The sequence below is a fragment of the Peromyscus leucopus genome, chromosome 3 (genome assembly GCF_004664715.2).
Source record: "Peromyscus leucopus breed LL Stock chromosome 3, UCI_PerLeu_2.1, whole genome shotgun sequence".
NCBI classification, from domain to species: domain Eukaryota; kingdom Metazoa; phylum Chordata; class Mammalia; order Rodentia; family Cricetidae; genus Peromyscus; species Peromyscus leucopus.
In genome coordinates, this window is record NC_051065.1 from 142,197,787 (window position 1) to 142,269,875 (window position 72,089).

Here is a 72,089-nt window from a genome sequence, read left to right on the forward strand (position 1 = left end):
CTGTAACTCTAATTCCAGGGAATCTGATGGCCTCCTCTGAACTCTGGGAGCTCCGGCATGCACATGGTACACATATGTACACTTAACCACACACACATAAAACAAATAAATAGTTTAAATAGAAATTATATGTAAGTATATGTGTGTGTGTGTGTGTGTGTGAAAAAAGAAAGAGAAAAAGACCTATGTATTCCAGACTGACATTGAAAAATATTTTATCTCTAAACCTAAGAGGTTAATCTATTTCTTATACTTTAAAATTCAGTTGTAAGTACACACACACACATTATTACATTATTATAAAGGGTTGATGTCTACTTGTACATGAAGTTTCAACCAATTTTGGAATTGTCTTTTCAGCCTACTCTGATCCTTTCAAGAATTTATAAACTAAATTAAAATTACAAAATTTAATTTTCAGCAAAATGAATGTGAATTGACTATTCAAATTAGGTCATTTAAAACTTACAGATCAGAAGCCGGGCGGTGGTGGTGCATGCCTTTAAAATCCCAGCACTCGGGAGGCAGAGGCTAGCGGATCTCTGTGAGTTCGAGGCCAACCTGGTCTCCAAAGCGAGTTCCAGGAAAAGCGCAAAGCTACACAGAGAAACCCTGTCTCGAAAAACCAAAACCAAAAACAAACAAACAAACAAAAAACCCAAAAAACAAAACAAAACAACAACAACAAAAAACTTACAGATCAGGATTTAAAATAGAGCCATTTATGCACTTCCAGATCTTCTCCGCTGATACATGATTTAGTCCAATAGAAATAGAATCCGATAGAAAATAACTGTTGTTTCCTTTAAGCAGTTCTGCATGTGTAACATGAATTGTTAGAAGGTCTTGTTAATAAAAACAAACCCAGGGCCTGTTATTGGGGTGAATGCTGGAAGATCAGAGAAGCAGAACAAGCCACAGCTACCTCACCTTGCCAATTCCTCAGCTGGTCCTATTTCCTCAGATTGGATGCCTCTCAGCTGAACTGTGCTGCTCAAAAGCCTAAAAGCTTAACCATCTTAACTCCTGGTTTTCACGTCGTATATACCTTTCTATTTGTTCCATTACTTCCTGGGATTAAAAGCTCTTGTTACCACACCTGGCTTTTTCCAGTGTGGCCTTGAACTCATGGAGATCCAGGCAGATCTCTGCCTCTGTAATGCTAGGATTAAAAGTGTATGTGCCACTATTTTCTGGCCTCTATATCTAGTGGCTGTTCTGTTCTCTGACCCCAGATAAGTTTATTAGGGTGCACAATATTTTGGGGAGCACAATACCGCCACATGCATGAATCTCCAATCAAAGATTAGATCGAGAGATGTAAACTACAATATGTTTGTTTATGACATATTTTCTTCTACTAAACTTCTAAAACACTGTTACTCCTATTTGAAGTCCTTCCTAGCTCTCTACCAGCATAATTTTCTCTGCTTCATGAAATTACTTTCTATATATTCATACTTTTAATTGATTCATCTCACTATGTTCAGTTATTAATTCATTATTTCTATTAGTCTCTCTAATTATGAGCTGCCTAAAATCCAAGCCTCTACTGGCTCAATTGATTAAAGTCCAGAGATGTCGACATAGCTTCAAGAAAGTGTTATGTTCTAAATGAGCAATTTTATTTAACAATTTACCAATTCTTCTTCATATTCAATGAGCAGCAAAGTGACATCTTTCACAGAGCTGTCAGCAAGACCTTCAGCCCAAGGTCTGGGAATTTGAGAAATAAATAAGCATTTATCCCGATATGGATGCCAATCTCTCAGGCATGTTAGAGTAAAAAGAAGACACGTTCTATGTCTGCCTCGTTCCTGCTGCACCAAAATCAACTCCACACAGTAGTTGCTTCATTAGCACATGCTGGGACAAGGTTACTGCTATCCTTTGTCAAGGAATCATAATTAATGACAAAGGATTCATATTATGTTTTGTCTATATTAATTAACTTTAGACAAAGTAACTGAAGATAAAATATTAGCAAACTGGATTAAGGGACAAGTGTGGAGATATAGGAACAAGAAACGCATGGATTCAAACAGCTCTGAGGTTGCATGTCTTCCGATTGACAAGTCAGTCTGTGGGTGTTGCTGAAACCCTCAGCCACTCCTAGTCTCACCTTCGTCTTCAATCACCCACTCCAAGGGAAGGTTTAGCAGGCATGCAATAAGCTAAATATGGCGCCTTTTAGTTTTCTTTGTGGTCATATTTCTGTCACAATTGTGACTTTTATTTTCTACAATTCTAGATGCACATATGTTATACCCAGAATGGTTCTCAGAAAAATTAAGAGCATGGAAGAATTGTGAAGTTTCCACAGAGGACACAGGATATTGTCCTGTAACATTCAATGTCACTGACCTCCCCGTAGGCTCAAGGTGGCCAGGTGCAGTGAAGAGGACTAATGTTTATGTGGAAATCATGAAGCTAAAGCTCTTCCCTCACTTACCTGAGACACTGAGCCCAGTCAGGCTCAAGACAAGAAGGGTCAGCCCAGCAGAGCCGAGTTTCAGAGCCACCCAGTGCCAGCGTGGACACTGACAGGCATCTGGGAAGTGCAAAGAATCCACTTGTTAAATTCACTTCGAGTGCATCTGGGATAAAAGCCAGAGGTGATTTTGTTACTATAAAAGATCTCCTTTAACTGCAAGGACTCTTTCCAGCACTCTTAGTGGAGTGACTGAGACTGGAGATAGTGCTACACTCTGTGTGCACTGTTTTACACGCACACACACACATACACATGCACACACACATACACATGCACACACACACATACACATGCACACACACACACACACACACACACAAACACACACACAAACACAATCACAGACACACACACACACAAATTTTCCATCTTAACAAAGCCCAAACTACATCTGGTGGCTCTAACTTTCACAGTTTGATATATGACAGTAAGAACAATTTTTTTTCAATTAAGTGGAGTACTTTGTGCTATTACCTTTCATTTAAAGGAAGGCATTATGGCTTCTCTTTAGAATACCGGGCTGTTGGTCTCACCACTTTTTCAATTTGGGGCCAGCACTGAGTGAGTGAGGGTTACTAGGACACAAGCACTGGTGACTAGTGAGTCACTTCTTGACCTAGATGCTGTGAGATCTCATCATTGCTGCTCAGGGCAGTGTCCAACTTAAAACACTGAGTTACTTATTCCTAGAATTTCATAGTTAGTGGTTTAAGACTACTCCTGAAGCAAGTAACCAAAACGACAGACACTGAAGGGGCAAATAAGGAGGTTCTGCACTATAACACGCCATACACTATGTCTATAACAGAGAAGGGGTGCTGTGATATAACACTGTGTGGTACCAGAATTCCGTTTGCCCATTTCTACTATTTCTACTTACTTCCTTTCTTTTTTTCTTTTTTCTTTTCTTTCTTTCTTTTTTCTTTCTTTTTTTTGCATTATCTTTGGTAGCTGCATCATATGATTCAGATTTCAGACAAACACTAGTGGTCTCAGGACTGTAGACTAGTTTTTGGATGCTGACAATCATTAAGTAAGTCAGCTCATTTTAAAATGTTCTTGAGGAAAAACTAAAAGAGAAAGGAAGTAAGCAGAAAGAGTAGAAATGTTCCTAGGACATAAGAGACAGCTCCTCTTAGCCTTAAAGTCCATCCAAATCTGAAGACACTTTTCACTGCTGAGTAAAACTTTACATATGTATTAAAAAAAGGCTGCATCTATTAAATATAAACAATATTCCCCATCATTATTTAGACAAATACTTTTAACAGCTATTTGTATGGCATTGAGATCATCTTAGATGCTGTAGGTAATCTGGCGATTATCTAAAGCACACAGGGATATGCACATATGTCCTGTGCAAATACCATATTTTATAGAAGAGACTTGAGCTTATATGCAGAGGTTCTGTAAGCAATCTTCTGTTGACAGTGAGCAATGATGAGTTGATACAAGACTGTCATGGAAGGAAACACCCAGTGCATTGGACTTGTGGAATGGGACCAAGGATCATCAATTCCTGCTGTGGGGGACATGCTGCTTGCTGAAAAAGGAGACAGGAGCAGACATCAGAGAAGACCCCAAGTTCGCAGGGATACTCCAAATATGAGGAGACTGGTATTTATAACAGCCTAGAATTTCTCCTGAACACTAGTGTTGACAGAGAGTGACAAAGTCCGGTAAATTATCCTAACATGTCATGTTTCATGTTCTATATGTGTGTGCCATTTCATATTTCTCTTTTATCAATCTCTCCACCTTTGAAAAATCCATTGTTTTTCATAAAATAGAGAAAGCATCATACAGTCACCATTTTGATAGTTTTTACTAAAGCCTAGGAATAAGAACACTCACACTTCAAATTATTGTAATATAATACAGTCCACTATAATATTAGGGCAATCTGTTTAACCTATATAAACCATAAATGTCCCCATCTGTGAAATGTCTGGGCAATATATATTTCACAACCTTTTAGAATTTACGAAAAAATTCTTGTAATTCCAAAGCCAAGTGTCTGGTATAGGGCACTATTTAATAAACGGTAGTTTTGTTTCCTCTTTTTCTTTCTTTCTTTCTTTCTTTCTTTCTTTCTTTCTTTCTTTCTTTCTTTCTTTCTTTCTTTCTTTCTTCCTTTCTTCCTTCCTTCCTTCCTTCCTTCCCTCCTTTCTTTCTTTCCTTCCTTTTTCCCTGAAAGTGTTTTTTGTTTGCTTTGTTTTGTTTTTGTTTATTTTTAACTAAGAGTAAAAGTTATTTGTATGACTTTAGAAATCTCTATTTCTTACCCCTAAGATATAAGAAACTGCATAGATATTCTGTCCTAAAAGATGGGCTATGTGTCCTGTTGGGATTCTTCTGTATGAAATTAGATTGAATGCAACAGACATTAATCACTGAAGAGGCCACATGAACACTGGTTATGTGGAAGTACCTGCTTTGGTATCCTCAGAATGCTAAGTCATCGCCACTGTTCTAAGCATTTCAATGGCTCCCCTGAACATAGGCGCCTATGGAATGTCTTGCAAACCCCTTTCTATCTGTCACCATTTCTGCTAAATTGATCTCCACACCACACCAGGCACGCATGTTCCCCTACAGCACCACAGGCATGCTCTCCTTTTGCATTTGCAGGTCCAGCTGCCTAGAGGACTCATCTCTCTGATATTCATCCTTAGTCCTAGCGACTTCTAGTTCTTGACTCCAGCATCATCTCTCAGAAAGGCCTGCCATGATTACTCTGCTTGCTTGATGTGATTCCATCTCTAATGGCAAAAATCTTAATTTCCATTTAAATGTTTTTCTTACTGGCGTTCAAAATCACACTGTCTTTGAGGCAGGTGTTCATTGATCACTGACTGCATACCTACAGTCGTATAAACTCTTAAAGGAAAAGGATAGTCCTTTTTATTTACAGCTGCATCCTCATCGTCTAGAGCAATGCTTGACACATAGTAGGTGCTTATTTCTGAGTGAATGAATGAGCTCTGTACACATTTTATCCCTTCTACTCTCAAAGCAAAACTTTGGTCCTTTAGCTACAAAGCAGGTCACTATTCACATCCCTCTTTCTGTGTTTGTTTGTTTGTTTGTCTGTCTAATCACTATGCTGTAGCTAATGGGTCAAAGTGGTTTCATTTCTTTCACTACTGGGTCAGTGTTTTATCTTCACTGGTTTTGCTCTGGCTTTATTCTACTGCTTTTGTCCTTCAGGTTTCCATTCAAGCTGATGGCTTGTAGGATAATAATCACAATGAGCATAGGTGAATTTTCAAGTCTCTTGATTTGGGATCATAGATAGTGGCATTGAGGAAAGTCTCATTGTCTTTCTCAACCTTCATTTTCTTATATCCATTTCAATAAGCCCTTTCCCATCCTTTTGCTAGACAAGAACACAAGAAAAGAGATGCATGCTTCTTCCTATCATGTGGCTCACTGGAATCCTAGCAGTGCCAAAGCCTCACTTTTCCCTGACCCTGATGTGAAGATGATACTGAAGCTGATTTGATGATGCTAAATGGCAGTGTTGGCCATATGATTCTGGCTTTAGAGTCACGGAGAACACAGAACTAAAGGATTTGTGAATTCTTCCTTCATGGGTATAGAGAGCCACTGAGGCCAATCGTGTGGCAGGGGAGGCCCAGAGGCACCATTCTATGAAATGTGAAAATGAAGCTTGGATTTCATTGGAAACTCCAAGATATTGGAGATGCCAGAGTTATGGAATAGTTACCAAGGAGAGCTCTAGATAGGGAATGGAATCAGCCCAAGATGAAGAAGTATGTTTCAATGAGCAAAACTGGAAGGGTGGAGCCACTGGGATTTGACATCCAATGTAGAGCTACAGGATTTGGAGTTTGCTTTGCTGGGTTACAATTTTGCTTTGATCTATTATTTCCGAACTGTGCCCCTTTGCTCCCTTTTGGAAAGGTAATGTGTATTTGTGCCATTGAATCTTGAAAGTATGTAATTTGGTTTTTTATTTTACAGAGGATTACTATTAAGAGATTGCCCTGTGTCTCAGAAGAGATTTTGGACTTTGAACTTTTAAACAGTCTTGAGACTGAAAGATTATGGAGACTTCTGAAGTTTAATTAAATGCATTGTGTTTTATGGTATAGCCAGAAACCTATGGGGGCTATGGAGTAGAATGTGGTGGTTTGAATGAGAATGGCCCACATAGGCTCATATGTTTAAATGCTTGGTCCCCAGAGACTTGTTTGGGAATGAGTAAAAGTTGAGATCTTGATGGAGGAAGTGTGATGGAGGAACTTACAGATTTCAAGAGCCCACTCCATTCCTAATTACTTCTGTTTTTGCCTCCTTGTGGATCAGGATGTAAGCTCTTAACTACCTATCCAGATCATGCCCACCTGCCAGCTGCCTTGTTCCCCATGATGATCATGGACTTTAATAATCTGGAACTGTGAGTCCCAATAAATATTTTCTTTTCTAAGTGACAAGATATCAGTAATGATCATGAGGATTAAAATAAAACCACATCCAGAAAAGACTCCTGGTTTCTAGTTCTGCATGAAGGAGCTCGGACGTTTCCAGTTCATCCTCACACAAACACCAACATGAACCAGCTGGAAACAAAACAGCTCTTCTAGGCTGTGCAAGAGATGTGAGGACATAAGACAAAGACATACTCCGCTCAACACTGAAGAGACAGAGGAAGCAGCAGAGGAAGGTGTTAGGATCCAGCCCTCACTCCTACACATGTGCAGCTTGGGGTCTTGTGTCTTGCATCTTACATCATCAGTGGGAGCAGGAGACCATGTACCCGCCTTAAAAAGCTGGACACAGACCCCCCCCCCTCTCTGCTCTCTGCTCTGCTCCTGCCATCTTTCTTTCTCTCCAGGCCTGGCTCTCCTCCCTCCTATCCCCTCCTTTGTAGCATGAATCTTAAAATGTCTTATTAATAAAAACAAACCCAAAGCCAGGTATTGGGGTGAATGCTGGAAGATCAGAGAAGCAGAACAAGCCACAGCTACTTCATCTCACCAATTCCTCAGTTGATTCTGTTTCCTCAGACTGGAAGCCTCTGAGTCCTCATCCAAATGGATCTCAGCTGAACTGCACTGCTCAAAGCCTAAAAGCTTAACCAGCCAAAAGCTTCTACTTTCTGGTCTTCATGCCTTATATACCTTTCTGCTTTCTGCCATCACTCCCTGGGATTAAAGGTGTGAGTCACCATGCTTGGCTGTATCCTTGAACACACAGAGATCCAGGTAGATCTCTGCCTCTGGAATGTTAGGATTAAAGGCGTGTGCTACCACTGCCTATCCTCTATGTTTAATATTGTGGCTCTTCTATTCTCTGACCCCAGATAAGTTTATTAGCGTGCACAATATTTCAGGAAACACAATACCACTACACTCCTTCTTTCTAATAAAGCTCTTTGTAACTCTGGTAGTCGTGGCCATGGCTTGTGACTTTTCCAGCAGGAACCAATGCCACCACCAGTGCCATTTATCATAACCATTAGAGGGAGGGCAGGAAGCCATGTTTCATGGGAGCCCAGTTCAGCACTGCACTCCCATCATGGTGCTACAACATATTTGATGACACTGTGAACTCTGAGATTGCATTAATTAAATAAAATCAACCTTGGGTCAAAAGGCAGAGTTAGCAACTAGTTGACAGTAAGTAACCATAGAAAGTTAGAGGGAGTCAGAAAAACCAGCAGAGAAATGCACAAGACATACTGAAGAGGGGCTTTGAGTCTGGCAGCCTTTTTGGTTTGGGATGGTGGGAGGGAAGGTCTCTTGCTGAGATGCTGGCTAAGGAGGAAGGTCAGCTGGTGGCTCATCAGCCTCTCTGAGCTAGCAAATTTTCACCCCAGCATCTAACTCCCAAGTCTTTATTGGTAAAATCACAGGCTTCAGATTTAGTTTAAAATAACACCATGGGAGCTGAGACAGAACCAAATCTGTAATTAACAAAGTACTGAGGACTCAGTATGGTTAACTTGATAGTTATAAACACCAGCAAGAGCCACTCAGAAGGCATCCACCTCTGTGAGATAGGCCTCCAGAAACTTGAACAGGTCCTCACAGTAAATATTATAAAACAAGCCCTTTAATATCATAGTAGGGGCAATTTAAGAAACAATTTTTAAATACATGGCTGATCTCTCAGCTTTTAACAGAATTTTTCTCTAAAACAACAACAATAAAACCCTAGGAACACAGAATCTAAGAACAGGAGATTTATTACAGCCCACCTGACCAGGTGACAGAAGATACACACTCTAGTCAGCTCACCTTTCCTCACAGAGAAGGAATAGTCAACTTGAGTCCATTCTAGCCTCCTGTGTGGAAGGGAAATGCCCAACTTCAGCTGCTCTATCTAGCCATACCCTCCCACATAAAATGTGAGGGAATAACTGAAGAAACACTGGGGAATTTATGGTCAGAGCACAAGACCACCAACACCCTGAAACCTTATTACTCACCAGCATGCTAAAGGTCTAATTTTGCATTTTCTTTACGGGGAGCATTGTGTCTTTTTTATAGGAAAAAAAAATCACAAGGGACTGCACCATGCTAAACATATGACTGGAAGATCAAGAACAACCTTCAGAACAAGACATGCCAGGGGTTGGGGCATTAAAACCAATGAGACATCACCTCCTACCCATTGGATGACTACCCTAAGAAAGCAGTTTCCCCACTAAGTAATGAAGGAATGTTAAGTGTGGGTGACAATGTGGGGAAATTGAAGCCATTATTCATTGCAGGGGAGAAAAGCAAGAAAGTGCCACTGCCGTGGCAACTGTGGTAAGCACTCAAAAAAGAAAGGAAGGAAGGAGGAAGGAAGGAAGGAAGGAAGGAAGGAAGGAAGGAAGGAAGGAAGGAAGGAAGGAAGGAAGGAGGAAGGAAGGAAGGAAGGAAGGAAGGAAGGAAGGAAGGAAGAAAGAAAGGAAGGAAGGAAGGAGGAAGAAAGGAAGGAAGGAAGGAAGGAAGGAAGGAAGGAAGGAAGGAAGGAAGGAAATAGTTTAAAATGGTACCTACCTACCGCCAGGCAATGGTGATACACTCCTTTAATTCCAGAACTCATGAGGCAAAGGCAGGCAGATCTCTGTGAATTTGAGGCCAGCCTGGTCTACAGAGCTAGTTCTAGACCAGACAAGGATACACAAAGATAAATTCTTCTCAAAACTAAACAACAAAAACAAAAAAAAAAACTAACCAACCAAACAAAATAGTACCTACAACTTGATTTCTGGATATATGAATACAAATATTGAAAGTGGGGTCTCTGTTATATCCACACCAGAATTAATCTTGAAATTGGATCCCATGAAATAGTAATAAGAGCTGAAATGGCCTTTATGAAGGAATCCACTACAGACGTTTTGCCAAATATACATAAAGATACATAAAATGCTTTCAAAATATTTATTTTAATCTTTGTAGAAGAGTCACCTGTCAACCTTGGTCAGACAAGTCTCTTTCAGAAACAGATGTTGGGACTCACAGATGGTCAAATACTGAGAATAAGTAACTACTCAGCCTCAAAAAAGACGTCTATGTCACCTGCTCAACACGCAGAGAATGGTGTGAAATGGGGATAGAGGGACAGACTGTAGGAGTGGAAGGGTAGGAAGGAGTGAAGTAGGATGCTGTCTTCTGGACATATCATGGCCATTGTGAACACACAAGCTTGCAAGGAAACCTGGGGGCAGGGGAGGAAGGACGGAAAGAAAAGAAGAAAGGAGGTGAGGGAGGAAATAAGGGAGGAAGAGAAGGAGAGAGGGAAATAAAGGTAGATAGAGGACAGACTGAGAAGAACAAGGGGTCAGTGGGAGTAGAAAGGGATGTGAAAAGAGAGTAGAAGGTGAATGTGACCACAACACCTTTTATGCAAGCATACAGATATTTATGTTGGATAGTTTTATGTCAACTTGACACACAAGCTAAAGTCATCTGAGAGGAGGGAACCTCAATTAAGAAAATGAATCTATAAGATCAGCTGTAGGGAATTTTCTTAATTAGTGATTGGTGGGGGAGGGCAGAGGCCATTGTGGATGGTCCCATGCCTGGGCTGGTGGTCCTGGGCTCTGCAAGAGACCAGGCTAAGCAAACCATGAACAACAAGTGAATAACCAGCACCCTTCCATGGCTTCTGCAACAGCTTCTGCCTCCAGGTTCCTGTCCTGTTTGAGTTCCTATCCTGACTTCCTTTGATGATGAATAGTGATATGGAAGTGTAAGCGAAATAAACCCTTTCCTCCCTAAGTTGCTTCGGCCATGGTGTTTCATTACAGTGATAGTAACCCTAAATTTAAGAAGAAATGAGGCCTTTGGGGAAGTGATTCAGTCATGACTCACAAATGGATCAGCACTTTTTATAAGGGTTAAAACAACTTCAGGATTTTTTGTGTGTGTGTCATTTTACTGAGTCCTGCTGAGTGGGAACAGAGCATTCATCCCTCTGCCTTTACATCCCCTTCTACCATGTAAAGTGGCAGCAAGAAAGTCCTCACTAGACACCAGAGGCCAGGAAGGTAATGTCTGCTTTTATACTGTAGTCCCACACCACTGTCCAAGGTAGAATGCTCACAAAGCCAAAATATGGAAGGAGCCCAAGTGTTCAACAGGAGATGGTTGGATAAATTTCATACATAGGAACTGGAGAGATGGCTCAGTGATTCAGAGCGCAAGCTATTCTTCCAAAGAACCTAGATTGGATTCCCAGCACACACATAGTACCCCACAACCATCTGTAACCATAGTTCCAGGGGGTCTGATGCCCTCTTCTGGCCTCCATGGGCACCAGACACCCAAGTGATGCATGGACACACATGCAGACAAAATTGTCATTAAAAAAAAAATGTTTGATTTATGTGTGTGGATTTCTTTCCAGTCCCCCTCCACCTCCATGTCTCTCCCTTCCAGCCCCTCCCTCTCCTTCCCTTCTTTCCTGTTTCCTTCCCTCTTTCCTTCTGCCTGTCATATGAGAACCCTAACCACTTTTATGTTTTCCTATCTTTATATCCTTTTCTTTAATGTGATAATAATTTCAGTTGTGTTTTGTCTTTATTGGTCGTATGCTAAAATTTCACTATCAAGAACCATCTGTAGCCCTGGTGGAAAACTTATAGTTTCTGTCATTGTATAGAATGCCGTGCCCTCTCCTGAGATAGTTTTAACTATACATTTGTTAGAATGAAAAACATAGGTCTCCCCTAAAAGGGGTGAGAGATAGTTTATTCTGGAGCCAAACATGAATGTCCATGGCCCAGCAGCACATTCAAGTTACCCAAACTCCATGATCTGAAGTTTTTATACTGACAGAACAAAGAATGCCACAAATCAAGATACATTTCAAATATGGTGGAAACTTCAGATGGGCAGGTTACAGCAATATGGGGAAACCTCTGCTATTGGTCTCACATGCTACCTGGTGACATTCTTCAGGTTTTGGTCAGTGGAAGCTAGGAGTCTAACACTTTCCAAACATGCTTCACCTGTCAGCTACAAGTAAGACAAGTCAGACACAGAGACAGGCAGTGAGTGGATATCACTTTAAAGATAAATTGTAATGGGGCTCTGGACCTGCAATATCCCTGCTCTCCACTATCACTGAAGTTCTAATCAGACAGTCAGGGTTTGTAGGAGGTTTGTAGGAGGTTTAATTGCACAGTAGTTAGTAAGTTCTTTACAGGAAGTGATGACTTCATTAATACATGAGTCTGAGACCTGGACAGGATAAGAACATGGCTTTCTCACTGACTCCCCAGAGAGGAAACACATGAGACTTTTATTTCTAGCCATTGGCGTGACTGTGATTAAGTCTGAATCATGTCTGATGTTTCCACTGGTCTCAACTCACTTGTTCCTTATACAGAAAATAAAGAACTTCATTGAGCTGTGGGGGTGCCATGGATTGCTCAGACTTGCTTGTCATTTCCAGAAAGTTTGCTATATTTAAGTTCAGCTTCTTTTCCTGCTCTTCCTGTTCTTCAGGAATATCAACTTTACACTCCCAAGACCTCTTAATTCTTTCAACAATTACCCTTCTCACTGCTTTAACTTGGCTGCCATGATCAGCTTCGTATTCACCATTTCTAATGGAGTCCTCCTTTCTTTAGTCTTTATTGTCTTTCATGTCTCTGCTAACCACTGAAGGCTCATTTATTCCTCCACCATTGTGCTTTATTATCTTATTTTGAGCTGCTATGGGTGTGCTTTTATTGAAGCTGTCTCTAAGTTATTGGAGTGTGAAGAACTTTCCATATGAGTATATTTTATTTACCCTAAAATGTTTATTCTAATGTAAATTCTTAATCAACTTTCAGATTCCTTTTCCCCACATTCTGATGCCATTTGTGGTAAAGGAACATCAGAACCAAGTCTATGCAAAGTCCCCAAAGAAGTTATTTTTGCAATTACACGTTGTGCAGATTGTGTGCAGAAATATCAGTGATCAGCTGCCTGAGGGGTCCTTCCTCTGCCTGTGTAGGCAAGGAGTTCTTCCATTTCTGTTTGCAGAAGTGAGTCACAGCAGCTGTCTGGGACTCAGCAGCAGCTGGCGCCCTCAAGTGTTCAGTCCTTGTGCAGACTTCAATGATCATAACCCTTAGCCCTCAAGTGTTCAGACCCCAGGACTTTGTACCCTTAGTCCTTATCAGAAGCTTGTGTTACAGCTCTCAGCCCCAGGTCTGAGACCCTTGTCCTGAAGACTTGGTAGCTCTCTGAAACTATTTCAGCAACAAGGACCTGCTGTTTCTCTTCATTTGCTCCTTACAGCCCTTTATCCCTTTTCAGCCTCAGCTCCGCCCCCTTTGTCTTCTTTCTCCTTCCTCCACCTGCCCTGACAGCTAGAAAACTGACCAACTGCTTCTTCTTCAGTTGTCAAGCAGCAGCTGCCTTGCCCTGTCCACAGTGTGGCCTGACTACACTCAGCTTCCCTGCCTCTTGCATGTTTTGTGGCCTCAGCCCTCACCTCTGCTCTCTGCTGTCCCTGGTGCTGCTTCCCCGGTGTTACCAGCTCAGTCTGAACTGCTTAGAGAAAGCAAGAAAAGGCCACTCCAGGGAAGCTTTTCTGAGGACTGATGTTGCAACACGAGGGGAAGCAGCACAGGAAGGCATCCAGCAGACTTGCTGGGGCAAAGCAACCTCCTGAGTAGCTTGAGAAAAGCCCTTTGGACCAGTCATGGGTTTCTAACCAGTCCCAGTACTTTGTGTAGATCAATCACAGCCTTGACTTTTGCACCAAGCACAGCCTTTGACACTTATGCTTTGGAATAACAGGCTGGATTTTTAGCACCAGTGTGTTTTCTAGAGTTTCACACGAGGGAGGTACTTCTCTGCCCTGGGTAAAAATGATTTCAGGGTCATCTTTAGCTCCATGAACCTTCTGATAGCAAATAGCCTGGTTTAAACCAATCTTACTGGTTTAATACAACAAATGCAGTGTGTGTGTGTGTGTGTGTGTGTGTGTGTGTGTGTGTGTGTGATATGAGTGGATGTGGGCACACATATGGTAGAGTATGCACATGGAGGTCAGAGGACTACTGGCTTGAACATGTCTTTTTGATACTCCATTAGCCAGACCAACTGGCCCAGGACATTCTGAGGATTGTCCTGCCTCTGACTCCCTTCCCCCAACAGGGCCACACTGGGATTACAGATGTTCACTTGCTATCATTACCTGAGCATCCCCCACAAAACTGAGGTGCCAGTGGATCAGTAAAGGCCTGGAGATGAACTCCTCTGGAGACAATTTCAGGGAACAGCCTCTGCTTCTTTGTACCTGAACAACTACTTACAGAATGGAAACCTATGAACTGTGATTGGTGAACACATTATCTTGGACTGGACAGTGAGTGCTCACACCACGAGGGTCTTTGTATGGGAGAAGCACATAAAGGAGACCTGAGGGTGCAGACTCTTGAGCAGGACAGTTACAGGCCACTAGTGGTCCGACTCCTGGGAACACTCAGGAGCATGCTTGCCATGTGTACCATGCTTCTTATTTAGAAGTTTATGAAAACAAAGACGGTATCTGGGCTTGGGAATGATGTCATTTCAATTTTTCGAATCTTCTCTTCTAGGACCTACATCAAGAAATAGGTTAGAGCCATTAGCAAACAGCTGAGGACAAGGTCCTCTGATCTTCACCCCAGATGTTAGGTACCAATGCCCACCAAATTCAGCATTGGCATTATCTGGACTTAGTGCAGTAAGCCAACACTTGAACAGGATAGGTGCTTGCTGCCTTCTCTGGCAGCTGCTCAGCTTCATCTGCTTCGTTCCTCCTTTCAGCCGTCCAGGGTCTGGTGAGCTGGGCAGGGATTAGATGTGATTGACTCACCTCTGCCATTGGGAAGCTGAAGAATGCATCTTTCAGGTCTAAGTTAGTGTACATCTGTTTCTGTGCAGAAATTGTTCTCATGAGAATCAGAGGTCCCAGGTTCCTTTACAGTCAGGAGAGGTGTGTTCCAGTGTGACTGGCAGGGCACCAGGATGCCTGTCTCTCTAAGCCAGGCAATACAGACTGCAATTTCTCTTTTTGTTTCCAGGGTCATTGGGTATTGTTTAATCTGACTGAGGGTAGCTGGACAGGTTACTTGAACAATTAATTATAGGAAGTTGGTGTTGTGTCAGTCCTAGAGGTTGGTTCCTGCCCATACTCCTGGGAATCTTTATTGTATAGTCCATTGTATGTTTTGATTGGGGGTGAACTTTCAGCCAGGAGATATTCTTCTGAGAGAGGGCAAGACACCAAAATTTTGCTGAGTATCTAAGTTCTTGTTTCATCTTCAGAGAGGGTGATGGTAGCTTCCACTTTATGCAAAAGGGCTCATGCCAATCAGTTCTCTGTTGTTAAACACCTTTTTATCTACCTCCAGCAATTGAGACTTATTTATACCTTTCATTATTTTTAACTGTTGCCACATAAAAAAAAAAATACTGTGTGGCAATGGATCCCCTAGAATTGTAGTTTTGAATGGTCGTGAGCAACCTTGTGGTCACTGGGATTGAACCCAGGACATAACTGCTGAGCCATTCTCCAGGCACATGACCCTATTTCTTTGCCCTGGTGAGGACTTCTGGTGAGAAGTCATCTTGGAGAAACTCCTGCTCCTGATTGCTGGGAAAACATTCATAACGGCACCCTTGGGAATGAAGCAGACTGCAGTTGGATTCGTTGTTTTGTTTTTAATGGATAACTTTAGTAGAGTTGAGAAAATCTCTTTAATTCCTGATTTTCACATAATTGTGTTTATTAAGATATTTTGATTTTGCTTTTTTCTTATTCTGTTAATATGTCTAATTACTCTAGTATGCTAGTATGGTTTTTAATGTTTGCCGCAGTCTCTTTTTCTAGACCAGTTTTTATGAAGCCAAATCAGGCTGACTGTTGTTGCTGCTTCTCACTGTGCTCCTTGCTCCTTTTGTTTCTTGCTTTTTTCACGATTTACCCTTAATTCAGGTACTGGAAGACTCCCTGATCAAAGTTCTGTTTCCATCCTCTCTAGTCCTCTTTCTCTTGTGAACATCTTTTATGGACCATGGCCTTCTTTTAAAGGGGTTTTCAGTACAAGGCAAATGTAGAGTAGGGTTTTGTAAGAAATTTATTTATTTTCCTTTAGAGATTATTGAGATTAACATTCTTATATTAATGTTTTATAGCTAAAAAGCTCCAAGGACAATGTCTGAGAATCGTCTCCCGTGTGACTCCTGTTAAGCTTCACTGCTGTTATGTAGTGATCATCATCCTCACTGTGGCTGTAATTGCACTTTCTGTTGCTTTGTCTGGTGAGTGACTTATTCTCCAGATTCTTTAGAATTCTGTCCACATCCACGTTGTCAGTAGATATTTATTGAGTCACTTGGAAAGAGGGAACTCGGGGTATGAAACCTTCTCTGCTCTCTTGAGGTCAGGTAGCTAGAAGACAATGGTGAAGTTGAAGAGAAATTTAGGAAATCTTACAAGTCAACACAGTAAATTATGATCATGGCTTAGGACTGATAGCAGCAGTGGAGGTAAGGGCAGGGTGGTTACATTCTTGATAGTGTGAAAATGAAGCTGGATGGAGTCTTGGAAAGAGCAAAGTCGATATCAGATCTGAGGACCTCCTCATGACTGACATTGCCACACCCTGACACCAGCAAGATATTGAGTGCAAGAATTCCATTAATGAAGTTATTTCCTGACTCATCTAGATCAAAATAGCCATTTCATTAAAAAAAAAAAAACACAATATAAACTCTATTTGAAATATCATTTTCAAGCTGAGGGTTTATCCTCTGGGTTTAAGAGTTGTTATTTTATACCTAAAAAGATTATAAACTGTATGCATAGTATGCATATTTAAACAAAGTCTCACTATATAGACTAGGATGATCTTGAACTCTAGAGATCTGCCTGCTTATGTCTCCTCAGTGCTGAGATTAGAGTACACCACCATGCCCAGCCTGTACACCTATTAAAAGTCCGTATCTTGTGTCTGTAGAGAGAAGTACATCCTAGGAAAAAAATGACTTAACTCAGAAAATGGGTCTATTTCTAGCCTTTCCTTTCACTTGTTTGCTGTTCCTTACACTTTCAGAGCATTCCCTGAAACCCTTCAGAATACCAAGTATCCACTGTTGTTGTTTCATGTTATGTAACATTTGAATATATATTCATCATGTACCTAAGGGAGACATAGAAGAATGTCACTCAGTGAAGGTGAGATTAAGAGTCTTTTTTAGCTGGAGGTGGAGAGCCAACTCAGGCCAGAATGCACCCTCTCCTAGGAAGTAAGTCAGGGTAAGGTTAATAAAGGTCAAACCACAATAATATCATTTAGGTGTCAGGGCAGAAACAGAAGTTTCAGACATTTCAGCTAATGGAAACAATTTCTCTATACTATGAAACCGGCTACCTTCCTGTGGCCACAGGTTTGTAACCACATTGTGAGTGAATGTGGTTAGCTGACTTGGGGAGCAGTTGGGTGAAGCACCAATAGAATTTGCTAAAACTAGGATCAAAGGGAGTTGCTTTGCAGTTCAACAAGTCATATAATTTTCAGGACACTGTGAATGCTACCATATTAAATCCATCCATTAGACACTGTTCTTACATATATGTATATACATATATCTTGTCACACACGTGTGAATAATAATCTTGAACTTTGATACTCATTAGTTTACATATGTTTTTTTTAAAAAAATATGATTTAAATTTCCCTAATCTTTGAAAAATCCTATTTGAGTCTCAGTTTTGGTTTTGTTTGATTTAATTAATTATTTTTTGAGATAGGGTGTCATCATGTAATTCTGGCTGCCTGGGACTTGCACTGTAGACCATCCTGGCCTGAGTTCATAGAGATCTACTTGCTTCTGCCTTCCCATGTGCCACCATGCAATGCTTTCTCTTCTGGTGTTTGTTTACACTGTTTTTTTAACTCTACGATTTTTATCACAAGGTACCATAGAATTTCTTTATGTCTATTAAAAGTTATTTATCTTGTCCTTTGGAAAGTTTACCATATTTTTATTCCACTTAGTATGCAGATTTATATTGAAATTTTATTTTTAAAAATTCATATATTAACAAGCCATTCAGTGTTTTCAGTGCAAGTGGTGGAACTGATGGAAAACTTGGCTGGTGTGTATAAGGCCCTGGGTCCAATAGTCAGCCTGAGAGAAATAAAAGCTGAGAGAAATAAAAGCAAAAGCAAACTGTTTGAAAAATTAATCTAGAATTATAATTTAGAGTAACATTTATATTTTGAGTTATTTAATGTACTTCAAATTTTGATAACTATGAAAAGAAAAGAACATTTATGTGTTATTAAGTGGTAGAAATAAAATTGAATGGCTATATTGGACTCAATTATTTACCACAATGCAATGTGATATATGGTGAAAATTATGAGCTATTAGCTGTGGAATAGGACAGATGGCTTGTTGAAATTCTCAGTTAAAGCCTGCACATGGTGCATTTAATACTGTTATTACCTTTACACAATAATTAAGTGAGAATTGCATTTTGCCAGACTTGGTGGTGTATGCCTGTAATCTTAGCACTAGGGAGGCAGAGGCATGTGGATTTCTGTGAGTTTAAGGCCAGCCTAGTCTATACAGCACAGCACAGCCAGGGCTACATAGAGAGACGCTGTCTCAATCAATTGATAATAAAATAATGATTCATTATTTGTAGTATATCAATAAATATTGCACATACACCTGAAAAATTCTATTACATTGCTTTTATACTGTAGGTGACCATTGCCTGTCTGGGTATTTCCCTCACAGGGCCCAATTTCTGCATGTCAAAGCAATATAAATAAACTTCCCTATTTGGAAAAAATATATATCAGGCAAAATTTTGCCAAGTCTTATTTATGTTACCTTAAGTATTCAGTACTAAGTAAAGATGATGAGTCAAGAAAAGATATGACATAGAAATTCTACTTTATTATATTTGATTGTACCATCTACACTTCAGTGGAAAAGAAAGGACTTATCTGTGAGATCTGCCCAAGAAACTGGATTTTATTTGGAAAGAAATATTATTATTTTTCTGAAAACATAAGAAACTGGACATGCAGCCAGATCTCCCACGTGGAATTAAAGGCCAAACTCACTCAACATGAAGCCCAGAGGGAATGGTAGGAACTGTCTCGGGACTGGTTTTGACTGTTGGTTTTGTTGTTGAATATATTCATTGTCCTGAGTTGGGGAGTTTAAAGTTGATGCATGAAGAAGTGAGAATTGCATTTTGTCAGGGTTGGTGGTGCAGGATTCCAGACAGGTGGCACATTCCAGGCAGCATGGGGGACAAAAGGTACATGAATGCCATTTGTTAGTATTTCTCCTGTGACTGGAGCCCTAAGGAATTCCACTAACATTCTTTCATGTAATAATCATAGTCAGCCTGAAATGTGAGGCATAGTGTTTCCATTTTACTAAGGCGTATGACTATAGTTTGACAGACTTTTCCTGGGAAGATGCAACACACACACACACACACACACACACACACACACACACACACACACACACACTTCTATTCACCCAAGAAAGGGAGCCCTTATCAGACCAAATAACTATTGTACCAATGTTCAATTTGGTGATGCAATGTGTTTGTCGTTGGGGTTACTAACAGTGTTAAGGGGACTGACCCTTCCTTAAGTTAAATATCAATTAAATATTTCACACCTGATATATTGTTAGACATTGTAATACTCTTGTTTATGTGACCTTCTGTGGTGGTTTGAATGAGAAAGGCTGCATAGGCTCGTATATTTGAAAGCTTGGCTGCCAGTTAGTGGAACTATTTGGGAAGATTTAGGACATGTGGACTTGCTGGAGTAGGTATGTGTAGCTGAAGTTTTCTCCAGTCCTGCCTGGCCCACTGTCAGGAAAAAGCTCTCTCACCTGCCAGTCCTGAAGCCGCTCAGACCCAGCCGCTCAGACCCAACCAAGTAAACACACAGAGACTTATACTGCTTACAAACTGTATGGCCGTGGCAGGCTTCTTGTTATCTAGTTCTTCTATCTTAAATTAACCCATTTCTATAAATCTATACCTTGCCACATGGCTCGTGGCTTACCAGTATCGTACATGTTGTTACTCATGGCAGTGGCTGGCAGCATCTCCTGACTCAGCCTTCCTGTTCCCAGAATTTTCTTCTCTGCTTGTCCTGCCTATACTTCCTATCTGGCTACTGGCCAATCAGCATTTTATTTATACAGAGGGATATCCACAGCAGGTATGGCCTGGTTGGAAGAGGTGTCACTAAGGATGGACTTTGAGGTTTCAAAAGCCCACACTTGGCCCTGTCTCTCGATCCCCCCACTCCACCCCACCCCTGCCTGCTGCATGCAGGTCAAAATTAAAAGTCACAGATACTACTCTTCCTGCCACGATGCCTATTTGTTCTTCCTACATGATGAACATGGACAAACCTGAAACTGCAAACAAGCCCCTAATTAATGTTTCCTTTTTAAGAACTTCCTTTGTCATGGTATCTCTAAACAGCAATAGAACAGTAGCTAAGATACCATCCTAGGGAGGTCTTTTCTTGTCACCTCAAAAGAGACTTTCTCAGAGCTAAGCAAGTTTTACAGAAGTTGTGATTTACAGGTTTCTGGTTAGAACAGTTTTATCTTAAGCAAACAGAACTTGCAGTCAAAGTGGACAAAGGTGGTGGTCGCTTCTTAAGGGAGAAGAACAGATGTATTCCTTGTTCACCAAAAAGGAGGGGATCGGTGGATTACATAAGCAGAAGCCAGCAGTGTGATGTCAACTCTGTTTTCCATGATCAAAGGCATAATCTGCTATTCTGCTTGCTTATTTTTATGTAACTTAGTGTTTCCCAAGTAACTTTATCAATCATAATTAATGTTAAAGTTTGTTGTTTTCCTTTGCCCTTTAAAAGGAGTATGGTTGAGGGGTTACTCCCAAGGAGCAGGGATGACTTGAAAGCAGCTGCATCTCCAAAAAGTTCACCCAAACCCGCGTGCCAGCTCCCCAAAACATGCAGCTCCCGGGGCTCTCTATGTCTCTTGCAGACAGTTTAACCATCTGTCTTAGTTAGGATTTTTGTTGCTGTGAAAAGACACCATGACCACCGCAACTCTTACAAAGAAAAACATTTAATTGAAGAGGCTTGCTTACAGTTTCAGAGATTCAGTCCATTATCATCATGGCAGGAGCATGGTGGCGTGAAGGTAGACATGGTGCTGGAGCTGAGAGTCCTACATCTTGACTAGAAGTCAACTGAGTGAAGCCTGAGAAAAAGACCTCAACACCCACCCCCACAGTTGACAAACTTCCTCCAACAAGGCCACCACACCTACTCCAACAAGATGTGTGTCATCCAGCCTCATGATCTGGATCAAGGGCCTGTTGTCTTCCTGCCTCAAGATCCAGATCACAGGTGTGCCACTCCCTTTGAAGGCCATTTTCTTTCAAACCCCAATATCTCTCTCTGCAGTTTGGCTGATCAGATTCTCCACCTTCAGTACCTGTTCACTCCTTTTTTATACTGTTGGGGAGGGGCCCTGGAGAATCTTCAAAGTTTTTGTTCTCTCAGGCATGTGACTCTTTGTCCTCCTGAGGCTGTGGAGCCTCCCTTCCCTCCTGGAGGGAATGTTAATGTTTCAATTTGGAGAGGAAGCTTCAATTCAGGGGATAATTCCATGGGACAGTTGTGGTCCATAGTTGACACATTACATACAGGTAAGCACCACTGTCTCTTTCCATCTTAGGGAGACAGGCATAAACTAGGACTTGCCCAGCCACAGAGGGATGTGTCATTCAAATTAGGTACTGTAGGATTATAGACATCAAAGACTCCACTGACAACTGAAGGCTAGTCTGGCACCAGAGCCGATGCTCTTCAGTTAAATGCTGCTGCTGTTAAGGGTCTGGTGTCCCTCAGAGATGCACCATGACCATAGATAAATTTAATTGCAAGAGGGTTTCGGTTTTTTGGTTGTTGTTTGTTTGTTGGTTTGTTTGTTTGTTTGTTTTTTCCAATACAGGGTTTCTCTGTGTAGTTTTGGTGCTTGTCCTGCATCTCTCTCTCACAGAGATTCACCTGGCTCTGCCTCCCAAGTACTGGGATTAAAGATGTGCAGGTTTCATTTAGATACTGGCATCAGGCCCCTGGCACCAGAACTATACCTGAAAGTACTCCTAAGATGCCTCAACTTACCACATCAGCCCAGGTCTTATAAAAGCAAAAATCACAGAATTATAATTTTGGCATTGGTTAGCTCATATCCTGTCTTTTTATAAGTGTTGTGCCCAGATCGTGACCCCCAGAGAGACCACCAAAGACGAGCATGCTGGAATGCAAAAGCAAGGTTTCATTCTGGATATCCAAAAGCAATACAAGCCTAGGCAGGGACTTTGTCCAATACATCCAATGCAGTGGAGGCTGGAGGAAGTGCCCACCTATCTGCAAGCTCAGCTTTTAAAGGGAAAAATCACAAGGTTACATCATTTAGGGGTGCTAGTACGGGTACAATTCTGATTGGCTCTCTTCTAGGGACTTATAGAAATTACTTCTAAGGGAGTGGTTGCCCGCCACCATTTCTCATTGGCTGCCCTCAGGTAGGGGCATTTCTGTGGTCAGTTACCCTGGGAACCAGGGAGAGGACATTCCATAGTCCGGCAGGCATTACCTCGTGACTACCTTGTGACTCTGTACGTTTACACTTCCTGATTTCTGGAATCTGAACTGACTGGTTTCAGTAACTAATGGCCTATTTCCAAAAGGAGAAATCTTAGGCCTTAATTTTAGGGTGAAAGCATTTTGGTCTTATTTCTAAGATGGCTCATTTTGGTCTCACAGTAGTACAAAATAATTTGTAGTTGTAGTTCCAGGTGGGAGGAATCACTCTAGTCTGACTTTGTTATAAGATGGTTTCCAAGCCCAAGATAGAGGCAGGATGGTTTATCAAAGCCAGCTCCAAATGGATTCCTCTCTTCCAATAAAAAGTACCAGTGAGGTCACAGCTTTATCAATCTTCCAGCTTACTCAATATGACAAACCAAAAACCTGCACCAATTTCAGCTCCTCTGGCTCTCAGCTGACTTCAAAATCACTAATTTTTCAACTCACACAGCCTCAGCTCTTACTCATTTCTGTACATAGACACTCTCATCATTTATATAAGGTTTTGTCTAGGACTGTGACCCATCCACAATGGGCCTGGTCAGTAATGCTGTAAGGCCCAAAATACCAGATCATAAAGGTAAAGGCAGACAAGACCCCTGACAGGAAGCAGAGAGGAAAGAGACCATAGATTAAAGAGCAAGATGACAAACGTCTGGAGTCAGATGTTCTTGCACCTGATGACACTAATATTTAAAATATCTTTGCAAGAAAAGTAATAAAGACTGACCTTCCCAAAGTTAGGTAAAAACTTCACCAGGTTCATGTGACATTTTCTGCCCAGGCTTTAGCCAACTGTGATGATGTGGTGTCTTGCTTCACTTCTTCCTCTACAGGGCCTGCTGTTCTGGAATTGTAGCAGCAACCAATGATAGTGTGGGCTGCAAAGCAAGTCTGAATACTGGAGTTAGGAATCAGACACCAGGAATAATGTCTCCATTTATCTGTGTACAAACATCTTCAAATGTGCAGTCAACCATAAAACACAAACTATTTAGAGAGAAGAACCAAGACTTATATCTCTTCCTCTCCCACTATATAAATATGGCTTGCCCTGGGGATCCTGACTATGCAAATCCTGAACAAAATTGACCAGCAACTGTATCACACTGGATTGGAAACATTAATGTACCTACCTACCCCTCATCTAGGAACTTGTTAACATGCAGATCTGTATTGACTGGGTTTGATAATACTCTGAGGGGACAACTACATTGCTAGGGGAGCTTTCTATAGGAAACCTTTCTGGAAAATTCCTTCCTGAGGAAACAGACAGAGCTATTCACATCCACAGTATAAGGGTCAATTCCTAGGGTTCTTATGTTAGGTAGCTGGTTAGAAATGTGCATACTCAGACGTCATATAGGATAGCCACCTGCCTCAATAACCTGGAGACCCCACCTCTGTGTCCTTGCTAACGATCTCATTTTGAAGAAGGAGGAAGTTCCACCATTTCCACCCCTGAGAATTTGAACTGTCCTGGTCAGCAGTTGAAGATAGGCTTTGATTAAAACAGCAGAAGTCTGAGGCTAGATTGGGATAAAGAGTAAGATTGCTGTCAGAAAACCACAATAGAAGCCATAACAAACCATAACCAAAGCCCTGAGTACTCCTTCCCTTCATGAGCTTATGAAGAATTCATATATGAAACACTTCCTTGAGACACTAGGGACTCACTGAAAGGCTCTTGCTTCTCTGCAGAATGACTGTGAAACCGGGTCAGTTACTTATCTCCACTCTGTTCCCACATGCAGAGCTCCATCTTGGGGTAAAGCTCCTCTCCCTGTCAACACCACTGGTGGGTTTGTTGTACCCAAAGTCTGGTGTTTCCAAAGACCACCAAGAGACTGATCCAAATGTAAAAGCAAAGAGTCTTTAATTCATGAGTTTAAACCTGGCCCCCTCGTCCATACATTGCAGCGGTGGAGTGGGAGAGACCCCAAGCAGCAACAGGACAGGATTTTTACAGTGGTTAGGGTCAGAGGTCTGGGGGAATTCCAGCTCTATATAGTTACAGGCTCAGGATTGGTGCTTACTTCAGGCTGGAGACTCTTGGTTTGAACTGATTGGAGAGTTGCAGCTGCAAGGAAACTGCCTTATCCTCTAGCAGTTTATGTCATCGCATCTATATCACCAGGAGACCCATTTCCTGTGATAGTTAGACATCCCATTTGTTATGCGCAGGGAACTTGCTCCACTGACAGCTATGGTATATAATCTATCATATCCTTTAGGTTATGGCAAGAAATGTCTAGCTTTTTATGCGGCTCTTTATTGTCTGCGTCTAGGGGCAGCATATCCTCCGATGAGTTTCCCAGGCCCAAGGGCAGAGGGGCAGCGCACCCTCTGGTGGGCTTCCCAGGGCCTGCTGCCCCCAGTTGACACTTCTCTAAGATGGCTGCAATCCTGTCATCCTCTCAGGCTGAGGAGTCAAGGGGTCATTGCATCTTATTCTCCTTGGGGGTTTACCACTGATGGCTGCATTGTACTTGCTTTGAAATGTGTGAAGAGCATTTTTTTCATTGTTGTTATTTGTTTGTTTTTTGAAACACGGTTTCTCTGTGTAGCCCTGGCTGTCCTGGAATTTACTCTCTAGACCAGATTGGCCTTAAACTCATTGATCCACCTAAGGTTTGTGCCACCACATCCAGTTTTAGACCATTTTTAACTTCACTTGGTCTGATATATGCAAAGGTGGTCAGAGGGATTGACATGATGGAATGGGGAGAAGTGAGAGATGTTTGCCATGCCTGTTGTGGCCAAGCTATTGTAGAAGACAGTAGAGCCTATTACTAAAGGTGCAAAGAAGCAAATGGATTATTGGATATTCAATCAGTCAATGACTGACTCAATGAGTGAGTCAATGATAAAGAGCACCGAATGATCCAGCAGTCTGGCACTGGGTACACATCTGAAGCAGGAAAATGCAGGATCCATGGTCATTGCAACAGGATTCACAGCAGTCTAAAGGCAGCAGCAGCAAGCTTGCTTCCCCCAGGAACACAGTGAATGTTGTGTGCATAGATCACATTCTTCAGCATTAAGAAAGAATGACCAGTTAGGTTTCATTGCCCACATGCTGTCCATGCTGAGGAAGACTTGAAACTCCAGAGCTACCTGAACCACTGCCATGCCCATCCCCTCCCCCAGGAGCAGAAGAACAGAGATGCTGGGGTCCTTCTAGTGGCATGCATCACCTCAGCATCACCTTTGGCTTTAGCAAAGTAGGCAGGAGACCATACCCCTCTGAGACAAATCAGAGTTTCTACCCCAAACTGCTGTGGATATCGCTCTGTATAAACAAAACACTGATTGGCCAGTAGCCAGGCAGGAAGTATAGGTGGGACTAGCAGAGAGGAGAGAGGACAAGGAGAGGAAGACAGAGGAAGGAGACACCAGCTGCCCTTCAGGGAACATCATGTAGCGGTAACAGGTAAAGCCATGGAATATGTGGCAACATATAGATTAACAGAAATGGACTGAGTATAAGAGTAAGAGCTAGACAATGGTAGGCCTGAGCTAATGGTCTAGCAGTTTAAGTAACATAAGCGTCTGAGTGATTATTTTATGCGTGGGTTGTGGGACTGCGGGGGCTTGGTGGGACCTGGAGAAAAGCTCTCCAGCAACACCAAACTCAGCCCTGACAGATGAGAACTGGGCCAGTGAGCAGAGAAGCGTAATGAGAGGATGGCTTCCCACCCCACTCTCTCTCACACACACACACCCTGCATGTGGACTCTGGGTGTGCTACAGGAATCTGGAGGAACAAGAGATCCATAAGGGCCTGTGGGGACTTCTCAGCATAAGGGTCATAGAAAAGACGAGAGGTGTTGGGAGTGCCTGTGTCCTGGTGTCTTGAAAAGGGCTCATGAGAGGGAGGAGAAGAGGGAGGGGGAAGGAGGAGGGGATGAACCAGGTACAATAATAGTGAAACCAGGTCATTATGCTAAGTGAAGCAAGAGAGGATAAATTTATGGACCCTATTCAGGATGTGGGGTAGGTGAGAAGTGTCCTATGTAGGAGGTGGAGCAGGTGGTGTGGGCCCTTTGTGGGATGTGGGGCAGTCAGTGGGTGGTAAGCAAGCTTCCCTTCAGCTGGACCTTTCCTGTAGCCCCACAGTGCTCTGAAACCTGAAGCTGATGCAAAGAGCATCAAGGACCTGTACCCCACAGGACAAGGATGGTGCAGACAAGACAGGGAAGTAGATCAGTATGTGTTTGTCAAATTATATGACCCCTAGGAATGTTCTTAGTTTCAATCTGAACTCAAAGTTAGTTAATTGAAAAGAATTTAATTTTCTTTATTTTTCTTGTTTACATTTTTGTTTTTACATCCCAACCAAAGTGTCCTATCCCCCCCACCTCTTCCCAACTCCTCCCTCACTTCCCCTGTACACCTCCATCCACTCTTCCTCCACTGATTCTCTTCAGATATAGGAAGGCCTCTCAAGGAGGTCAACCAGCCAAGGTATATTAGTTGCAGCGAGACTAGGTACCTCATCTTCTATTGAGGCTGGATGAGGCAATCCAGTAGGAGGAATGGGTCCTAGAAGCATGTAATCGAATAAGAGACAGCCCCTGCTCTCACTGTGAGGTGTCTCACATGAAGACTATGTTAAACAAATGCAGCATCTATGCAGAGGGCCTGGGTCAGTCCCATGCAGGCTCCCTGGTTGTCGGGTCAGTCTCTGAGCTCCTGTGAGCCCAGGTTAGTTGGGTTTTCTTGTGGTATCTTTGACCCCACTGGCTCATGCAACCATTCCACCCACCTCTTCCTAGGATTCTCTGTGCTCCACCTAAGGTTTGCCTGTGGGTCTCTGCATCTGTTTCTATCAGTTGCAAGGTGAAGTCTCACTGAGGACAGTTGAGGTAGGCATCGGTCTATGAGTTTAGCAGATTACCATTAGGAATCATTTCACTGGCTTTTGTTGCCAGCCATTTTTGGTGTTTGGTTCTATTCTAGGCCTCTGGGGTATCCTGCCTCTGGGTCTTGGTCCTCAAGGGTAAGCTCCCTCTCAAGGTATGGGTCTCCATCTGGGCCAGTCATTATTTGGTCACTCCTACAATTTATGTGCCATCTTTACTCCAGCACATCTTGTAGGCAAGACAAACTGTAGGGTGAAGGGTTTGTGGCTGAGTTGGTGTGATAATCCCTCACTGGAAGTCTTGCATGGTCAGTTAAATCCCCCATTGCTAGGAGTCTTAGTTAGGGTCACCCTTACAAATCCCTAGAAGTTTTCATTGCTGTACGTTTCTAGCTCATCCCAGAGATGCCCCAAGATTACTGTTCTCTCCCAGTATTCTCTCACTCCATCCCCTGTGGGGCCTTTACCCACCAACCCCACAGCTTCCCAGAGTTTTCTTGAGTGTGAGCAGCAGGAAATATTAATAGAAGGATTTATTGCAGAGAATCTTGTGGAGATAAACAGATAAAAAATAAAGGATAGCCTCGAGAGGGCCTGGAACCTTTTCTAATGGGCCCCGACTGTCTCTGCCCCAGAGTTTTTATAGAGACGCCAAGGGGTGGAGCAAAAGACCTCCTCCCCCAGCACAGCCAAGTGCAGACCATCTCAGACACCTGCACTCAGGCCCGTGGTCCTAATCATCCCTATTCGGACCTGCTGGGTAAAGCCATGAGGAACCCGAGAAGGGGCTCCCTCCACCCCCCAACCTGATCCCTCCTATTCCCATCTCCATTCCCATTTCCAGGCCCCTCTGCCCATCCAGTGACAATGTCCATTCTATTTTCCTTTCACAGTGTGATTCTTGCCTCTGCCCCCCACCCCTTGAGTACTCCTTGTTATTTAGATTCTCTGGGTCTGTGGGTTGTTATTGAGAGCTGCTGATAGCGAAAGGCCATGGGAGTATACTGCAGGTGACAATTAGTGCTCAGAGGGCCAACTTATCAGATGTAGAAGAGTCACCTCTCAGCCTTAGGGGATGGGTGTTGGTCAAAGTAGTGACTCATATGGTCCAAGTACTGAGAATAACTGCTGAGTTCTCATCCTCAAAGCCAACATCAATGTCACCAACACCCTGAGACCTCATTACACTTCTCTGTCTCTGCTGGTGTTATAGCTCTCAGCCCCAGGCCTGAGATCCTTGTCCATGAAGACTGCATAGCTCATCACTCTTCCCAGGATGACCTGCATTTCTGTACACAGACATGTTCATGCATATGCAGGCAAAATACCCACACATATAAAATAAAATAGAATAATCGTTTTTAATTGTCCTCTGTAAAGGTACAATTATGAGGCTACCGCAGTTGATTTCAGAATGGAACTGTTAGAAACTAAATGAGAGCAAAAGGGAGGTTTTAATTAGAGATGTAAGAGCCAGCTAATGTTTCTCCATATTATTTCTATAAGCAAAATTCTCAGTTTTCCAAAGGAAATCCACACTTTTTTAAATTGTCTTGGAGAAATAATTTGACAGCGCCATGTTTCTTGATCACATTTTAAAAATTAACACATTTCACTATCTAATAAACATAAGACATTCATTATGTAGTAGTTGATACGGTTAGCAAGGAAAGAAAAGATTTCATTCATGGTGTTTAGACAGCATAGTATGGTTGACACAGTGTATGTCATGTAATGTAGGGAGCATGGAGGTCCTTGTGCTCAGGGATAAGCACTACAGGAACCAGGGATGTTAAACACACAGGGTTATTGCTTCAAAAGGAAGGGATGCATAACCTGTTATCCATCCAGAAGGCTGGGAGTGGACATGGTTAATAGCCTGGTGACCTTTGCATCATCTGCGTGGCCAAGACAACACTACATTCTCTCCCAGACCCTTAACACAGGCTTGTCAAACTCTAGAACCTATCTTTACAGAAGGTCCCCCATGCACTTTACAAGAGGTTTGATGTAGTTACATCTTAAGCCTTATTTTCCACATGGGATTAAATTAACTATCACAAAGTGGATTTCCACCATATTGTGCTGTGCTTAAAGATACCTAAAATAAACCACTCAAGGTCAGACTCCCAAAGTTTGAACCAACACCAGCTACTTAGTCATGTTAAATTAAACTTCCTTCTTGCCTCCAACGGATCATAACACTAGAGACTGTGGTGGTCACAGAGACTCTACAAATGTTACACCACAGAATGCCCCATATCTGCTACAGACATAGTGCATGTCATGCTATGTGACAATACCCCAACATTTGCAATTTCATTTACTGTAGTTTCTATTGCTTGCATTATGCAGTGGTATTAAATTACTAACTGGGAAATTCTAGAAATAAGTAGCTCAGTGTTTTAAATTGGACACAGCCCTGAGGAGCAATGATGAGATCTCACGACATCTAAGACATGATACACTAGTGACCAGTGCTTGTGCCCTGTTTATATACACTCCCTGGGTGATGGCCACAAACGCAAAAGTAGTGATATAGGGAGAGCCCAGTTATGCAGGAGAGAAGCCATAATGCTTTCCTTTAAATAAAAGGTGATACTACAAAGTACTCCACTAAACAGAAAAAAATTGTTTTTACTGTTGCATATCAAATTGTGAAAATTATAGCCACCAGGTATAGTATGAGCTTAGTTAAGATAGAAAGCTCTGTCTGTCTCTCTGTCTCTCTTTCTGTGCATGTGTATATGTATATGTATGTGTATGTCTGTGTGTGTGTGTGTGTCTGTGTGTGTGTGTGTGTGTGTGTGTGTAAAACAGTGCACACATAGTGTAGCATTATCTCCAGTTTCAGTCAATCCACTAAGAGTGCTGGAAAGAGTCCATGTAGTTGATGGAGGTCTTATACAGTGAAAAAAACACCTCAGACTTTTATCCAAATTGTACTCAAGTGGATTTTACAAGTGTATTCTTTGCACTTCCAAGATGCCTGTCGGTGCCCACGCTGGCATCGGTTGGCTCTGAAACTTGGCTGTGCTGGGCTGATCCTTCTTGTTTTGAGCCTGGCTGGATTTGGTGTCTCAGGTAAGTGAGGGAAGAGCTTTAGCTTCATTATTTCCATATAAACATTAGTCCTCTTCACAGCACCTGGCCACCTTGAGCCTACGGGGAGGTTGGTGACATTGAATGTTACAGGACAACATGTCTTGTCCACTACAGAAACTTCACAGTTCTTCCTTGCTCTTCATTTTTCTGAGAACCATTTTGAGATATGTCATATGTGCATCTAGAACTATAAAAAATCCAAGTCAAATTGTGACAAAAGATGGCAATAACAAAGAAAACTAAAAGACCTCCATACTTAGCTTACTATGTGCCTGCTAAACCTTTTTTTTTTTTTTTTTTTTTTTTTTTTTTTAAGGTGGGTGTGATTGAAGATAAGCAGCTCAGGTGTGACTGTGAGCAATCTGAGAGTTTCAGCACAGATTGACTTTTCAATCAGATCATATGCAACCTCAGAGCTGTTTGAATCCATGTTTGTGCTTTTCTTGTTCATATATCTCCACACTTGTCCCTTTATTCAGTTCGCTAATATTTTAACCTCAGTTCTGATATTCAGGTTTGTTGAAATAACTTGATTTCCTGAAGTGGGAAAGAGAACACCCATTCCAACATTTCTTTAAGCATTTAATCCTCTCTGTGTGTTTCTTATTTACTAGTGGGATTTCTAGTGCAAATACTACCAATAGAAAAATGTGCAGCTGCTCAAGAGAACATGACTGAAGCAACAGGTAATTGTGTGGCTTGAATTTCCTGAGAATAAGAGGTAGTTTTGGACAGAAAACATTAGTTACCTAATTCAAGTGCACAACAGCCTTCCATGAGACACTATATCAATATGGTATTGTCTGAGAAGACAGCCATGAAAACGTTAAGAGCTTGCAGGGAGTTATACAGTTTGTAATTGTTGGTTCTGTGCACCACATTGAAGCTGGATGACCTTGACATCTATGATCTTAGACACCTGGCCATGCTGTCTCGGGCTGCTGATGGACACAATCCCTAATAGGCAGATAGCAAAGTTGAGTATTTTAATGAATATTCATTATTGTGCACTTGAACAGCAAAGTTTACTTTGTCTGAAGTTAATTAATAGAGACTAAACATAAAATAATCCTTTGTCATTAATTATTATTCCTTGACAGCATTAACCTTGTTCCAGCATGCACTAATGAAGCAACTGCTGTGTGGGGTTGATTGTGGTACATCAGGAACAGGGCAGAAATAGACCATGTGTTCTTTCTTACTCTAGAGAGATCAGTCATACTAACATGCCCGAGAGATTGGCATCCATACTGGGATAAATGCCTATTTATTTCTCAAACTTCCGGACCATGGGCTGAATGTCTTGCTGACTGCTCTGTAAAAGAAGCCACGTTGCTGTTCATTGAATATGAAGAAGAATTGGTAAATTGTTGAATAAAATTGCTCAGTTAAATCATAACACTTTCTTGAAGCTATGTCAACATCTCTGGACTTTAACCAATTGTCTATGCTGAAGAAGTGGAGACTTGGATTTTAGGCAGCTCACAATCTGGGAGACTAATTGAACTTATGATTTAATAACTGAATAGAGTGGGATGACTCAATTATATACACATGAATATATAGAGAGCAATTTCACAAAATATGGAGGGTTATGCTGGTGGGGAGCTAGGAGGCACTTCAAACAGGAGTAGGAGTGTTTTAGAAGATTAGCAGAAGAATATAAATAATGAATAAACAGATTTTAGTTTAAATTTCTCACTCTGTTTTGATTATAGAGATTCATTCGGGAGTTCTCAGAAAAAATAGGACAGACTTTCTATATTGGACTGAATTATGTACCAGAAAAGAAGATCTGGAAGTGGATAAATGGCTCTATTTTAAATCCTCATCTGTAAGTATTAAATGAGCTCATTTGAATATTCAATTTACATCCATTTCACTGAAAATTTAATTTTGTAACTTTGATTTAGTTTATAAATTCTTGAGAGGGTCAGATAGGCTGAAAAGACAATTATTTTTCATGTACATGTGTACATCAGTCCTATATAGTTGTCTGTGTATATATGTGTGTGTGTTTATTTACAACTGAGGTTTTTTTGTCTTGTTTTGTTTTGTTTTGCAAGATAGGATTTCTCTGTGAAACAGTCCTGGCTGTCCTGAAACTTACTCTGTAGACCAGGCTGGACTCAAACTCATAGAAATCCACCTACCTCTGCCTCCCGAGTACTAGGATTAAGGGCATGCACCACAACTGCCCGGCTTACAGCTGAGTTTTTAGGAACAAGAAATATATTATCCTCTTAGACTTAGAAAGAAAGTATTTTTAAATGTCTGTCTATAATACATAGATTTTCTTTTTATCTTTCTTTCCCCCATATACATACTTACAGAATTTCTTTCAAAAATATCTTTATTTTATTTTGTATGTGTGTGTCTGAGTGTATAGATGTGTACCATGTGCATGCAGGAGCTCACATACTTCAGAGGAGGGCATCAGATCCCCTGGAACTGGAGTTGCAGATGGTTGTGAGCTGCCCTGTGGGTGCTGGAATTTGAATCTGGGTCCTCTGCAAGAGCAGTAAGCACTCTTAACCACTAAGCCATCTCTGCAGTCTCTACACAGAAATTCTCTAAAAAAAATTTTTTTTATTCATTTTACATACCAACCACAGTTCCCCCTCCCCCTGTCTTTCACTACCCCCTCCCCTAGCCCACCCTTCTTCCATCTATTCCTCCAAAAAGGTAAGGCCTCCAATAGTGAGTCAGCAAAGCCTGGTACATTAACTTGAGGCAGGACCAAACCACCCCCCCACCTTCCCACCCCCCCTACCCCCCGACACACACACACACACACACAAACACACACACACACCCCAAGGCTGAGGAAGGCATCCCACCATAGGAAATGGGCTCTAAAAAACTAGCTCATGTACCAGAGAGAGATCCTGGTCCCACTGCCAGGATCCCCTCAAACAGACCAAGCAACACAACTGTCTCCCACATCAGAGGAGCCATATGCAGGTTCCACAGCTGTTAGCTTAGAGTTTGTGAGTTCCCAGGAGCTTGGTTAAGTTGGTTCTGTAGATTTCCTCATCATGACCCCCCCCCCTTGCTCATATATTCCCTCCTCCCTCTCTTCGACTGGACTCGGGCTTGGCCTGGTGCTTGGCTGTGGGTCTCTGCATCTGCTTCCATCAGTTACTGGATGAAGGCTCTGTGATGACACTTAGGGTAGTCACCAATCTGATCACAGAGGAAATCTAGTTCAGGCACTCTCTCTGCTGCTGCTAGTGGTCTTAGCTGGGGTCATCCTTGTGGATTCCTGGAAATTTCCCTAGCACTAGGTTTCTCCCTATCCCCATAAGGACTCACTCCATCAAGATATCTCTTTCATTGCTCTCCCACTCAGTCCTTCCCCCAGCTAGGCCCTTCTGTTCCCTCATGTTCTCATCCCCCACCCTCTCCTTTTTCCAGCTCCCCCTCTGTCCCCAGTTTACCTAGGAGATTTCATCTATTTTCCCTTATCAGTGTAATCCATGCATCACTCTGAGGGTCCTCCTTGTTACCTAGCTTCTCTGGAGCTATGGGCTGTAGCCTGGTTATCCTTTGCTTTATATCTAGTATTCACTAATGAGTGAGTGCATATGGTATTTGTCTTTCTGAGTCTGGGTTACCTCACTCAAAATAATTTTTTTTCTAGTGCCATCCATTTACCTGCAAATTTCATGTTATTTTTTTTTTTTACAGCTGAGTAATACTCCATTGTATAAATGTACCACATTTTCTTATCCATTCTTTGGTGGAGGGGCATGTAGATTGTTTCCAGGTTCTGGCTATTACTGATAATGCTGCTATGGCCATAGTTGAGCAAGTGTCTTATGCTATCATTAAGCAGTACTTTTGGAATTGTGGCAGCAAAGTTGCACCATAGTGTGTCCTAAAATTAATTTCTCTTGGCAGAATCAGAATAGACATTGCCATTTTAAAATATTTTCATACATAACAAAGTTTGATTTTTTAGTGTGTGTGTGTGTGTGTGTTGATTTCAGTTTTCATGTGTATGTATCCTAATTGTGCTCTGAAATAAAATGCTTACTTAATTTTGATAGTAAAAATATGATAAGTGAAGAAATATATGTAAGGTGGGAGATTAAGCTCAGGTGATCTGCCATTTTACTCTTTAGATAAAACAATATTCTGATTAGATGGAAGTAGCCAGGTAAATTTGGAGTCCATCATGCTACAATACAAACAGAGTCAGTTAAAACGTGCTTTTGTTTTTACTGGACTGAGAAAATGACTCAGGCTAAAACCTCTAGTTGTGCAAGTCTCACAGTTTGAGTTCAGTCCACAGAACCCACATAAAAAGCCAGACACAGAAGTACACATCTGTATCACAGATGGAAGGTGGAGACAGGAGAATCACCCAGAAGCACCTGGGCCAGTGAGCCTGGAGTACACAGCACAGTGGTAGAAACAAGGTAGAAAGGGAGGCTCTCACCAAAAATATTGTCCTCTGACCTCTACGTTTGCTTTCTCTTCATTCTATCCTTCCTCTTTCTCTTCTTGTAGCATGAATCTTAAAAGTTCTTATTAATAAAATCAAACCTGAGGCCAGTTATTGGGGTAAATACTGGAAGATCAGAGAGACAGAACGAGCCACAGCTAACTTCACCTGGCCAACTTCTCAGCTGATCTTGTGTCCTCAGACTGGAAGCCTCTGTGTCCTCATCCGGAATGAATCTCAGCTGAACTGCAGCTAGAAAGCCTGAAAGCTTAACCAGCCAAATGCTTCTAGTTCCTGGTCTTCACGCCTTATATACCTTTCTGCTATCTGCCATTACTCCCTGGGATTAAAGGCGTGAGTCACCATGCTTGTTGGCTGTATCCTTGAACACATGGATTTCTGTCTCTGGAATGCTAGGATTAGAGGCGTGTGCTACCATTGCCTATCCTAAGTATCTAGTGGCTGTTCTGTTCTCTGACTCCAGATAAGTTTATTAGGGTACACAATATTTTGGGGAACACAATATCACCACATCTTCCCTCCCCCATTCTCTCTCACACATATATAAAGTAAGTATTTATTTTAACTCCCTGATTTTCAGGTAAGGAAATTGTAAAAATTTTGCAAGCAGGATTTGGGGGAATTAAGTAAGATAATGTTAGAGCCCTCACCAGAAGCCTGGCTGGGGAAGCCCTGGGAATCCATCATAAGGCTTTTTAAAAAAGAAGTCATTAATTTGACCAGATTGCCTTAAAAAGGGGGGGGGATCTTGAAGATTGAAGAAAGAAGCTAAAGGATGGAAAAATAAAATATAGGGATATTTACAGAAGCCCAGTTGAGGGAAGTTCGTAGTTTGATTAGCATGCTGGACACTGGAGTTAGCTGTGACAGTAGAATTAGCTGTTCAGGCCCAAGGGGCTCCTTGAAGAAATGAAGATAAGAAAAGAGACAGCTGTGAGGGAGCCCTGCCTATTGCCTAATGTGTGGCATCCTTTGCTAGAGACAAGGTTAGTCTTGAACTCACCCTTCCTTGTAATCACCCAGAAGCTGCCTGTGTTAGTGCTTGACTTCTGTCTCATTTCCACCAGCAGTGATCCGTAAGAAACCTGGGTGTGGGACTAGTGTTGCAACAAAGCAAAAACTCATCAGCCTCTAGGGTGAGAAGAGAAGAAACGTTTCTTTTCCACAGGACTTGAGGTTCTTTACTTCTCTGCATCTAATTCTGTAGACCCACTGTGTTCACTCTGTATGTTGAATGCATTTATTGAGCACCTACTGTGTGTAACTGTTGTCATACATTCCTGCATATCTCAGTGCCTTCCTTAAACATTAGCTGGTTATACCCTATGTATATAAGGAAACTGAAGCTCAGCAAAATGAAGATGTTTTCCACATGATCACATTATATGTTGGTAGTAGAACATGGAGGTTTCCTCTCCCATCCCACACCTTCTCCTTTTTGTATGTCATTATGAAGATTCTTGCTGGAAGAATTCTTCTCCAGTGAGGATGAAACTGAAAGCTCTAGAGGTCTCTATCAGCTGTATCTCTAATATATATATATATATATATATATATATATATATATATATATGCATTTATAATGTTACTGTGTGTTTACTATGCCTGAACACTATGTAATCTACAGCATACTTTAAAGTGCAATGAAAAATAAGTGGCTGATGTGCTAATTTTTAAATAAATCCTAAACACTACAAGCAGCTATTCTTTGCTCTTTAGATTACAAATCACTCTCAAGGATGAAGAAAAGAGCTGCGCCCTCATCTCAAAGACTAAAGTGTTTTCTGACATCTGTTCTACAGACAACCATTTTGTCTGCCAAAAGAAGTTGAAACATGTCTGAAAACCCATGTTCTGATTGCAAATCTCATCTCTATTACCATCCTCACCAGATTGCTGCACTCAATCTGTCAATCCTGTTGGCCCTCCCAGTGCAGTTAATAGCACAAAGCATAGACTATAAAAGCACTGTGATTCTTGCAGATGCTCCCTTCCAGTTTCTTTATTCTGTAAAAGTACATGTACACAGACACAGATGTGCCATTCTGAGACGAGTTCTATACTACTAAGCCCAGGCCAGCAGGGGGCACTATAGACCTTGTGTGGCTTTTGCTGATCTCTGTGCATGAGGTCATCTTCAGACAACCAGAGAAAATTATTTGCAAAGTCCTCATCTCTACCCTCCACCCCAAGCTATCTAAAATCTAGGCTTTAGAACCTTGATTAAAGTCTTTGCTATTGATACTGACACCAGAGGCCCAGAGTTTAGGAGCTTGGGGAAGGAAGAATTTGTTTTGATTGACACCTCCAAATTAACCAGTTAGCAATTGACTAATGTTGTGATCATGAGAGTGACTCTAGTTAAACTGAGCTCTTTCCATGTGATGCCTCCCACCCTGCTGTGATCCACCAGCACCCCCTGGACAGATGCTGAAACATCTGCACGGGACTTGCCAGTCTTCAGAACGGCGAGACAGGGGGGTCTCTTCTCATCTAGTTTCCTGTTACAGCAACAAAAATGGCCTAAGACAACAACTTGTCTCTTCTCACTGTGCCACAAGCCTTCCCACCTTAATTTTCCCATCACTTCTTTCTTTCATGCCTCTTTATTGCTTATGGCTCATGAAGAAACTGTAGGAGGTATGCAGTTAGATATTTGGTTATTTTGGTAGAAAATAAATGACATTTTTAGATTCTTCAGTTAGAGAAATTAAAATAAAATAAGTATTTATTCTGATAAATCTCTTGGATGTCCACTTTTCTGAGAAAAAAAAAATTGCCAAATTTTCCAAAGTAATCCAAAGATTAAGAAGACTGTAAGAGGAACAATAAAATAATGGTTAAAATAGGTATCTACATATCCTAATTATTCGATGTAAAATTAAATTTCTTAAATTGATGCATATGCTATGATACAAATGAAATCTCATTTAAAAATAATTTTTATTTTAAAATTATTACTTTGTATGTCTGGATGTTCTGTTTGCATGCATGTCTGTGCACCATGAACATGCAGTGCTCTTGAAAGCAAGATGGAGGAAGTGTATCCCCTGGGACTGGAGTTATACATGATTGCAAGCTGCAATGTGGGTACTGGGAACACACCTCGATCTGCTGCCAGAGCATTCAATACTACTAACCACAACAATCACAAAATCTCAATATTTTTACCTGCCAGAAATAAGTATTATATTGTTGATAATAACTTTCCAATATATGAATCATCAAAGAATAATTCAATTTGTGAAAATTTTTAGGAAATAAGTCACCTAGGAAAACCTTACAGAGAAAAGCAGCACTGTGTGTCAATGGTTAACAACAGTGAAGTTTGGAAAGGGCCTGAAATTGTTAAGAGCATGCAGCTAAGCAGATGTGAGCAGGAGGGGGGCGGGGTCATGCACACAGTCCTTTTTCTAGTCAGGTACATCCTTCCCAGTGTGATGGAGAGAAGGGGACTATGGCTGTGTCTTGATTGCTGTGTCTCCTGTTTTATAATGCTCCGTTTAAAGCTACAGTTGGGGGCTGGAGAGATGGCTCAGCGGTTAGGAGCACTGGCTGCTCTTCCAGAGGTCCTGAGTTCAATTCCCAGCAACCACGTGGTGGCTCACAACCATCTGCAATGAGATCTGGTGCCCTCTTCTGGTCTGCGGGCAAACATGATAAATAAATAAATATTTAAAAAAATAAAAAAATAAAGCTACAGTTGGGCACCTCCTGCCATGCTAAGAAACTAAGGCACCATTCCCCAATGACCATACATGTCACCAGTGAGTATGGTAATAAGCAGGGAAGGGGACACCTTGGCCGTGTGTGTGTGTGTGTGTGTGTGTGTGTGTGTGTGTGTGTGTGTGTGTGTACCTGAGTAAAAAAATGCATATTATGTGTTTCAGGTCTTAGGTCCTCTATTAAGTGGTCCCTCTATCATATTTATTCATTATATGGATTATATTTTGCTTGTCCAGTATGATTCTAACCAATTAGAGGAAGACTTTCAATGGTCTCTGACCAGTTTAAACAATATCTGCCTTAAACAATTTTGTCTCCAGTGGAAAATTACTGGGATTCTTTATAATCCCCAATGTCAATCTGCCGTGGAGACAGCGCAAAACAACTCCAAGAACAAATTGATAAGTAGAGAGGGTCTGAATAAGGCTCACCCTCAACATCTTATTGATGTGGCCTTATTTACTTTACATTTTTTTTGAAACAGATGACAGTGGAAATACTGCAATTCATTAACATTGGGCACCTTCGTCAAGGCCTGTGAAGTTACCTCTGGTGACTTGGAAAGATGTAATAACAGGTAAATGATAATCACCAGTCCTGTTACTTATCAATGGGAGAGTTTTGCTTGTAACTTTCCAGAAAATAGCACATCTGGAGCACATCTGGAGCACATCTGGATCCCTGCCCAGCTAAATAGACTCTAGACAGCTGATATGAGTAATGAAGCAGATAAAATTGAGCAGCTGAAAGAGAAGGCAGCAAGCACCTATCCTGCTCAGGTGTTGGCTTACTGCACTAAGTGCAAGTCATGCCAACGCTGACATTTATTGGGCATTGATACCTAACATCTGGGGTGACGATCAGAGGATCTTGCCCTCAGCTCTTTGCAAATGGCTCTAACCTGTTTCCTCATAAATGCCCTAGAAGAGAAGATTCTAAAATTTGAAATGGCATCATTCCCATGACCAGATGCCCTCTTTGTTCTCACAACCCGTCTAATCTATTGCCTATGTTGTTATCTCTCAGTCTACTTCACAATTAGGAGGCTCTGCTCGCAGGAAAGCAACATGATACAGAGGTGGGAACTGTAGGAGACAAGGCAGTCATGCCCAAGGAGCCAGCCTACCTGTCACACTGGGCTTTTAAGTAAGACCCATGGCACACCACGCTCTTGAGTATCCCCAAAATTCTGAACACTGAATTCTGAAACAGTGTGAGTAGCTAGTAGCTGGCCAGTTGACAAAGCTGCACTCTATATGTCTCCTTTTATGTGCTTCTTCAACATAAAGACCACAGTGGCATGTGTGCTCACCGTCTAATCTGAGGTAATGTGCTACCAATCACAGTTCACAGGCTTCCACTATATAAGTAGTTGTTCAGGTATAATAAAGCAGAGGCTGTTCCCTGAAACTGTCTTCCGAGGGGTTCATCTCTGGTCCCTGTTCTGACCCACTGGCATTTCAGTCTTGGGGGGCGGGGAACGACACTTGGGTAATGACAGCAAGAAAACATCTGTAATCCCAGTGTGGCCCTGTGAGGAAAAGGGAGTGAGGGACTGCTCAATTTTCAGGTGGTCCTGGGCTGGTTAGTTGGGCTAATGGAGCAGTAAAAAGATATTGTATCCAACAAGGTTGAAAGGTGAGAGGACTCATGCCCACAGTTGTCCTCTGACCTCCACAGCCACATGTGTGCTCTAGTACACGTGTGCCCATACTCAAGACTCAAGAACAAACGCACACATATCCACTCCCACATCCACTCTTCACACACACACACACACACACACACACACACACACTACATTTGTTGTATTAAATTACTAAGTTTGTTTTGGCTGTTGGGAATAGTTTTAACCAGACTATTTGCTATCAGAAAGTTCACTGAGCTCTACATGGCCCTGCAATGATTTTCACCTAGGTCAGAGGGGGAATACCTCCCTGCTTGCCTAGCAAAAACACTTCCATGACTGATGCTAAGAATCCAGCCTGTGATTCCAAAACATAAGCCTCAAAGGCTGTGCTTGGTGCAAAAGTCAAGGCTGTGATTGACCTAAACAAGTGCTGGGACTGGTCAGAAACCAATGACCAGGGCTGGTCCAAAGGTCTTTTCTCCAGCTACTCAGGGGGCAGAGCTGAGGCCAAAGAAGAACAAAGGGATGTAAGGAGAGAGAAAAAAGAAACTGCAGGTCCTTGTGGGAAGAGTCCCAGAAAGCTGCCTAGTACTCATGAACAAGGATCTGAGACCTGGAGTTGAAAGCTGTAATGCAGGCCTCTGCTAAGGACTAAAGAAGGGTCCAAAGTCCTGGAGACTGAGGTCTGCACAAGGTATGAGCACTTGAGGGTGCCAGCTGCTGCTGATTCCCAGACAGCTGCTGTGACTCACCTCTGCAAGTAAGAAATGTAAGAACTTCTTACCACCCAGGTGGAGGAAAGAACCCTCAGGCAGCTGATCACTGACATTTCTACACACAATGTGCACAATGTGTAATTACAAGAATAACTTTCTTGGCAAGAATAACTTCCTTGGGGACTCTGCATAGATATGGCTCTGACATTCCTTTACCATAAACCACATCAAAATCTGGGGAAAACAATCTGAAAGTTGATGAAGAATTTACATTAGAATAAACATTTTAGGGTAAATAAAATATACTCATATGGAAAGTTCTTCACACTCCAATAACTTAGAGACAGCTTCAATAAAAGCACACCCATAGCAGCTCAAAATAAGATAATAAAGCACAATGGTGGAGGAATAAATGAGCCTTCAGTGGTTAGCAGAGACATGAAAGACAATAAAGACTAGAGAAAGGAGGACTCCATTGGAAATGGTGAATACGAAGTTGATCCTGCCAGCCAAGTTAAAGCAGTGAGAAGGGTAATTGTTGAAAGAATTAAGAGGTCTTGGGAATGTAAAGTTGATATTCCTGAAAAACAGACAGTGGGAAAAGAAGCTGAACTTAAATATAGCAAACTTTCTGGAAATGACAAGCAAGTCTGAGCAATCCATGGCACCCCCACAGCCCGATGAAGTTCTTTATTTTCTGTATAAGGAACAAGTGAGTTGAGGCCAGTGGAAACATCAGACATGATTCAGACTTTATCACAGTCACCCCAATGGCTAGAAATGAAAGTCTCATGTGTTTCCTCTCTGGGGAGTCAGTGAGTGAGCAAGCCATGTTCTTATCCTGTCCAGGTCTCAGACTCATGTATTAGTGAAATCATCACTTCCTGTAAAGAACTTACTAAATACTGTGCAATGAAACTTACACAGCACTTTAAACCTTCTACAAACCCTGACTGTCTGATTAGAACTTCAGTGATAGTGGAGAGCAGGGATATTGCAGGTCCAGAGCCCCATTACAATTTATCTTTAAAGTGATATCCACTCACTGCCGGCCTCTGTGTCTGACTTGTCTTACTTGTAGCTGACAGGTGAAGCATGTTTGGAAAGTGTTAGACTCCTAGCTTCCACTGACCAAAACCTGAAGAATGTCACCAGGTAGCATGTGAGACCAATAGCAGAGGTTTCCCCATATTGCTGTAACCTTCCCATCTGAAGTTTCCACCATATTTGAAATATATCTTGATTTGTGGCATTTTTTGTTCTGTCAGTATAAAAACTTCAGATCATGGAGTTTGGGGTAACTTGAATCTGTGCTACTGGGCCATGGACATTCATGTTTGGCTCTAGAATAAACTATCTCTCACCCATTTTAGGGGAGAGCTATGTTTTTCATACTGACAAATGTATAGTTAAAACTATCTCAGAAGAGGGCACGGCATTTTATACAATGACAGAAGCTATAGGTTTTCCACCAGGGCTACAGATGGTTCTTGATAGTGAAATTTAAGCAGAACATGACCAATAGGGACAAAACACACCTGATATAAAGATGTGAAAGCATAAAAATGGTCAGGGTGTTAATGTGACAGGCAGAAAGAAGGAGGGAAGGAAAACAGGAAAGAAGGGAGGGAGGGAGACTAGCAGGGAGAGAGGGACTGGAAGGGAGGGACATTAAGGTAGGAGATGGATTGAAAAGATGTAAATTAAAACTTGTTTGTAAAATGAGAATTTTGCCTGCATGTGTGTCTGTGCATGACTTGGGTGTCTGATGCCCATGGAGGCCAGAAGAGGGCATCAGACCCCCTGGAACTCAGGTTACAGATGGTTGTGGTTGCTATGTGTGTGCTGGGAATCAATCCCAAGTCCTCTGGAAGAGCCGCTTGTGCTCTGAATCACTGAGCCATCCCTCCAGTTCCTATGTATGGGATTTATCCAACCATCTCCTGTTGAACACTTGGGCTCCTTACACATTTTGGCTTTGTGAGCATTCTACCTTGGACAGTGGTGTGGGACTACAGTATAAAAGCAGACATTACCTTCCTGGCCTCTGGTGTCTAGTGAGGACTTTCTTGCTGCCACTTTACATGGTAGAAAGGGGATGTAAAGGCAGAGGGATGAATGCTCTGTTCCCACTCAGCAGGACTCAGTAAAATGACACACACAAAAAAAAAATCCTGAAGTTGTTTTAACCCTTATATAAAGTGCTGATCCATTTGTGAGTCATGACTGAATCACTTCCCCAAAGGCCTCATTTCTTTTAAATGTTTTATCAATTTTTTATGTTCGATAATAAGCTTGAATATAATTAGTCACTGTGAGCACGTTCACCTTTTCCTCCCTTTTCTTATCCCCTTTTACTCCTACTGACCCCTTGTTCTTCCACATTTCCCCCACCTACCTTTATTTCCCTCCATTCCTCTCTTATTTTCTCCCTCCCTTGTTTTCCTTCTTTCCTTCCCCTTCCCAGTTCCCTTGCGAACATATGTGCTCATGATTACAATGGCCATGCCATGTCCAGCGGACAGCATCCCACCTCACTGCTCCCTATCATTTAGCTCTTACAGCCCGACCCTCTGAATATATTCCACTGCATTCTCTTGACGTTGGAGTAGACGACATGGATGTCTTGTTTGAGGCTGGGCACTCCGCACTTATTCTCAGCACTTTGACCTTAGGGTTGCTCTGACTCACTAAATCTACTGGCAGATGCAGCTCTGTGCTGCCTCAGGCCTGTCCAAAGGCCTCTCTTGAGTGGCCTTTAATTGCCTACACTAGGCAGTTTAGGTTGAACTAATAACACTAGGAAGTAGCAGCAGGGACAACTGAGAGCAGGGTTGATAGCTAAAGCCACAGGACATGCAAGAGGCAGGGAAGCTGAGTGTAGTCAGGCCCCACTGTGGACAGAGGAAAGCAGCTGCTGCTTGACAGCTGAAGAAGAAGCAGCTGATCAGTTTTCTAGCAGCCAGGGCAGGAGGGAGAAGGGGAAAGAGGACAAAGTGGGTGGAGCTGAGGTCGAAGAAGGACAAAGGGCTGTAAGGAGAGTAGAAAAAACAAACTGCAGGTCCTTGTGGGAAGAGTGGGGAGAGCTACCTAGTCTTCATGACAAGGGCCTCAGACCTGGGGCTGAGAGCTGTAACTCCAGCAGAGATGGGGAAGTGTGATATGGTCTCAACGTGTTGGTGACATTGATGTTGGGTTTGATGCTGAGCACTCAGCACTTACTTATTCTCAGTATTTGAACCATCTATGAGTCACCACTTTGACCAACACCCATTCCCTAAAGATACTTGTCTGACCAAGGCTGAAAGGTGACTCTTCCAAAGAGATAAAATAAATACTTAGAAGGCAGTTTCTCTACATGTCCATTTGGCAAAATCTCAGTAGTAGATTCCTCCATAGAGGCCTCCTCGTCTCTCATAACTACACCATGGGATCCAATCACGATTAATTTCAGATGGGATGAAACTTTCAATATTTATGGTCATATAACAAGAAGTAGGGCTGTAGCTACCATGCCAATCTATTCTCTTTCTTTCTTCTTTTCCCTCCTTCCCTCCTTCCTTCTTTCTCTCCATCTCTCCCTTCTTTTTTTTTCCTTTTTTGATGATTTACCACAGTTTTCTACAGTGGTGGTACCATTTTGCTTTTCCCCACCTCAGTGAATAATGGTTTCAATTTCCCCACAGTTAACAGTCCTTCATTTTCTTAGTGGGGAAGATGATTTCTTAGTGTAGTCATCCAGTGGATAAGTGGTGATGTCTCATTGCTCCCCCACCAACCCCTGGCATGTCCCCCTCTGAAGGGTCTTCTGGATCTTCCAGTCACATGGTTTGCATTGAGCTGTGCCTTTCAGGTTTTCTAGATGAACAGACACAATGCTCCTTTAGCATGTAGTTGAGATGCAAAGATTGGAAAGTGTGATAAGGTCTCAGGGTTTTGGAGACCTTGTGCTTTTGACTTTGAACTCCAATGTTTCTTCACTTATTCCCTCCCATCTTATGTGGGAGCAGATGGGTAGCTCCAGCAGCTGAAGATGGGTATTCCTCTTCCCCATAGAAGGCCAGAGTCAACTCAAGTTGCCTTTCCTTCTCCGTATGTATTGTATTATAGTATAGTATAGTATAGTATAGTATAGTATAGTATAGTATAGTATCTAGATATATAGTATATATGCATATATATTATATTAACTAGAGTATGTATTTTCTAACTCCTGCTCTTCTGTTCTGAGTTCTTAGGGTTTTGTTTATCTATCTGTCTATCTATCTATCAATCGTCTATCTATTTATTTTAGACAACACTTCTGTTAAGAGCAGAGTGTTCAGCCTTATATTTTATAAATTGTTTTTCCTCTCTCCTATTGTGATTATAAGAAGATTGTTTTGTGATATTTCCTGTGAGGATGTAGTCAAGCTTCTGGAGGCCAGTCCCATAGGTTGTGGATGCCTTCCAACTGGCTCTTGCAAGTGTTGTAACTATCAAGTTAACCACACTGAGCCCATAGTACATTCTTAATTACAGCTAAGGTTTTATGGCTCTGTCTTGGCTCTAACTGTGGGAGAACAGGTCCAAAATGAGCTTCCATGAGCTATATGGCTTCCTGCCACCCCTCCTCTGTCTCTCAGTACGTCTTTGTCTTGTGTCCTCTCCTCTCTTAAACGGCCTAGAATAGCTGTTTGGTTTCCAGATGGTTCACCTTGGTGTTTGTTGTGAGGATGAAGTCAAAAATTCCAAGCTCCTTCATGAAGAACTGGAAATGTTTCCCGACTTCAGAATTCAGACTTTCTTTGAATCCCATGTTATCATTTGTTGTATAACAATTCCAGAAATAGAAAGATATGTAGGGAAAGAGATGAAGAACAACAGCACCTCATTACACTTTGCCAGTGCCTGACCAGAAAAGTCACATGCACCTGGGGAAGCTTCTAGCTAACTTCATGAAGGTCAGTCTTTGTTATGGAGAACCAGCCTGCCTCCATCTTGGGCTTAAAAGCCATCTGATAGAAAAGACAAAGTAGGTTCATTCTTGTTTGTGGTTAAACCTCTGTTCTTCAAGGATTGGGCTATGCCTCATCTGTAACCTTAACTACAAATGGTTCTGTACTGCCTGTTCCAGGAATGGCAACCATGTCTTTGTTTCAGTTATGTTGTTTATAATTATCTTGAAACAATTGTTTCAAAAGGTTATATGACCACCTCCTGTTATGACTATCTCTTGTTATGATTACCTTGGTATGCCCCCACCTTGCAACCATGCCTTGGTATCAAGAGGTCATTAGGACTAACTTGTTAGTTCTGCTCCTGTATCCCCATCTATTTTGTCTGCTACATCCCTTATGGTAGGAAGCTCCCTACCCCTGAGCTATAAAAGCCTTGTCTTTCTCATGTCCAAGGCTGACCTCCTCAAACCCCACCTTAGCGGGAGGCAGCCCTTGAACATGAATACAAAATCTTACTTTATTTAACTGCTTGCTTTAATGAATTTGGCCATGATGAATTAAGTCAGTGGTCTTTCTCCCCCATCTTCAGGATTAACAATTACTCTTCCTTACAAAGAGATTTTAAATATTTAGTGTCATCAGGAACAAAAACATCTGACTCCTGAAATTTGTCATCTGGTGTTTTAATCTATGGACTCTTTCCTCTCTGCCTTCCTGTCAGGGTCTTGTCTATCTTCACTTTTATGACTTGTGATTGCAGTCCTTACAGCATGTACTGACCTTAGACTGAGATAGGAAGAGATAGTCAGGCACCGTATGAGTCATAATCCCAGAAAAAAATATTAAAAATAATGGCAGCGTCTATGTACAGACCTAGGTTCCTACCTAACTCAAGGTTTTCAGAGGAGGCAGACATGGCCCAGGCTGTATGAAAAATGATTTGAAGTCAACTGAGAATCAGAAGAGGTGAAGTTGGTGCAGGTTTTGGCTTTGCCATATTGGGTAAGCTTCATAAAGCTGCAGCCTCAAGAAATACTGATATTTTGGGTTGGAAGAACAGAATCCATTTTGAACTGGGAGCTGACTTGAGTTTCATTTTTTTTTGTAAACAAATGATCCAGTATTCTTGGGCATTTCAGAGCATCTGTTCTCTTGACCCTTCCTTTTCATGCACTGCATACTTACAATGTGTTTAAATGCACAACTTTGAACTTGGTTAAAAAAAAAATGAAACTGTTTCCCATGTATTCCATGACATCTCACTTCTTAATAGGATTTTGAGGTTATTCATGCTGTTGCCTTGCATGAATGGGTTCTTCTTCAATGATGTGTGGTATGCAAACCATGTAACTAGAACATAGTGTGTTTCTATTCTGCTATTAATGAATATCTAGTTTTCTGATTTGGCTGTTAGAAATAATACTAGTATGTCCATTTTGCACATGCCCATTGTGCACATGTAAACAAATAAAATTGCTATAGCATGGTTTGGTTACGCTTAACATTAATAATATGCCAAAGTTTTACAACATAGCTAGGTTTGATTATGTTTAACATTAATAAATATGCCAAAGTCTTACAACATAGTTACAAATATTTATTCTTCCATCAGATGTAACATGTCACCTCTGAAAATTTATATAGTGGTCTTTTTTATCCAAAGTAATAGGTATGTAATGGTCTCTAGAGCTTTTTTCTTGCTTTCTATTTAAAAAAAGCAAGGCAAAGTACACATGAAATGTCATTACGTTGTTGGTGTAGCAGGACCTTACTCTCTATTATCACTGTCCATCCTATTAGGGGAATATAGCACAGTACGTTTCTCTAGAACTCTACATAAATTACACTTCCCTGTATGAACTATATGCTCATTCCTCTCTTATCTGTTGTACTTAGTTCTTTGTTGCACTCTATCACACTGCTGACAGGAATGTTGTATCATTCCAATTTACTTATCATAAATCATAACTCAATGAGACCTCTCATACGGATCTGTTCCTGTTCTCTTTGTGGAGCACCCATAGAGGAATGAAGTCATTCATTCCAGGATAGATCCCTGCATAGGTCATGGCTGTCTAGCTCTGTGTTCCCTTTACCACCATTTCAGCAGCTCCCTCATTTTTCTAATGAACATCACAATTACTGAATATTATCAGAACGGACAAATCTAGAAATTCTGTCCAGCCTGAGTGTGGTGGCTTACATCTTTACTGACAACACTTAGGAGGCAGAGGCAAGCTTATCTCTGTGAGTTTGAAGCCAGCCTGGCCTACATAGTGAGACTCTTTTTGAAATAAATAAATAAATAAATAAATAAATAAATAAATAAATAAATGCTTTCTCCAATTAATAACAACAATTTTCATCAAAGCAGTGTTTTTCTTAAGGAATCGGTGATAAGTGCAGGATATTTTCAAGTTCTAAAGTATTTACCAGTTTCATTTATCATGTTTAAGTTAAAGGCCACTTAATGTCATTTCACAATTGCCTAATGCCGATGGCGATGTCAAAGGAGTAGCAGATGGCAACTGACTTCAGGATGTTCACCCATCAGGAAACAAAACCCTGATGGGGAAATGGGCATGGAGAGATCCCCACTGCTCTTAAGGCAGTATGATCATCTCTTGGAAATATCCCATGCTACTGGTCATTTTTTTTTTTTTTTTTTTTTTTTTTTTTGGCTGTAAGCTTAGCCTTTAACGGCTGAGCCATCTCTCCAGCCTAGCTACTGGGCATTTTTACCCGTGGATTATTATGAGAATGAATTCCTCCTAAGCTGTACTGTTTAACTGAAACAATGATTGTATACAATAATAGTGTTAGTTTAAATAGGATTTTGATGATTGAGGGTCTTTAATAAATATAGTAAGGGATTATGATAGAGGTCAGTTTAGTGGAAAATTTAATATAGGTTAATATAGGTAAATATAGGATAAAATATTGTCCCTGCCTCTGATAAACCAGAGGCTGCAGAGGATGAAAAATAAAACAAAGAAGTGTCACACAGCTAGAACACATGAGTTTCTATTGAGGAGCCTTATAGACTTTGGCTTAGGTTAATGATTAAGAAAAACAACTGAGTCCCAGCAGTCCAGCCAGATCTAATTCTTTTAATCTTAATGTTGGGAGATGTGTTCACAGGTTTTTAAGTTCATCATAGCTGAAATGAAGCTTGGAAAATAAGTTAGTTAGACTAAGATGCTTTCGTTAAATACCTTTGAGGTGGCAAACCCAAGAAGAGAATCTAAAGTTTAGAAAGGCACATAATTCAGTGAGGGACTCGTTAAGGTCAGGGAATAAGAATAAAGTAGCCCAATTATTATTAGTTGATGTACCTTTCTTGCTAGAATGTTTTGGTGACCAAAGGTGATGATTAATTCCTTGCGCCCATTTCTACCCTCAGCTTCCTGATAGAAAAAAAACTGTTGATGAGTGGGTATGCACCCAAGGATTTAAAATAGATCTGATTTTTTTAACATATCCAAAAGTTTAGATTTGTGATTCTTCTAAGATTTCTTATAAGATTACCTTTTGAGATAAATAATAAGATGATTTGTAGAGGTGGTTGTCTGTGCTTCACCCCTAAAGCACCACCCCTAGTAGGCAGCAGGTAACTGCTAGGTACCTGTCCCTGCCCAGGGCGTGGCTGAGACTGAACCTCTTAAGAACGGAAATGTTTATGTGCTCACTTTCTTGGCTATGCAGTGATCCTGGATGCTGGATACTGGACTGCAGACAAGTCAGAGTTCTCCAGAGAACCTCGTTGGACTGCACCTCACTTCTCCTGGATCCCTTAACCGACCCCTTCGCTTGCTGTAAGTTGACTCAAAACTTTTTTGACTATCAGATAAATTACTTGGAATTGCCTCATTAATTGCCACTATAATGATTAGTCCTTTTTTTGTAACCACAAAATACAGACTACCAGAAAAAGAACTGGCTGAGAAAAATACTTTTGCTTGCTCACCCTCTGTTAATCAAAAGCAGGTTGTTTGGACATGAATCTATGTGGGTTTGGGGACAACTTGCTTTACACCTGCAAGATGTAAAATGTTTAATTATGTAAAGAATATGGAAAATGCTGGGTTTTACTTGTATTCATTGTAGTTATTCACTTGGAAAAATAGAATGTAACCATATTGTAATCTTTATACTGCTTGAAAGATTTTTCTGAGGTATATAAGCTGTAAAGGAAAAAATAAAGAGAGTTAGATGGGAAACATCCAGAATGAGAGAAGGAAATCACTAGGAAAAATAAGAGAGAGAATACGGAAGAATAATGAAGAAAACTTCAGAAGGAAACCATCAAGAAAGTATATGAGTGTCTTCCTCTTACCCCCTCAGATAAAAAAATGTCTTAGTAAGCCAACTCTGTGGATTCCCTTTGAGCCCTGTGCTGTTGGAGGTTGATCCTCATAGAGGCAGTACCTAGGGCCAGGAACAGGGATACTGAATTAGTAATCAAGAAGACTGTCTGTGGGAGAAAGACAGCTCTTCTTGGAGACTGTCCAAAAGAAGATGCATTCCTTTAATGATTGCCACACATAAGATCTCCCTCATGGTGCTGTAGGCCCTTGGCTAATGACTGCCAAATAAAGAAGGGTTAGTAACCTAGTAGTTCCCTAGTTTCCCTTACATTTTTTCCCCTTCTGTTTGTCTTTCCCTCAAGATGGTCAAGGAGAGTCTAAAGAAAAACAATTCTTCATTGACATTATTAAACATACACTTAAGGAAAAAGGAATCGAGACCAGCATTGGTCAACTGACTGATTTTCTTACGTTTGTACAGTCAGACCCTCGTTTCCAGACTGGGTGACTTTAGATGTAGAAATTTGGAACACAGTAGGGAGAGATATTAAGAACTGGTATACAGAGAAAAAGGAAAGAGGGATAGGACATGCCTCCTATAGCATTTTCTAATTGTAGTGTGCTTAGACTAGTCCTCAAGGTGACCATAGCCTACTCTAATTCTGTTTCTCCAAGAAATAGAAAACTGTGCTGAGAGATCACATGTTCAGGACTGATAAGGAGTAGTTAATGAATTACCCAGACAGGCTGGGCTAAGCTTGTAAAATATTTTATTAGGAGCAACAACATACAGAACACAAAGTCCTTTCTCTTCCACAATTTCAAGTTCCAAACGTCCTCCTGGATTCAGTTGAGTCTTTTCCTCTTGGCTCATAGATGAAGGCTGCAAAGGCTGAAGAGGCTTCCATGGGCATGCTAGAGACAGACTTCACTACACCAGACTGCCTGCAAGACGTAGAAATAGGTATGTATTTTAATGCAACCTAATTCAAACTAAAAGATAGAGGAGATAAACCAGGGACCCTCAGAGAACCCCCAGCCTGTTAGCCTGTCACAGTGGGTCTCTGTAGAAGTGGAGATGCATGAAGGCCTCTGTTACAGTAATTATTCCAAAAGAAAATATACTCAAACATTTCTGAGCAAGAAAAATGAACAATAAATTAATTACAAAATTCTAAGACATAGTTTTTGTTTGGTTGATTGCTTGGTTGGTTGGTTGGGTTGCATTTGTTTGTTTAATTTGTTTTTGGTGTATGTGGCCTATCTTAGGGACCTCTGGGGACAGCTAGCTGAGGATCATTTAACCAGCATAAGACATGGGCATGTGTAAGCATGAGCTTCAGTTTCCCTTTCCATCATTTTCCTCAGGGCTGAGTAATGTTGGTTTACTTTGTCACAAGCTCAGGAATATTTGACCTGTTGCAAAATATACGGTTAACTCACAAAGTTGCTGTAAATACAGACAGGCTTGTATGTAAAGAGGAATTTCCCAAGATCCAGACCATGAGGTAAAGGTAGTCTCACTGTAACAAAATGTTAAACTGTTTTTCAACTATTTTCCTCTGAATTTTGGCAATATTAAGCACAGTTAATGCATGTATTTACTACATAAGCACCATTTTATTCCATATTTTGGCTCATTTTTCTTTTTAAAAATCAATGTATGTTCATAGTGTGTGTGTACATGCACTGTAGAGCAGGGAAGGTAGACAATTCTTAGGTAGAGAAAGGATGAAAACTCTTCTGCATATGAGATTTAGACAGTGGGTTTTCATGGTAAGACTCACACCTCATCCTGTGCATTATAATAGACTCAGAATGGATCACATGAAGCCTAGAACTTAAATCTCTTTGAAAAAAAATGAAAAAACATCTTTATGAATGAGAGCTTTGTTTCAGGCAAAGATTTCTTGGTTGCAATACCAAAAGCTTTATCTACACACCAGAAAAATAACTGGGATTTAGTGCAATGAACACTCTGCTCTGGTCCCTAAAAAAGGATAAAAAGATAAACAATGTGTGGGAGCCCATTCTCGGGTTCCTCGTGGCTTTACCCAGCAGGTCCACATAGAGGATGATTAGGACCACGGGCCTGAGTGCAGGTGTCTGAGATGGTCTGCACTTGTCTGTACTGGGGGAGGAGGTCTTTTGCTCCACCCCTTGGCATCTCTATAAAAACCCTGGGCCAGAGCTAGTCGGGGCCCATTGAAATAGGTTCCAGGCCCTCTCAAGGCTATCCTTTATTTTCTATCTGTTTATCTCTGCAAGATTCTCCGCTATAAATCCTTCTATCTAATATTTCCTGCTGATTGCACTCAAGAAAACTCTGGGGAACTGTGGGGGGTGGTGGGTAAATGCCCCACAACAATGGACTGTCAGGGTCCCTCCACCCTGCCGTGTGTGTGTGTGTGTGTGTGTGTGTGTGTGTGTGTGTGTGTGTGTCTGTGTCTGTGTCTGTGTCTGTGTCTGTGTCTCTGTGTGTCCGTGTCTGTATCTCTGTCTGTCTGTCTGTCTTTTATCTCTATGAGGCCTTACTGTTATTTTTTATTCTTGTCCCACTATCCTGGCTACGACTCCCAGAGTCACACTACAATGGCGAGCAGACACTCTTACCTTTTTCTTGGTCTTTATCTGCCCTTATAGCCTCTTGAGATTGATGTTCTGATACTTATATTTTCAGGTAAAAAGCTCCAAGAAAAATGTCTCAGAATCGTCTCCCCTGAGTCTCCTGCTAAGCTCTACTGCTGCTATACAGTGATCGCTGTCCTCACTGCAGCTGTAATTGCACTGTCTGTTGCATTGTCAGGTGAGTGACTCATCTCCAGATTCTGCAGCATTCTGTCCACATCCACGTTGTCACTTAGACTTACTGACCACTGTGAGCCAGGCACTGTGGGAAGGGCTGGAGAGAAAACTCACTGGAAATTCCTGTTCTCTGGGAACTTGGGGTCTAGCAGGAAGATGCAGTGAAGGAACAGCACAGGCTGTGGTGTGCACAGGAGGCCAGGATCAGCATCCCTGGGAAGATGGCATTCAGCAACCTCTAGAGAGATTCAGGAGACATATGTCCTCCTGGGAGATCTATTCAACACAGAGAACAAGGGAGAAAACTTGCAAAGAGACTCTCAGAGAGATTGCTACAGCTAAAGGTAGTGAGAACAGTGAAGAGTAATGTGGTTGGGGAAGATACAGAACCCCACCCCCAGACCCATGGTTTCAGTTGATATCTTCAACCATGTTCTGAAAATATTAAATAGAAAGTTCCAGAATATGTGATTTCTAAGCTTTTAGCTGTAGACAGCCAAGGGCTGTAGGAGTATACAGCAGGTAACAACTAGTATTCAACAGGTCGACCTCTCAGACAAAAAAATTCTCTGATGGGGAGCCCTACTTGGCAAAGCCAAGGGTCATTGACTGAATTTTCTGTCTGTATTTTTTCTCATATGCCACTTCACTTATTTTGTGTTCATCTCATGTAAGTATTCCATCTTTGGGCACATATATAGCTATGGGATGTCAGGAAGATGATTTCTGCTTAAGCTGTATAATTATGATGAATAGAAATAATACTAGGATATTTTTCATAAACTCAGACTAACATAGGAAAATCTCAGCTACAAAGACAGCCTTTTACACATTTTCAAAGACCTTAGAGCAAATCTAAAATAGACTAAGCTGCCCTTGCAGAGAATACTCAAGGGCAAGTTTCAAGTGTCTGCTTAACCAAAGTCAGGCTGACAACATTAAGATGTAACATTCCTGCAGCATTTGGCTTTCTGCACGCACACCCAATGATAGAAAACTCAAGGCTCAGCCAACTAATTGTTTCATTGCTTAGGTCCTTAGGTTCAATGTCACTCTCTGTCTGGGAACCCTAACCACTCAGGCTATGTGCATGGCCAAGTGTTACTCACTGAACAGTCGGTGTGACCTACCTGGCCTGAAAGAAACTGTGTCATATATCATGTGTTATGAGGATGGGTTGGACCCTGAAAATGTAACATATAATTGTCCTGAGTTTGGCTGTGAGAGGGGACTGTGTACAGAGCTGCTGTGTAAAGAGCCTTGCAGAGAAGTGTGTGTGTGTGTGTGTGTGTGTGTGTGTGTGTGTGTGTGTGTGTGTGAAGAAGAGCTGTGTGAGCAAGAAGTGTGAGAGGTATAAGTAGTGTGAAGAGAAAGATGTGACTGTATGGTGAGAGAGCTGATAGATGAGATGTATAGCTAAGTAGAAGAAGTACATGGCTGTGTGGAGAATGTAACTGTGTAGAGAGGGATGTAGCTGTGTGGAAATAGATTTTCAGAGGGAAGTTTTGTTAAGAGGAAGTAAAAGAGGAAGTTGCCATCAGAAAGTATATTTCCTTATTTTCCCCTCAGATAGAAACTGGTCCTTGCAGCATTTGTGGGGTTGTTTTTTTTTTTTTTTTCATACCCTGATGCTGCCTGTGGGCTGGCTCTCCAGTTAGCTCTAGTAGACTGTTCTGAATACTGTGATAGAATCTTGTACAGCTTTGCTGCCACAACTGGAGCAAATGTTCCATGATATCAATATATATCTATATCTATATATCTATATATATATATATAAAGTTTCTCTATGGATCCTGGCTGTCCTGGAACTCACTATGTAGACTAGGCTGGCCTTGAACGTGGGGATCCATCTGCCTCTGACTCCCAAGTGCTGGGATCAAAGGTGTGCACCACCACCACTCAATATTGTTTGATGAAATCAATTTTAGTCACTCCAAAGAATAATACACACATCTTAACAGGAAAAACATTGACAACAAGTCTTAGTCAATGTAACCTAAACTATTATGTAGCTCTGAAAAGAGTCAGATAAATAGAAATCATAGTCGTCCTCACTGCCCATTGCATTTGAACCTGTCACTGAAGCCTCATGGTACTGGGTATAAGAACTGGGAACAGCTATAACAAATTCCCCTTGACTAAATATAATTGGTGGTCATTTCTGATATTTAGCATTTCTAATCAAATCACTTGTTTCTAAGACTCACTAGATCATTGAGACAGCAACATATTCATTCTGCACTGCTAAAAAAAAGTTGAAGTTATGAAGGAAAAGTGTCTGCTGTTCTTCTAAGCTGTCCTCTGAAACCTTGCTGCATTCAGACCTTCTTACGCACACATGCACACGCACACACACACATACACACAAATAAACACACACATACATGTACCCACATAGACATACACACACACACACACTTTATTATAATAGACTTACGAATGAAAACATCACAGGGCTCCATTAGCATAACCACTCAACACTTGTCAAGTCCCAAACCCTGTTGAACTTTCACATGGTTAGAACAGCCATGCTGAAGCCATGGAGCTTTGGTCCTGGTTTTTGACTCTCACTGTCAATCACATTATTAAGTACTTATCCACCACAGAAAAAGAAAACTGGGGGAGTTGAAACTAGAAATACTTCTTATTCTCTTTATGAACCTTTTCATGACTTATGGGCCCCTTGCTGCATCCTCTCCTTCTTCTTCACCTTATAATACTTCCTGTTCTCCTTTGTACATGTTATACCATGCCTATACTCACAGCTGTTTACACTGTACATCACATACTGGGATTGCATGTGAGGGAGTACATGGAGTCTCTTTCTTTCTGAGTTTGGGTGACCTCACTTACTATTAAACTTTCCCAGTCCACCAACTTTCCTACAAATTTTATTTTTCATTTACCATTGAATAACATTCTGTTTTGTACATGTAACACATTTTTATTTTCTGTTCATCAGTTGATGGACATCTAGGTCAGGTCCATTTCCTAACTATTGTAAATAGGGAAGCAATAAACATGGTTGTACAAGTTTCTCTGGGGTAGGAGATAGAATTCTCTTCTTAGATACTCAAGAGTAGCAGAACTGAGCTACACAACAGGTATATTTTTATATTTTCCAAGGATCCTCCAAACCTGTTGTATCAGTTTGTACTCACACCAGCAGTAAATAAGTGTGCATCCCTACTTCTGCACATTCTTCTAAACGGGCTGGCCTCAGACTCGCAGTGATCTGCCTAGCCCTGCCTCCCAAGTACTGGGATTAAAGTCAAGCATCACCACTGGCCAGCATTGTTGTCAGGTTTCTTAATGATAGCCTTCTGACTGGCTCTAACAAAACCCAAGATATGTTTGTGTACATTTAGTGTGTGTCTGATAGAATTATAGGATGCCCATGATCAAAATTTTGGTACTAAAATACCATTTTGCCCATGGCATGGTTTGCAGGCTGGCATTTCTTGATAGTAAAATCCAGACAAGTAGGGAGTTTTCTTTCTTTAGTCAAGAGAAAAGCAGGATGCGAAAGGAGTATGGGAAAGGAAGCTGTAGAATTCCAGGAATCAGGAGCAGTCATAAGGGACAGATGGCCTAAAAATGATTTCCTTGCAGGGTATGGTGTCTTTAGTCCATCACTGAGGAGGCACAGCCAGAAGGATTACTACAAGCTCCAGACAAGTACAGTCCACATAGTGAGATCCAAGCCAGGCAGGGGACACAGCGAGATTCTATCTCAAAACACAAAATACAAATAAGAAAGTAAAGCATTTCCTCAGAGCCCACTGGGAAACTCTGAGATAGGGAGACCATCATGCTAAGCGGGGTCTCCTAGGGATCAGTTATGGAAGTATAGTCCAAGCACACACCTCACAACTGAGACTTGGATAGGTAGCCAAAGGAACCAGACGTGGAAATGTGTGTTTATTATATTACATGGTACTGTCTGTATTTTAGTGAAACCATCCATTGAGAGCCCTGGATCTTACTATGCCACCTGCCCAAGAAACTGGATTGGATTTGAAAGTAAATGTTTTTATTTTTCTGAAGACATGAGAAACTGGACATCCAGTCAGACCTCCTGCATGGCAGAAGGGGCCCATCTAGCGCTATTTGAGAGCCTGGAGGAGCTGGTAAGAAAGGATCAGGAATTGGTTTGATGTTTGTTCCATTGAGTGTGTATTCCCTTGAGAGAGAGAGATTAAAGCAGAAGCATGAGGAAGAACCCCACCCCAGGCAGATGGGGCACATGGGGCACATGGGGAGCACATTAGTGCGTGCCATTTGCTGGTGTTATTGCTTCTAGCTGGAGCCTTGAGACACTGCAGAGACACGTTCTCATGTAGTGCTCATACTAAAACCTGTAAGGCCAGACATACTGAGATACCTTGTGGTCATATAAGTTTTCCTCCAAGCATTCATATGTTGTATACTGAATGTGGCATCTGTTAAAAATTTCCAGGACATTTTTCATCAGGAACTTTCCAAGCCACAGTGGCAAGGGTGGTCAGCAATATATTTTGGATTATGGATGTAAAATGCTTCCACTGCTGAGGATCACTATGCCTCAAAATTGATGACCCTCAAAAGCTGCCATCCCTAGAGGAGGCTATAGGACAGAGAGACTCAAGAGTCATCTGAAACTGAGAGACACATGAATTTACTTTCCATGTTTTATGACAGAATTTCCTGAAGAGATACACGGGGAATTCTGACCACTGGATCGACCTGCACAGAGAGTCACCAGAGCACCCTTGGTGGATAGACAATACCAAATATAACAACTTGTATGTTTTCAGAACACTCTTTTTTTTCTACTGTGATCATTTGTTGTGAAGAGTGTGAATTGTGTCTGTAAGAGATGAATGACTGTGCCATGTGACAGCAACTGTATTGGAAAGGAAGAAATATAAACCTTCGAAGTGGAAGTGTGGCTCAGAGGTAGAGTGTGTGCTTACATGGAGAGCCAATCCCCAGAAACTCCACATACCCTTCAAATTTAAATCTATTGCATGTTCTCCCATTTATTGGCCATCATTTTCAAAGCTTTTACTTAGTGTGATTTCACTCAAAATCTTTAGCATGATGATGGCACCTAGGGTAGATGTTGTTTGCTTCATCCCAAGTCAAATTTTTCCTTGATGACAGACCCTTGTGAGAAGTAGACAGAAGCTAGGGTGGGCAATGAGAGCTCTGAAACCCTAGGAAGCCACTGCAGAACAGCTGGGGTAAGACTTGTCAGACAGCTGTTTGCACAGCTGTTCCTGTTCACAGAAGCAGAGACTCCAGAGGCTTTGGGAACTTCCTCTCAAGTCTCATCATCAAAGAGCCCTGAGACAGCTCCTGGATGTGAGATAGCTGTTATGAGTGGAACAGTAAAACACAGGCCAAGTCACACCCATCATTAAAGACCTTTCAGCAATTTACTACAGAATAGGTTTTCCCCATAGTTTTATACATGTGTAAAATGTTTCAAGATAGAACTGAAAATAACCCTCAGTGAAGCCACCCATGGACTGTTGCAGTCCATTTGAACATGACATCATGAACCAGTCAAATATGACATCAAGCACCTGTCAAACACCTTTACAAACATTACAAGACTCAACATAGACAAATGACAAAGGTATGGTGTTCGAGTCAAACCCTGAGCATGTAAAAGATTCTAGGCAAGAAACTAGTTCTGGTGTTTGAATGTAATATGGCCTGTGTGAAAATTTTTTTGTTTGTTTTTTGCTTTAGGGTTCTCACCCAAGGAGGAGGAGAATATGCCTACCTGAATGAAAGCGGGATCAGCAGTGCCACGGACTACATGCATAAGAAGTGGATTTGCAGCAAGTCCAACAGATATACTTTACAGTGCCCAGAAATTTTAGATCCAGGCTAGGGAATGTGCCAAAGCATGCATGAGAAACAGATGCTTTGTGACCTGCTATCTACAGTTGCTGCTCTACACCTGATCTGCTAAAATCATCAAAATCCATCAATAATATTGGTTGACACCAAAGATGAAAACTCATTTAGAGGATCATAGATACAGGATATTGGAAGAACACAGATGTTTCTAAATTAAATAGGTGATTGGGTATGAGTTAGTATTCTTATCTTAAACCTAAAGTACAATCATAGTGAGCTCCACTTTTATGTCCAGATATGAATTTTTTCATTGGTTGTTGTATTGAATGTGTAGAACCTAAAAGTGTGGGTTGACTGAGCCCATGGAAATGATTCAATCATCACAAGAAAGATGATAATTGGTATGTAGTCTCCAAATATTATTGTAAACATGGTCATCTTTTTTTTTTTTACAAAATTCAATGACCAATACGAAATGAGATCTAGACAGAATCACATTCTGTGATCTAATACCACTGTCAGAATGTTTTTAAACTTTATTTCTCAGTGTTCATTTTTAATTAAAATAGACTAAGAATATTTTATAAGCAAATGTCATTTTAGTTTCCTAATTTAGCTTTTCTGAGAGTTTCATAGTGAGAATGTCATTTGAATTTTATTCTTTATTAGGCTCTTTTTAGATCAGGAGACAGTTAATTACTGAACCTCCTGCAAAGCATTTGATGCCTAATCTTGCAATCATTTACACATTTTTAAGTTTTAGGAACAAAATATTTTAATTTTTTTGATCATATGCTATACTGTACTGATGAGTCCCAAAAAGGACGAAATAACAGGTCACAAGCATCTCTTCCATTAACTGTCTTCTTACTTTATTGACACATAGATTAAACCTTCTCATGCATGCTAGACAAACACTGTACTACTGATATTTACCACCATTCCTTTTTATAAATTTTTTCTTGTAACAAGGTTGCTATGGAATCCCTAAATGGCTGGAATTGGAACTATGTATCACCACATAGAACATATATTTACCCTTTATTGAAGCATTTGTTCAGGCCCAGTTATATGGTTCTGAAGCTAAAGGTACCAGCCACTAAGACTGATAACCTGAGTTCAACACCTGGATCCACATGTTGGAAGCAGAAAACATTACACAGCAAGTTTGTCCTATGGCCTTCAAACTTGTATTGCACATATACACACCCACAAATAAATAATGAAATGAAATAAAAAAATAATGTTCATTTCTCTGTAGTAGACTGCACTTATTTTGAGTCTGTATTTTATTTTTCTATTGTTTTTTCTTTCTTTTGTTTTGTTTTTCAAGACACTATTTCTCTGTGTATCCTTGGCTGTCCTGAACCTTCTTTGTAGACCATTTGGTTTTCAACTCAGAGCTCTGCCTACCTCTGCTTCTCAAGTACTAGGTTTATAGGCATATGCCACCACCACTGTGCTTAGTCTGGATACATTTCAGGAGACATACAAAGCAACCTTTTGGAGATTGAAAGCATATCTCAAATTTATAATTAGAAGTAAATAGAAAGATGATAGAAAACATTGAGTGCATAAGGATTAACATTAAATTTATATGTATGAACTAACTACTTTAAATGCACAGAATAGAATGGCCAATTGAGGCTCAGCCCACACAAAGAACTACAGGCAATTAAATGTTGAGGGGGAAGAGGACACCCATTGATTATCCAGTGCCAAATTATCTGCCCTGAAAACATACATACAAATAACATTATACTAACAAAGTAGGATATATATATATATACATATACATATACATATACATATATATATAATGAAAAATAGGCCAATAATTTGAAAGAGAACAAGAAGAAGGTGCATATATAAGAGGGTTTAGAGGGAGTATAGGGAAGGTGGAAATGTAATTATATTATAATCTCAAAAGAGTTTAAAAGTTTATTTGAATTGTAATTGTAATGTTTTAATTAATTTTTCATTATTTATTGATTTTTCCTTTACTTTATTGAAAATAGATTTTTTTTCATACAATATATTCTAATTATGGTTTCCTTCCCCAAACTGCTTCCAAATCCTCCCTATCTTCCCACTCACTTACATCCACACCCTTCCTTTCTCCCTTTCTCATTAGAACACAAACAAGAATATTGAAAATATTTTAATTAATTAAATTTAATTTAATAATAGAAAATTTAAAAACAAGCCAAAATAGGATAAAGCAAACAAACAGAAAAAAACCAAGAAAACAAGACACATACAGACACAGAGGTACACATTTGCACACACATAAATTCCATAAAAACACAAAATTAGAAACCCATAATATATAACTGAAACATCTGTAAGCATAAAAAAATTTCCAGGCAAACCAATATGAGACAAAAATACTTTGAGTTTGTTTGTATAGGCCATCTCCTGCTGGGCATAGGTCATAGCCATAAATGTGATTTATGTACACAGTAAGACCAATGGAGAAAAACAGTTTTTCATTTGCAAGTGGATATCAATTAGAGATAGCTTCTGGATTATGGATGGGAGCTAGTGTTCACATCTACTCTCAGGGCTGAGGCCCCCACATGACTTGGACCTGTAAAGGCCCTGTGCATGCTACTCCAGTCTCTCTGAGCTCCTATATACATCAGTCCTGTTGTATCTAGAAGTTCTTGTTTCTTTGGTGTCTTCCATCCCCACTGGCTCTTACAATCCTTCTGCCTCATATTCTACAGAGTTCATGGAGCCTTCAGAGAAGATATTTTATGAAGACGTTCCATTTAGGGATAAGTGTTCCAAGGTCCCTCACTGTCTGAACATTGTCCAGTTGAGTCTCTGTATTTGTTCCCATTTACAGCAGGGTGAATCTTTTCTGATGATGGCTGAACAAGACACTAATCTATGAGTATAGCCGAGTATTACTAGGAGTCATTTTATTGCTGTGTTCCTTTAGCAACATAGCAGTATTTGGTTTTTCCTTAGGTCCATGACCTGTCTGATCTGAGGTTCTTGGCCACCTGATGTCTCATGCATGGGTTCCAGCTCATGGAGTAGGCCTTAAATCCAATAAGATAGTGGTTGGTTACTCACACAACTTTTATAGCACTATTGAACCAGTTTATGTTCATTATCATTGTAGACCAAAGGGTTAGTATCTGGGTTGGTGTTCACCTTTCTTCCAAGGCAGTGTACATAGTACCTTCCATTATTCATGAACACTAGTCAGTAGGGGTGAAGGCTCTAGATAGGCACCAGTTATAATTTCATATTCATTGAGTTATATAGGCATTGTCTTTAGCAACTGGGCCTTAAAATCAGTTTCTGGAGAGCAACCAATAGTCTTGGTAACAGTATGAGTTGTTTAGGGGTTTTCCATTGGGCCTCTTTGGCTAAAAACTTGAATAGATGTAAACTATTCTCAACATTGGAGATTCATTTGGTGGCTTGAGATGTCTATTTGGGCCTTAGCCTTCCCTGTTGTTTGATTATTCAATTTAGATTTATTTCATATTTGTACATATTTTAAGAAGCTTCTACTGTGACAGACTTCCATGCAATCCCTCAAATGGCCCTCCCAGTAACCCTTTCCTTACTCCCATCCTGGTTTGATCTTCCCTTATAGTCCCAACACCCCCATCTATCTATAAGTATTTATTCTATTTCCTTTTCTAGGAAGATTTTTTCCCTCCCCTCTGCTCCTTTAATCTATATCTAACCTCAGTGGTTATAGGGATTATAACCTGCTTATTAAGGACTTAACAGCCAACATCCATATAAATGAATCCATACCATATTTGTCTTTTGAGGTCTGGAGTTATGCTGTGGAATAATCCTTCTGTACATTGTGTAGATGTATGTCACTATGATTGTTTTAATAAACAAACTGACTGGCCAATAGCTGAATGGGATAAATTAGGCAGGAAAGCCAAACTGAGAGTGATGGGATGAGGAAGGGTGGAGTCAGAGAGGATGTCTGCCAGAGGCAAAGCAAGCAGGATGGATGTATAGAAAATGAGGTAACAAGCCATGAGACATGTGGTAGAATTTATTTAAGAAATATGGGTTAATTTAAAGTGTAAGAGTTAGCTAGTAACAAGCCTGAGCTATCAACCAAACATTTGTAATTAATATAAGTCTCTGTGTCACTTATTTAGGAGCAGGCAGCCAGGACAGGAAAACTCTGCCTACATGGTTAGATCACTCAGGATAATTTTTTTCTAGCTCCATCCATTTATCTGACAACTTCATTATTTTTCTTTTTTAAATAGCTGAATAATATTTCATGCATAACTGTACCTGTTTTTCTCATCCATTTTCTGTTGATGGACATCTAGGCTGTTTCTAATTTCTGCCTATTATGAATAGAGCAGCAATGAATATGGTTGAGCAGGTGTCTCTGTTGTAGAATGTAGGCTCTATTGAGTATATGCACAGGTGTAATATAGCTGGATCTCAATGTAGATTGATTACCAGATTCCTTAGGAACCACCATACTGATTTCTATAATGGCTATCCAAGCTTCCACTCACACCAGCAATGAATGAGTGTTTCCTTTAGACCACATCTTCACCAACATGAGCTGTTGTTTGCTTTACTGATCTTGGCCAATCTGACCAGTGTAAAATCAAAATCCCTAGTTTTGATTTGTATTTCCATGATGATTAAAGATATTGACCATTTCATTAAAAGTTTCTCAGCCATTTATGTTTCTTCTTTTGAGAACTCCATGGTTAGATATGTGTGCCATTCAAATTGGGTTATTCATTTTTTTGATGTCCTGTCTTTCAAGTTCTTTATGTATTTTAAATATTAACACTCTATTAGACATGTAGTTGCTGAAAAAATATAAAAATCCCTTCTGTAGGCTGCCATTTTGTCTAAATGATGGTGTCCTTTATTGTGCAGAGACTTCTCAGTGTTGTGGGGTGCTATTTACTAATTATTTATCTTTGTTCCTTTGCTAACAATGTCCTGGTCAGAAAGTCTTTTCCTGTGCCAGTGAATACAAAGCTATTCCCCACTTTATTTCCTATATGTTCAGTGTATCTGGTTTTGTTGAGGTCTTTGATCCATTTGGAGCTGAGTTTTGTGCAGGGTGATAATTATGAATGTATTTGCATTTCTCTACATGTAGACATTCAGCTTGACCAGCAGTACTTGTTGAGGATGCTGGCTTTTTTTTTCTAGTGTGTATTTATGGTTTCTTTATAAAAAACAATCAGGTGTCTGGGGGCTGGAGAGGTGACGCATTGGTTAAGAGCACCAGCTGTTCTTCCAGAGGACCTAGGTTCAATTCCCAGCACCATGAACAGCTCACATCTGTTTATAATTCCACTGCCAGGGTATCTGACATCCTCACACAGACACACATGTAGGCAAGACACCAATGTAAATAAAAATAAATCATTTTTAAAAATCAGGTGTCCAAAAGTGTGTGGACTTATGTCTCTGACATCAATTTGATTTTGATGATACATGTTTGAGGTTTTTTGGGTTGTTGTGGGTTTTTTTTGCCATTTTGTATTACTATTGTTCTATAATACAATTTGAAATTGCAGATAGTGATACCTGCAGCAATTGTTGTTCAGCATAGTTTAACCATCCTGGGTTTTTTGTACTTCCATATGAAGCTGAAGATTGTCCTTTCAAGATCTGTGAAGAATTGTGTTGGAATTTTGATGAGTATTACATGGAATCTGTATATTGCTTTATGTAGGATGACCATTTTTACTATATTAATTCTAGCAATCCATAAGCATAGGAGATCTTTCCATCTCCTGATTCCTCTTCAATTTCTTTTTCAGTGTCTTAAAGTTTTTATCATTAGTCTTTCACTTGCTTGATTAGAGTTACCCCAAGACATTTTAAAATTTTTAAGGGTATTATGAAAGGTGGTATTTTCCATATTTCTTTCTCATGCCATTTGTAGTTTGTATATAGGAGGACTACTAATTTTTGTGAGTTAATTTTGCATCCTGCTACTGCTGAAAGAGTTTATCATCTATAGGAGTTCCCCAGTGTAATTTTTAGACTCACTATATATATATATATATATATATATATATATATATATATATATATATATATATTCATATAATTTGCAAATAAAGATACATTGATCTCTTCTTTCCATTATATAGCCCCCTGATTTCCTTCTGTTGTCTTATTGCTCTAGTCAGGCCTTCAAGTACTATACTGAATAGGTATGGAGATAGTGAATAACCTTATACTGTTCCTGATTTTAGTGGAAATTCTTTGAATTTCCCTCCATTTAGGTTGATGTTGGATGTGGGCTTGCTGTAAACTGCCTTTATTATTTTGAAGTATATCCCTTGAACTCAAACACTCTCCAGGACTTTCATCATGAAGGGGTATTGGATTTGTCAATAGCCTTTTATTCATCTAATGAGATGATCATGTGATTTTTTTCTTTTAGTCTGTTTATCAAGTGGATGACATCAATTTTTGTATGTCAAAACACCCCTGTGTCTCTGGGATAAAACCTACTTGATTATGGCGGATGATCTCTTTGATGTGTTCTTTGGACTTTAGGTGGTTTGGGTATCAGGGTAATTGTGGCCTTGTAAAAAGAATTGCACAATGTCCCTTCTGCTTCTATTTTATGGGATAATTTGAGAAGTATTAGAATTAATTCTTCTTAAAAGTTATGGAGGCCCACAAATTTTCCTAGTGAAATCTGAGCTTGCTTTACCCAGCAGAGCTGCATTAAAGGATTGCTTGACCATGTGCATGGTTTCTAGGTGATTGGAAGGGTCTATACTTGGCTGAGTTGGGGGAGGTCTTTGCTCCACCCCTTGGCATTCCTATAAATAGCCCTTTAGAGGAGACAGAAGAGGCCAGTGGATATGAATCCAGGCCCACCCGAGGCATCCTGTGTTTCTATCTGTTTCTCTCCCCTCTATCCCTCTATCTAATATCTCTTACCCCTCACTTCTCAAGAATACCCTGGTGTAAAATGTGGGAGCCAGACTCCCAGCTGGGCTCCAACAGATGGCATTGAGAACAGGGAACAGGGACTTGGTGAAAGGAGTGTCAGGGGGCATCACAGGTTTAAGGAGACATGCCTGATAAGGAATTAAAATATAAAGGTGATGGTATTTTATTCTCTGGAGTGAAAGCTAGTCAAAGTTAAGAACGAGTGAGGCTGCAGTGAAGATTTCTATCTAGATTTCTTTCTTTTTTTCTCTCTCTTAATTTCTATCTATAAAAATGAAGAAAAATGTAAGTTAGAACATAGGAATATAGTATAAGAAGAAATTTAGAGTAAGAATAGAATTAGGAATATTGGGTAAAAAGAAACTTATGGTAAGGTAGAATAAGATAAATAGCAAAACAAAGGAACTATGTCCTTGATTTCCAACTATGGGACTATGAACACAAACTCCTGAGAGGGAATATGGATATGATAAGATAAAAAGGTAGATTATTGAATCTATTTTTAAAAAGGAACTACTTGTTTTAAATATTTTCCTTGGATTGGATTTTTGTATATTATATATAAATTTGTGTTGAACTCACCAAAATAAGATAAATAATGAATTTTTTTGTCTCAATCTGTCAAATGTTAATGGACTGGACATTGCATATATATAGTAGTTTTTTGTCTGAATCTGCCAAATGTTAATGGACTAGATATTGTTAATGTAATTCTTGACTGTATATATTGTATATGCTTATTATATATACTTTTTCTTATATTAATTATAACTTTTTTATTTTAAACAAAAAAGGGAGAAATGTTGTTGAGATATTGTGCACACCAATAAACTTATCTGGGAATCAAAGAACAGAACAGTCACAATATTAAACATAGAGGATAGGCAGTGATAGCACATGCCTTTAATCCTAGCATTCTGGAGGCAGAAATCCATCAGATCTCTGTGAGTTCAAGGCCACACTGGAAACAAACAGGCATGGTAGCACACTGTGGTGATATTTTATTTGTGCTGTAATGTGATTTTATTTGTGTGTTAATAAATAAATTTGCCTGGAGACCAGAGGTCATAGCCATTAAGCAAAAGTCTGGCAGTGGTAGCACATGCCTTTAATCTGATCACATGGCAGACAGAGTCTCTGTGTGTTCAAGGACAGAGCCAAGCATGGTGACATGAGCCTTTAATCCCAGTACCAACCATAGAGACCTGGAAGTCTGTATAGATAGGCAGTTATGAGGAAGTCCTGTGGTTGGGTTTAGAGCCAATGAGAAGGCAGAACAGAAAGACAATAAAAAGACAGGACTCAGGAAGAAGGTCTCTCTCTTAGGGGAAGCGACGGCAGTGGGTGGTAAGCTAAAGGGAGTCATGGCTCTTGCTCTGATCTCTTAGGCTTTAACTCTGTATTTGGCCCTGTGTGTCTTACTAAGAACATTTAGAATTTCATCTACAGCACACACTTTTAATCCCAGTACCAACCATAGAGTTCTGGAGGCCTGTACAGACAGGAAGTGACAGAGCTCACCAGGAAGAGGAAGTGATGTAGCTGGACAGAAAGCAAATCAGGTGGCAGAGCAGCAAGGCATATAAGCCTGGGTAGACAGGAAGTCACTCTCTTTAGAAGCTGCAGAGTTGGTGAGGTGAGGTTAGCTCATGGTTTGTCCTATTCCTCTGATCTTTCTCTCAGGCTTTAACCCAAATTTCTGGCTCTGTGTTTTTTATTTATTAAGACCATTTAGAAATTCATCTACACATACATGATAGAACAAGTATGAGACAGCACAGGTGTGAGTTCTCCTCCAGTACAAACAATTCAAAAGATGTACACTTGGTTAAGCCATTAATGAAAGCAAGTTAGGTAGTCTCTGGGTCTGGATATATACACTTGACTGCCTTTCCTGGCATTATCCCAATGTGTATGACTACAATAATCTGCATGGGGGAAATAAGTCAGGAATATCTTGGTGACATTAAACAGGCACCCTTCCCATGGAGATCCTCCAGGGTGAGCTTAGGTTAGTCTCGTTTATAGTTGTTAGGGTTGGAAGTGGAATGTAAGTTCCATTCCCAACATAGTCTGGTGGCCTGGGATCCAGGCACAGCCAGCAGTCCTGATGTATGTCCATTAGGAACGGTTAAGGAAATGATATACTTCCTAGCATCCCAAACACTGAGGGCCTGGCTTCCACTGCCTTCTGGACCTGTATCTTTGAGATTACCAAAGGAATTCCTGGGAAAATTGGAGTTTTGTGACTTGTCATCATAGAGGGCTTATTCCAGTGGTAACAACATGAGTTGGATTGGGCAAATAAGCTGGATGACTCTAGGCACAGGTTTCTTTTAGGTAGTAAATTTGTTGACTGGGTCTGGACCATTTAAGTATAACCTGACTTCTCAGATTCTACCAGTTTCCCAATAATGATCCTTGGCTTCCTGATAGGCCCTAACCTTTATGGATATGGAATTGAAATGCCTGTGGCCACAGGAAGGTGATGATGGTTTCCTTTCTAAGACTATAGAGGGTTGGAGGTGTCCCCAATAGGACTGTTTCACAATGCCATCCAGTACAGTGGTATTCACCTTGCTTGTGGCAGCTGGAGAGTAGGGGAATGGAGAATCAGCCAGTAAGCACAGTACTCGATAAACCGGAGCCCTTTCTCTTCGCCAGTGGACCCACAGCCCCAGGCATATGCTCCTCCACAGAAGGCCTCTGTGTACAATGTTTTACATAAAGCTACCTGGAAGGTAAATTGGGTCTCTGTGGATAGGTTGGCTATGAGCACCCCAGGTTCTAGTATTTCTAGAATAAGCTCTTAAAGAATTTGAAGTTTCTATTGATACACATATACTTGGCCTGGGCACACATTCTTGTGACTCCAAAATAAAGGTGGCCCCCAGATGAGTGAGCAGGGAGTTTATAAAGACAAAACCCACAAGTTCAGCACTTTCCCTTGGTGTAGCTGTGGTAGCCGCTGGCAAGCATGGACGGATATTAACTATTAATAACAAAAGGGCACAGTGGTGTCCCTGTGGTGTTTCTGTTTGACTGGGGGGCAGACACCTTATAGAGATAGAAGCAGAACAATGCAGATCAGCAAACCTTGCTCTAAGTGCTGTACATTCCTGACCTAAGGCGGAGTCAGGATTTAGCAAATACGTTTCTGTCACTTCAGTCTGGCAGCTCCAGAGCTGCGCAGAGTGGAGGGTGAAGCGATCACAGCCACAGTGACAAGGCTGGGAGCAGTCAGGCCCAGGCCCTGCCTGAGACAGGAGCTGAAGCTGCTCAAGTCCATCTTTCTCCCCAGCCACAGGCACTTCCACGTTGCCAGCACCTTCCTGGACAAGCTGAGCTGCAAGCTCCTGTTGGTCAGAGTGAGGATGGAGAGCAGAGTGGAGAGAGAGAGCTCATGGACTGCATCTCCATTCACGAGAGTCTGTGCTCACGAACCTTGTCCATATCCACTGCAACATCACATGGACTGCATCTCTGCTCTCAGGAAATCTGTGTGGTTGGACCCTGTCTGGTCCATAATCACTGAAACATCACAGAATCATAACTCGCTGTGCCCTTCATCTGGTTGGTGGAGTCTGATGACCCTAATTTGGCTGCTGTCGTGGAGAGACTTTGTTGGGTTATCTTCTGGCAGCAGGTTGGTTGGGCTGATTGCCGAAGTTTTACAGAATAGGATACAGGCTGGGTCAGGAGAAATGCCTGATAATGAGGTATTTGGATGTTGTAAATGCCACTCTCTGGGGTTCCCCTTGTCAGGTCCAAATGGGCACAAATGTCTGTCTGTGATGCCTCTCAACATACCAAAGCATGTGCTGGCCTCTAGGCTCTCTCAGCAAGGCCCTGATACAGAGTCCATGCTGCCACCATGGCTCTTCTTACTTCATCTCACCCCATGGGCCTCGCTTCGCTTCCCCAGCTTCTCATTCCCATTTAGCCCTGTCATGTCTGTCATGCACCCTCTTGGCTCTTGGATCTATCTTTGCTCTCTGCCCACCCCCACTCTCTTCCTCTCTCACTCTTCTGTCCCCGCTCTTCTCTTCTCATAGCCTGATTCAGTCTACTGATCATCATGTTCAGTCTATACTTTCTCTCCCTGCTCTGGACTCTTCCAGAGGTCTCTGGCTGTACTCTCCCTCATACCTACAATAAAATCCTTCTCATCCACACCTTGGAGCAGTCATGTCCTCATTTCATCCAAACCCCTTTCCACCTGTTACCATTCCTCCTGACTTGATCTCCACAGCACACCGGACATGCATGTTCCCCTACAACATCACAGGCATGCTCTCCCTTTGCCTTTGCTGGTCTAGCTTCCTAGAAGACAGACTAATCTCTCAGATACTCAGCTTTTATCTCTGGCATCTTTCAGGGAGGGACTCCAGGATCATCTCTCAGTAAGGCCAGTCATGATTACTCTGCTTGACATGATGCCACCTCTAATGGCAAAAAAAAATTAATATCCATTTAAATATTTTTCTTGCTAGCATTCAACATCCCACAGTCTCTGAGTCAGGTGTTCATGTCTCTGACTGCACAGCAACACCACTATAGAAACTACAAAGTCAAAGAAAAGGACAGTCTCATCTGTTCACAGCTGAGTCCTCAACCCAGAGCAGTGATTGACACATGTTAGGTGCTTATTTCTGAATTAATGAATGAGCTCTGTACACATTTCATCTATCCTAACATCAAAGCAAACTTTTGGTCACTTGTCCACAAAGCAGGTCACTGCCCACGTCCTTTTTCTGTGTTTGTTTGTTTGTTCACTGAGAGATCTACTCACTACACTGTGAATTACCCACAGTTTGAGCTGTTTAGCTAATGGATCCAGGCAGTTTCATTTCTTTCACTACTGGGTCAGTGTTTTCTCTTCACAGGCTTTGCTCTGGCTTTATTCTACTGCTTGTGTCCTTCTGGTCTCTGTTCAAGCTCATGGTATGTGGGATAATAATCATAATGAGGGGATCATGGATAGCACTGTTGAGGAAATCTCATTGTCTTTCTCAACCTTCATTTTCTTACATCTATTTCAACAAGGCCTTTCCCATCCTTTTGCTAGGAATGATCACAAGGAAAAGAAAAACATGCTTCTTCCTATCGTGCTGGCTCACTGGAATCCCAGCAGGGTCACAGTCTCAGTTTCCCCTGACCCTGATGTGAAGATGATAATGAAGCAGATTTGATGACTCTAAGATGTTTTCCTGGTTTTAACTTTTATACTTTAATAGTTCCTAACTGAAAGTGCTTTAATATTGATAATCACATAGTTTTCACAACATAGGACAAATGTTAAAGTGAAAATACAGCAATGATGTCAGTAAATTCAGTTAGGCCACAGAATACAATCTATCTCATGACAGTTTTAGCCAAGTTTTCTTCCTCAGTTTCCAGTCTCTTTTCATACTCCCTCATGTCATGTTACCCTTTGAGTATTACCTCAGTCTTGCACATTTCTTTCACTCCAATTACTAAACTCTCTGGCAGAGGAGAGGGCTGGTTTACCCAATGCTGACTGCTAGGGGTGCAACTGCAGTAGAGCTGAGTCAAAGTGTTTGTTCTGAACCTGGACCTGGACTGGGCAACTATTACAGCAAGTCTGCAGTGTCTCCAAAAACACGTTTCTGCTTGTATATGTGAAATATTATTTCTTCAGAGTCTTGTAACTAAGGCTGAATAGGAGAAGCCCTGTTCATGTTTCATGAAAACCACTTGAATAAAATGGCAATGTGTAAGCTTTTCTCTCTGACGTTGTAGTTATTTTCAGGCAAGCTGTCCTGCACTAGTCAACACTAACAGAACCACTGGTTCAAGGCAATAGTTTTTAATGAATGTGTGTGTGTGTGTGTGTGTGTGTGTGTGTATAACTATGTGTGTATGAATGTGTGTGTGTGTGTGTGTGTAACTATGTGTGCATGAATGTGTGTGTGAGTATGTGAGTAGGAGAGCATGTGTAGGAGACTGCAGGTGTGTGTGCATGGGTGTGATTGCAGGCGTGTGCCTGTGTGTGACTGCAGAGGTATGCAATCCCACACTAGGTGTAGAGATCAAAGAACAACTTTCAGGAGGTGATTCTCTTTC

General features: G+C 41.1%; 3 protein-coding genes across 3 annotated transcripts; all 3 read left to right on the forward strand.

The window, feature by feature from the left end:
* Positions 1–11,960: 11,960 nt before the first annotated feature.
* LOC119087731 (C-type lectin domain family 2 member H-like) lies at positions 11,961–19,116 on the forward strand. The gene is made up of 3 exons (XM_037204324.1): positions 11,961–11,982; positions 16,141–16,266; positions 18,950–19,116. Exons 1-3 carry the CDS (start codon positions 11,961–11,963, stop codon positions 19,114–19,116), a joined length of 315 nt encoding a protein of 104 aa, XP_037060219.1.
* A 4,046-nt stretch (positions 19,117–23,162) lies between these two features.
* LOC114701463 (killer cell lectin-like receptor subfamily B member 1F) lies at positions 23,163–36,914 on the forward strand. The gene is made up of 6 exons (XM_028881572.1): positions 23,163–23,211; positions 30,481–30,579; positions 31,215–31,286; positions 31,808–31,962; positions 32,319–32,434; positions 36,791–36,914. Exons 1-6 carry the CDS (start codon positions 23,163–23,165, stop codon positions 36,912–36,914), a joined length of 615 nt encoding a protein of 204 aa, XP_028737405.1.
* A 14,292-nt stretch (positions 36,915–51,206) lies between these two features.
* Positions 51,207–60,304, forward strand: LOC114701422 (C-type lectin domain family 2 member E-like). Its single transcript, XM_028881509.2, has 6 exons — positions 51,207–51,354; positions 53,071–53,196; positions 56,368–56,376; positions 57,153–57,328; positions 57,879–57,982; positions 58,938–60,304. The coding sequence occupies exons 1-6, from the start codon at positions 51,267–51,269 to the stop codon at positions 59,080–59,082; spliced, it is 648 nt and encodes a 215-aa protein (XP_028737342.1). The 5' UTR covers positions 51,207–51,266; the 3' UTR covers positions 59,083–60,304.
* The last annotated feature ends 11,785 nt before the right edge of the window (positions 60,305–72,089 follow it).

Coding starts and splice junctions, on each gene's coding strand:
- LOC114701463 (XM_028881572.1), top strand. CDS start 23,163: ATGGGCCTGGTCAGTAATGCTGTAAGGCCCAAAATACCAGATCATAAA. Junction 31,963..32,318: donor TTGAATATGAAGAAGAATTG/GTAAATTGTTGA, acceptor TTTTGATTATAG/AGATTCATTCGGGAGTTCTC. Junction 32,435..36,790: donor TCTATTTTAAATCCTCATCT/GTAAGTATTAAA, acceptor TTTGCTCTTTAG/ATTACAAATCACTCTCAAGG.
- LOC114701422 (XM_028881509.2), top strand. CDS start 51,267: ATGAAGGCTGCAAAGGCTGAAGAGGCTTCCATGGGCATGCTAGAGACA. Junction 51,355..53,070: donor CCTGCAAGACGTAGAAATAG/GTATGTATTTTA, acceptor TTATATTTTCAG/GTAAAAAGCTCCAAGAAAAA. Junction 57,983..58,937: donor AATACCAAATATAACAACTT/GTATGTTTTCAG, acceptor TTTTTGCTTTAG/GGTTCTCACCCAAGGAGGAG.
- LOC119087731 (XM_037204324.1), top strand. CDS start 11,961: ATGCTTCACCTGTCAGCTACAA. Junction 11,983..16,140: donor GCTTCACCTGTCAGCTACAA/GTAAGACAAGTC, acceptor AATGTTTTATAG/CTAAAAAGCTCCAAGGACAA. Junction 16,267..18,949: donor ACTTTCTGTTGCTTTGTCTG/GTGAGTGACTTA, acceptor TCTACACTTCAG/TGGAAAAGAAAGGACTTATC.